This window comes from Oryctolagus cuniculus, chromosome 12, assembly GCF_051225735.1.
Source record: "Oryctolagus cuniculus isolate XC-2025 breed Fujian yellow rabbit chromosome 12, ASM5122573v1, whole genome shotgun sequence".
Lineage (NCBI taxonomy): Eukaryota > Metazoa > Chordata > Mammalia > Lagomorpha > Leporidae > Oryctolagus > Oryctolagus cuniculus.
In genome coordinates this window covers 74,057,438-74,129,358 of record NC_142878.1, presented here as the reverse complement: position 1 = coordinate 74,129,358, position 71,921 = coordinate 74,057,438, and the positions used below count along the sequence as shown (strand labels likewise).

At 45.3% G+C, this 71,921-nt stretch overlaps 1 protein-coding gene across 2 annotated transcripts; it reads left to right on the top strand.

The window, feature by feature from the left end:
* Positions 1–18,886: 18,886 nt before the first annotated feature.
* CYP19A1 (cytochrome P450 family 19 subfamily A member 1) lies at positions 18,887–53,126 on the top strand. 2 transcript variants are annotated; one of them, XM_089309163.1, is made up of 10 exons: positions 18,887–18,947; positions 19,262–19,444; positions 25,066–25,216; positions 35,478–35,632; positions 39,169–39,345; positions 40,389–40,503; positions 44,409–44,523; positions 45,309–45,471; positions 50,067–50,308; positions 51,683–53,126. In XM_089309163.1, exons 2-10 carry the CDS (start codon positions 19,300–19,302, stop codon positions 51,929–51,931), a joined length of 1,512 nt encoding a protein of 503 aa, XP_089165289.1. In that variant the 5' UTR covers positions 18,887–18,947; positions 19,262–19,299; the 3' UTR covers positions 51,932–53,126.
* Positions 53,127–71,921: the final 18,795 nt, after the last annotated feature.

Below are 71,921 nucleotides of genomic sequence, written 5' to 3'. Positions count from 1 at the left end.
CACATGATACAACTTTAACAATATAATGTCACAAAAACTAACAATGCTGATTGTGTCTTACTTCCAAGTTCTAATTGATCACATATTTTTGAAGGCCATTGTCAAATTGCTACTCTTGCTTTGTAAGGATTTGCCCGATGCCTCTCTGCAGATTTATCCTGCCTTGTGGTAACCTTGGTTGTTTTATTGGGATTCTCATGGGTGGCCAAAATCTCTCGTACTCTCCATTCTACATTTTTCTGGAAAGCCACTGCTGGGCACTTGCCTTGCTGCTTGCTTCTCCTTCTTGGAGCTGGCCTCCTTGGCTGGCCTGTGTTACTCCCTGATCTCCTGGGGTGTCTCCCTCCAGTATTCACCCGCTGCCTCCAGGCTTTCTCACCTCCAGCTCTTGATCTCTCACCTTCCACATTAATGATGGTGATCTGTTGTCACAGGCTCTGGCCTCAGGACCACTCAGTTGATGAAAAACTGATAGATCAGACAGTATTACATGGCCAAACAGATGATTATCCTGGCCAGCCTAACTGCTCATTTAGTGATGTCACCAAAATATCACCAGGGCTCTTCATTTGGAATTGCTGTCAGAAACTTGTGGCTATATATATATATATATATATATATATATATATTTAAAGATTTATTTATTTATTTGAAAGTCAGAGTTACACAGAGAGAAGAGAGGCAGAGAGAGAGAGAGAGAGAGAGAGAGAGAGAGAGATCTTCCATCCAATGGTTCACTCCCAAATTGGCTGCACAGCCAGAGCTGCGCTGATCCAAAGTCAGGATCCAGGAGTTTCTTCAAGGTCTCTCACATGGGTACAGGGGCCATCTTCTACTGCTTTCCCAGGCCATAGCCGAGAGCTGGGTTGGAAGTGGAGCAGCTGGGTCTCGAACTGGTGCCCACATGGGATGCTGGTGCTTCAGGCCAGGGCATTAACCTGCTGCGCCACAGTGCCAACCCCAACACCCTATATTTTTAAGCCGGCAGACTAAAGACATGGCCAAACCTCACTCTCTGTCCAAATCTCCAGAATAATTTTAAGTATTTCATTTTGAAAGGAACAGACCCTTAGAGAGAAACAGAGATGTCCCATTTACTGGTTCACTCCCCAAATGACCACAACAGCCTGGCCTGGGGCAGGCTGAAGCCGGGAGCCTAAAACTCCACCCAAGTTTCCCCCGTGGGTGGTAGGGACTCAAGGACTTGAATAATCATCCGCTGCCCCCAGCTGTGTGTAAGCAGGAAGCTGGATTGGAAGTGGAGCTGGGACCAAACCCAGGGATGTCAAAGCAGGATGCAAGAGTCCCGAGTGGTGCCTTAGCCGCTGAGCAAAATACCTGCTCCAAACAAGGCATTTTCAAAATATATGACTGAACTATAAAATAACTGGATCCCGAAGTTCTGGAAACATAAAAACTGGTGGGATCGATATGACAAAAGCAGCAGATGAAAACACACCCAGAAGGAAAGAGCATTTCTGCAAAAGTGGGACAAAAATCCACCTGGGCGTCACACTGGAACTAGCGGGTCCTAAGAGCAGGAGGAAACCAGAGGCAATCAGCAGGTTGGGGACCTGGCCTAGAGCTCCCGTCCATGTTCCTTCCTTGGCCAAGCAGCCACTGCAGTGAGGCATCAGCCCCCAAAAAGCTGTGGGAAAGAGGGTTGGAGTTGGAAATGTAGGGCACACCCAAGCCTATCTGTCTAAATCCTGCAGAGATTGTGGATTCAAAAGGTCTCCATAGCCTAGGCAGCTCGTGTCAAGAGCCTTAGGTGATCACTGACATCATACATAAGAGTGCTAATTGTTAAATTAACAACAGGAGTCACTGTGCACTTACTTCTCATGCAGGACTTCTGTCCTCAATGAATTGCGTTATGAGAATTAACTGTAAAAACAGTTTGAGGTGTGTGTGTGTGTGTGTATACAAATTGTTGAAATTTTTACTTAGTATAGAGTTGGTTTTCTGTGTATAAAGTGAATTGAAAATGATTCTTAATGGGGAACGGGACAGGGAATGGGAGAGAGAGTAGGAGGTGGGGTAGGAGTGGGCATGGGAGGGCGAGTATGGTGGGAAGAATCACTATATTCCTAAAGTTGTACTTATGGAAGTTGTACTCATTAAATAAAAGGTTTCTTTGGGGAAAAAAAAGAATGTGCTGAATGACTGACATCAAAAATACCTGTAGACATTGCATCTACAAAAATGATATCAAGGGGGCGGCACTATGGCACAGCAGGTTAAAGCCCCAGCAAAAAAAAAAAAAAAGTCGCTGGTTTCAGTCCCACTCTGGGCTGGGAAAGCAGTGGAAGATGGCCCAAGTGCTTGGACCCCTGTATCCACAAAGGAGACCTAGAAGAAGCTCCTGGCTCCTGGCTTCGGATCAGCTCAGCTCTGGCTTCGGATCAGCCCAGCTCTGGCCACTGTGGTCATCTGGGGAGTGAACCAGCAGATGGAAGACCTCTCTCTCTCTGTGGCTCTACTTCTCTCCGTAACTCTTTCAAATAAATACATCTTTAAAAAGAAGTTGCCAGATAGTAGATAAGAATATTTTGATTTTTGAAATTAAAGCTCGAATGGATGGGCTGAAAAGCCAAGTAGACAATAGCTGATGAGCTGGGAGAGCGAGTCAAGGAATTATCCTACAGTGTGGGACAAGGAGAAAGGACAGATTCTTTGAGATAGACTAGATTTGGAGAACAGAAATCAAGAATGGTGGAAAAGACAGGTGGACAATGAGGTGTAAAATTCTTTAAACATGTAAGAAATTTTGCAAGGCTCATAAACCAGTTCTCAATTTGCCTGCCAGCCCATGCTACTAGCACTCAATGGCAGGTTAGAAGAGTTTGCTGTTTTCTCAGCACTTCTCTAGTTACTTAGTGTGGCAGACAAGTACAGAAACAAATTAGAAGCCAGGGGTAAACGCACAAGCAACAGTGCCTCTCCTGTTTCTTCCTTTATCGTCATCGATGCCACTCCTTCCAGGTCCATCATGGGTATTAACCCTTCCCAATGTGAATCCAGCTTCTTGGGTTTCATGATCCCAAACTGCTTTGCTCCTTCCTACCTACTGGTTTCACAAGGCCCTCTCTATTTACCATTGAGTCTCAACCACATTTCAAGGCCCCCGTCAATCAAGCCCCACCTTTCACGTGGAGCCTCTGCAGGCCACATCTCTAGGCTCCTCCCTCTTCATACTCATCAGCAGTACTGGGCTCATTCACGTTTCTTTCCTCCTAAGACTGCAGGCTGCCCTGAGGCTGCACGCATGCCAAACATTGCCTTTGTGTCCTCCCGTGAACTGCTCTGGACACCTGTTAAAGTGGAAATATCCCCCAGAGGAAGAAAATTTGAACGATTAGCCCCTGGATACTAATTACTTTGGTGAGACAACTTCCTCTAACTGGGGAGAGGAAAGTGGGTGGACAGAAAATGTGAGGAAATGACACAGAAGAGCAAGTGTGGTCAGGAGGGGCCCTGGAGGCAAATGTCAACTATTACACAATTCTGTTCAGGCCGCCTTACTGTCTCTACTAGTGATACCAGGGTCCCAGAGTCACAGAACCCTAGAACCAAGGGAGTTTAGACACGATGGCACTCCCCAAGTCCTTCTGGGAGCCCAAGAGAGACCTGGTGACTCACCCAAAAGCACACAGGTTTTTTTTAATGAGCCCCCGGGGGCATGAGTCCAGCCCAGAGACCTCCACCTGCCAGTTGTCCCTAGGACGGACCATCATTACATGTGTTCTTGTTGGAGACTGAAGGCTAACAGTAACATCTTCCACTGAACTCTCACTACGTGCTGGACATGCTAACAAGGTCTGAACATGTCTTTTATTTATTTATTTATTTGAAAGACAGAGTTACAGAGAGAGGTAGAGACAGAGAGAGAGGTCTTCCATCCACTGGTTCACTCCCCAGATGGCCACAGCGGCTGGAGCTGTGCCGATCCGAAGCCAGGAGCCAGGAGCTTCCTCCAGGTCTCCCAAGTGGGTGCAGGGGCCCAAGGGTGGGCCATCTTCTACTGTTTTCCCACGACATAGCAGAGAGCTGGATGGGAAGAAGAGCAGCCGGGACTAGAACCGGCGCCCATATGGGATGCTGGCTTCAGGCCAGGGGGTTAACCCACTGCGCCACAGCACTGGCCCCCTGAACATGGTTTTATCTCATTTCCACCTGATAGTAATCAAGTCAAGAAACACACCTGTGCCCCCTATTTTTCTGCTGAAGAAACCAAGGCAGAGCTATCACCGTGGATGCAGTGAAAGGGGTGCCACCTGAACCCAGGAAAGGAAAGGGCACAGGGAATGATGAGGGAGCAGCTTTTAGCTTCCCTCTCAATTCTTATTCTCTCAACCTGCAAGGCCCTTCCCCCAGTTTGATACCTTGTAAATAGTGCTCTTCCTTTAAGGCAATGAGCATCTAGCCATAATCTATCTTAAGCTTCTGGTTGAACCCTTTTGCAAGCTGATTTAAAGTAATAGGGGTGGCTGTGTGGTGCCCTAATGAATTCCTTAAATGAAGTTCTGTGATATTCCTGGCACTCACAATAGTAGGACATTATAAATTAATTAGCTTTTTGGAGTGAAAGCAACAGCCCACGATGCTCATGCGCACTCCATGAGATGGGGCCCTCCACGGCAGAAGCCTGGAGTCCTGAGAGAGGTCAGTGCCTGCTGAAAAGCCAGTTGTCAGTCTGCATGAGGCCAGGGCTGGGAATTCAGGGTATCGGATACGCCCCTTCCACTCCCCTAATATCTTTTTCACTCGCTCCATGGGCTGAAGAACCTGCTGTCTTAGCATCAGACCTGCGTTTGGAGATTGGGAGATTTTCCAGGTAACATTTTCCAGTTAACAAGAGAAATCTTGTTCACTTACGAGCTGAAAACAATACCGTACTGGTCAGGGAAGGTGGCTTTGATATGAGAGGAGCCTCTGGGGACATTGGGCACCTGAGGCAGAAGGCGGAGAAAGGAACCGGACCTGGGAGCTGGCCGCTGGACGCCTGCAGAAGGGCCTCAGGGGCCCAAGGATCCAGCACCGAGTTTGGAGCATAGCGTGTGGATTTGTTAGCAGGTTTCTCCAGAGCGAGGTTCTACAGCTTTCATTAGATCCTCAGGTTGGGTCTGGGCTCTATAAAGAGTGCAAATAGCTAGGGAAGGTGATCCAAGCTGGCCCTTCGTCCCTTGGCCTCCCTGACCTCCCAGGGTGTGTCTGGGCACCTGGGCTCATAGGCACCCCTGGCTGGCCTAAGGCAGAGGTGCTGAAGAAAAACACTCGGGAAGATGAGGAGGGCAAAGGCTCTGGGGCAGGGTTGGGGGAGGGCATCTTAGCCCCCAGACTCAGAGCTAAAAGTGGTCATGTGGCCCAAACCCCTTTTCTTCTAGATAAGGACATGGAGGTTCAGAGGTTAGGTAACCCCAACACTTTAGGGTCAGCCAGTGGCTCCCTTGCCAGAGAGTGGCCCTGCTCTGGGACCTATCTCTGGCCTCACAGTTTGTTCATTAAACAATAGATAAGCTCACAAGTACAGGGCAGTAGTGTTCTGTTATCATGGCTGTTTGGGTGGTGGCTGTGGGCCCTTGCATTGCTGGGACTTGGCATTTACAATCTCAGATAGGCTAAGGAAAACATTCCTCTGGGACACGTGAACGTATCACTCTTTGCTGACCCCAAGCTTAAAAGAGCTCATGATGCTCACCACTCAGGGCTCACTTCATTGACGTTTACTGGGCGCCTACTAGGTAGAAGGCCCTCACGGTGGCCTCCAAGGGGACTGGAAGGAAGTACGAGACTGACCTCTTGACTGCAGAGGGAGCTGGCTATTTAGAGTAGGAGTAAGGGGTGTGTTTTTCCCCTTACAGTAGCCACTTGGACCTCAGGGTAGTTTAAATCCTTTTTTTTTTTTTTTTTTGTCTTTTTTTTTTTTTTTTTTTGACAGGCAGAGTGGACAGTGAGAGAGAGAGAGAAAGACAGAGAGAAAGGTCTTCCTTTGAGGGTAGTTTAAATCTTGGGGACCAAAGCTTGGGTGTGGCTCTGGGTCTTCCCTCAGAAAGGGGGTCAGTAGTGTCTCTGTGGCATCTGGGCTGTCCTGAGGATTGGGTGTCCGCTTGGGGACCTTCCCTTGTTGCTTCCACGGTCATAGAATCACACAACCCCATGTGTCAGAGACCTGAAAGCCTAGAGGATGACAATGAATGGCTCTGAGGGAGAAGTCACCTCCTCAGCCAGGACGCAGCAGGCCTGGGCAGCGAGCAAGACTCCAGGGCTGGTTGTCACAGAGCTTAGGCTCGAACTCAGGTCCTCTGGCCCCAGTCCTGCTCTCGGGGTGCTGTCTCTCGTGCCTTTTCCCTCTTCAGGTTAAAAAACCAAGATCTGACCAAAAAATTCTGCTACCTTCTGCCTTCTGGGGCTCAGAAACATGTTAGTGAGTCTGTAAAATTGAACTGAAAAGTGAAGTGCCGGAAAACGCTTTGGAGAAATGCTGTTCCTGGAGCAGTTTCTGGCTTGCCCCTTTCTGCCTCTTAGACAGGCCTAGAAAGGAGGAGAAGCATGGTGTGCATGTTGGGCGACCCCAGCCCAACAGGATCAGTGGGCAGGAAGTGAGCCTCTGGCCCCAACATACTTCCCCACACCTTGTCTCGTGGCGTGCTATGGCTCTCATGATCAAGATCTATAAGGCTTTTAAGGCAGTCACTGCTGTGTTTTAAATCAAACTCTCCTAGGAGACTCATGCTATTAGATACAGCCCATTGGGAAATAATGGATTATGTATCTGGGAGACAACAGGCACCATCTGAGAAGCAAAGATGAAAGCTAAGGCCAAAGGACAACAGGGATAACTTGCCCAAGCCCCAAACTGTTGGTGGTTGGCCAGTAAGCTATAGTGAAAAAATGAATGTTTCTTTGAATATGCTTTGTATGCCTACTGTGCCAGGTGTTGTGTTAGAAATCATGGGGGCCGGTGCCGTGGCTCACTAGGCTAATCCTCTGCCTGCGCCGGCACACAGGTTCTAGTCCCAGTCGGGGTGCTGGAGTCTGTCCTGGTTGCCCCTCTTCCAGTCCAGCTCTCTGCTGTAGCCCGGGAGTGCAGTGGAGGATGGCCCAAGTGCTCGAACCCTGCATCCGCATGGGAGACCAGGAGGAAGCACTTGGCTCCTGGCTTCGGATCAGCACAGTGTGCCGGCTACAGCGGCCATTGGAGGGGTGAACCAAAGGAAAAGGAAGACCTTTCTCTCTTTCTCTCTCTCTCTCATTGTCCACTCTGCCTGTCCAAAAAAAAAAAAAAAAATCATGGGACCTCAAGATGAGTAAGAAAGCCCTGGGCCCTGGTCTTGCCTGATGGGTGCCCAAGAACTCTGGGTCTCCATGTATGTCTGAAACCTGAATTTTGCAGCATGTGTCTTTCAGCTACTGTCAATGGTCTTCCCTGCATTGTTGGACCCCCAGAGGCTGCATTCTCCCAGTGGTGCCTCCTGTGTTTTTCACATCTTCCAACCCATAGGTTAGTCAGGGACAGCAATGGGAAAGATAGGGTGGACAAGACACTTGCCTGAAGGTGATCCCATGTTTATCTGTCTGGTTTCCCTTGTTTCCTACTGTCTATCTGCTCCACCACAGCAAGGATTCCCAGGGACTCAGTCAGAAAGTTACTCGGAAGAACAGCTAGAACCCCTAGTGTCATGACCCTAGCACCAGGGTGTGGAGAGCACACTGCAGAATGTGCACCCAGGTAGATCTTCCTCGCTTTCAAGTGACCTTGACAAGTGGTCCTCCTTCCTTGGATCTCATGTAGATGGTTCATTTTTAAAGGGAGACAGCTGTACTACTGGTAGATCTTGTGACATTTCTTTTCAGCCCTGATACCTTGTGTTTCCTTGATGTAGAAGTTTATGGGCAGCTCTGCCTGTCATTCCACAGAACTTTGATTCTCATAGATGTCCTAGGTTACACCATGTTTAGTTCCCTTGCCTTACTGCTGCTCATGTCTAGAAACAGAAGTTAATATAGTACTTTGTTCAGGAAAGTGTTTGATAAATATTTGCTTAAGGAAAGCTCCAAGACTGATTTATCTAGTGCTTTGGCAGTCAAAAGCAAGAGGACCCGTGTCTACGTCAAATAGAAGAGGAGGAAGGGTATTTATACCAGGTAGGAAATGGCTCAAGGAAGGACAGGGTGAAGCAGACTTCTCTGGGGGCCGGTGGATCATACCTGGATGGGCAGGGCAGGACATGGAGGAAGAGGAACTCAGCAGGTAGGATGTATGTGGGTCAATGAAGAGTCAGACTTTGAGTGAAAAGAGCCAAGAGGCAGTGTTGGGTGAGGATGAGTTTGAACACCTTGCAAGCAACTATAAGCAAAGAGGATTTTTAATAGGATACTGATGTGAAGAAAATGGAGTTCTAACAGCAGTGTACAGGGCTAGAGTGAAAAGAAAGGGCGGAAAGGCCCTCAGAAGGTTACAATGGGAAATGCAAGCTGATCAAAGGTGGAAACAGTGCCAACTCAGGCAACAGGCTTGTGGTGAGCATGGATGATGGGCCTGGATGCTGTTTGAGAAGTGAGATGCAGGGATGGGTATTGTGGCACAGTGGGGTAAGTTGCCTCTAAGATGCCCAGATCCCATATCAGAGCGCTGGTTCAAGTTCCAGCTACTCCACTTCCAGTTCAGCTTGTACTAATGCACCTGGGAAGGCAATAGATGTTGGCCCGAATATTTGGGTTCCTGCCACTCAGGTGGAAAACCTGGATGGAGTCCCTGGTTTCTGGTTTTGGTCTGGTCCAGCTTAGGCTGTTTTGGAAGTGACCCAGTGGATGTAAGATCTCTCTCCTTTCTCTCTCCTCTCTCTCTCTCTCTCTCTCTGTGTGTGTGTGTGTGTGTGTATTTCTTCCTCTCTCTCCTTCCTTCCCTCCCTCTCTCTTCTTCTCTTTGAAATAAATCTTTAAAAAATTGAGATTTACTTGTGGAGAAGAGACACAGAGTTCCCCCATCCTTGGGGAACTCATCTTCTAGAAGAAAAGGAAGCAGAAGAAGGAACATGACTTTTAATGAATCGCATTCAACTCAAAAGAGTTAACATGAATAATCTCATCTATTGTCTTCAAGAGCATTGCTTCTTTAGATAAAAAGGTGAGTTCCATGTGACTGCTCTCACAAAGTCAGCTTATGGCCTGGAACAGAAGCATGGCTAAACAGAAGCAGTTGCAAAAAGAGCATGGATAGGTCTCAAGGTGCAGTTCCTTGAAGTTCATGGAATTTGATTCCGATACTGAGTAAAGGCTGCAAATTGGCTGGAGGCTAGCCTGGGCCCGTGGGGAGATGCTTTGTTTGGCATCCATGCCTAAACTTGAAGAGGAAGGTTCTCTCTGACGCGCCACAGTCTGCCCACCACCTTCCACACTGATGTCATCTGCACAGTCCTTGAATGCACAGGAGCTTGGGATGGCCAAGAGAGCATTAAGGATCCACCAAGAAGCCCCAATACATTTTTTACAACAGAAGCTTTTGAAAACGCTTGAGTATCAGAGAGGTTGCCTGTAAAAGGAAGGTTAGAATCAAACTTATTACAAAAAGCCGCTGTGATGAATGAACCATCAAGCATGTATAGTGCTTGGTAGGGCATTCCAGGAGAGAGTGAGACTAACACCGCGGCTGACAGATCTCGTCTACTCTCTTCAAGGGACCAATGATACTATACCCACATGTTTGTCTGTCTTCTACAACAGCGGTAGCAACTGCTGTAGTCTTTAAAAATAAACAGCTAGTGGCCAGCACTGTGGCTCACTAGGCTAATCCTCTGCCTGCGGCACCGGCATACCGGGTTCTAGTCCCAGTCGGGGCGCCGGATTCTGTCCCAGTTGCTCCTCTTCCAGTCCAGCTCTCTGCTGTGGCCTGGAAAGGCAGTGGAGGATGGCCCAGGTGCTTGGGCCCTGCACCTGCATGGGAGACCAGGAGAAGCACCTGGCTCCTGGCTTTGGATCGGTGTAGCTCCAGCCATAGCAGTCATTTTGGGCGGGGGGGGGGGGGTGAACCAATGGAAGGAAGACCTTTCTGTCTCTCTCTCTCACTGCCTAACTCTGCCTGTCAAAAAAACAAAAACAAACAAACAAACAAAAAAAACAGCTGGCGCAAGTGCTGTGGCACAGTGGGTTAAGCTGCCCCAGGGCTGCCTGCATCCCGTCCTCACTACTCCACTTCCTTTACAGCTTCCTGCTCATGTGCCTGTGGGGGCCTCAGATGATGGCTCAAATACTTGGGTCCCTATCACCCATGTGGGAGGCCCAGATGGAATGCTGGGCTCCTGGCTTTAGTCTGGCCCAGCTCTAGCTGTTGCAAGCATTTGGGGTGTGACAAGCAGATGATATCTGCCTCTTCCTCTCTGTTTCTCTGACTCTGCCTTTAAAAAGAGTTAGCTTTTTGGAGGTTCATGATTTTTGGACCCCAACTTCCACCTTCCTCTGTCTTCTACTTATTACCATCCCAGTCAGGCTTGTTTATCAAAGATGCACTTAGCCACCACCTGTGTCTTCTGCTACCCCTTGGGCCACTCTTCTCTTGCCTTTGTTGTAAACTCATCTTCTCTAGACAGGTTTGTCTTCTTCAACTTTGTCATCAAATTGTGGTGGCCCTCAAGACGCCCTGCCCAGGCTACACAGTCTCCTCGAGTGATGTTTCCCATAGCCAGGACTTGATTTCCTCCCATAAGTCAATGATGCTCCTTAGCTCAGACTCCCTGATGAATTACTGGCTGTATGCCCCGTGGCCTACCAGGCACAAACACCTGGATGTTCACCAATTCTTTAAACTTAAGATTTCAAAAGCCTCAACGAGCCTCCTACACCTCAGAATTTGTCCTAGCTCAGAGAATGGCACCGATTCCCCTCCAGGTGTAAAGTCTGGATACTTGGGAGTCATATGTAACACTTGCTCTCCGTCTACATCATTGGGTTTAAACTATGATCTGGTCATGTCAATTGAAGCTCCCTGACCCGTCCACTTGCATCCACATCCACCAACTGAGACCATAGCAACCTCCTCTCCTGCCTAAAAAACTATGGAGGCCCCCCAAGCTGGTCTCTCTTCACCCACTCTAACACCTACCACCTCCATCATATTCTGATTCCCCCAGAGTGGACTTTTCAAAATGCAAATATGGGCCGTTGCAGGGGCTCAATAGGCTAATCCTCCACCTGTGGCGCCAGCACAATGGGTTCTAATCCCGGTTGGGATGCCGAATTCTGCCCCGGTTGGTCCTCTTCCAGTCCAGCTCTCTGCTGTGGCCCGGGAAGGCAGTGGAGATGGCCCAAAAAAGTGCTTGGGCCCTGTGCCCCATGGGAGACCAGGAGAAGCACCTGGCTCCTGGCTTCAGATCAGTGTGGTGCGCCGGCTGCAGCACACCAGCCTCAGCGGCCAGTGGAGGGTGAACCAACAGTAAAGGAAAACCTTTCTCTCTCTGTCCCTCTATCTTACTGTCCACTCTACCTGTCAAAAAAATGAAAATATGTTTTTGACCCCCTTCAATGGCTTCTCATGCCTCTTAAGACAAATGCTCATATCTTTACAGCATCCTACAAGGCTCTACACGGGTGTCCCCCACACTCCACTGTCCTCTCTGAGCCCCTCGTCACTAGTCTTCTCCTTGTTTCCGGCAGGCTCCTTTCTGCTTATTAACATCATACTCATCCCTATTCCAGACCTACTCCCCTGACCCTCCTTATACCACTTGGCAGCTCCCCATCCCACTTACCCTCTTTTATTTAAAAAAAAAATGATTTATTTATTTATTTGAAAGTCAGAGACACACAGAAAGAAGAGGCAGAGAGAGAGAGAGAGGTCTTCCATCCTCTGGTTCACTCCCCAGTTGGCCACAACAGCTGGAGCTGTGCCAATCTGAAGCCAGGAGCCAGGAGCTTTCTCCAGGTCTCCCACGTGGGTGCAGGGACCCCCAGGACTTGGGCCATCTTCTGCTGTTATCCCAGGCCATAGCAGAGAGCTGGATTGGAAGAGGAGCAGCTGGGAATAGAACTGGTGCCCGTATGCGATGCAGGCACCTCAGGCCAGGGTGTTAACCTGCTGTGTCACAGCGCCAGCCCCCGAGAACACTCTCAATAGCCACAAGCCTTCCCGTCCCCAGCTGGACCTTCTCACCTGCTTGGGGGAACAAATAAGGGTCTACAGCTTCCTCTCTAAGACCCTGCCAGCACCTGGGAGTCAAAGTCACATCAGCTTTTGTTTTTTAGTGCAGCGCTGTCACAATCCTGAGCAACACGATCCCAACCACCATAGTCCAGAGTGTTGAAATCCTGAAAGACCAAAAGCCCTGAAGTCTGAAATCCTCAAAATCACCATCTCAAAGGCTTAAATTCCGAATATTGAAACCCTGAATCCTAAAATCCCCCAAACTACAATTCCCAGGGAAACATAAAAGGCTTATAGATAGGGAGAGTAGAAAGTAGAATTTGCATCATTTGTCTACATTGGCATCAAGTCCAACTGAGAAATTTCCTGGGAGCTTTTAACAAATAGAAGTCATTTTTGCCCGAAGTTATTCATTGGCTTGAAAATAATTACGTGCATGGTAGAAGAAGCAGACACACAATTGGCAATGCTGTTCCATCACCAGTGTTGTTCCCACCAAGTCTGAGCTCTGTCTAAGTGCCTGAGGGGTAGATTTCCACATTCTCAAAACACAGGAGCGCAGCACAGCAGATGGGGAAATCTAATAGGGAATGCTCATGTTGGTGCGGATGGAATCACAGAATTTCAAAAAGAGCAGCTCCACATAGAAACGGAATGTGAACCTATTTTTTGAGCAGACATGCCCTACCAAAAAAATTACTATCACAATGCAAGACTTCAGAACATAGCTAAGAATGGTAAAAGCTGGACAGCTCCTATACACTACCTTTATGTAACTGGCCATGACCACTCCACTACTCCGTATTACACTTTTTCCTATGTTGAATTTTCCTTTTAGGCATTCTAGTTTTCGGGGTATTCTCCTATGTCTGGTTTTCCCCCACTATTTTAAACTTTTTTAAAAAAACAATTTGATATGCTATGCATTTCATGTTTGCAACATTTCCAGTACTGGGGATACACACACATACACACACATACACACTCACACACACACACACAAGACTTTTAGAGTGCTCTAACTTGTTTTATGTATTTTTTGCAAATTTGACTCTGTGGAAGTTCATTGTAACACTGACTTTGTAGGCACTGGACATGTATGCAAAAGCATGGAAACTTCTTCAATAAATGAAGAGATGTCCTTTGTGTACATCTGCATTTGTGAAAGATAAAATTTCTTAAAACCCAGCTGTTTGCGTATCTGCATATGCAACAGTAACCAACTGCATTTTTTAAACGATCTCACCCAAAGACTTGGGTTGTCCATCACGGTATTTCAAATGACCACAGGTAATATGCGTTTATGCATATTGCTTTTTGACCTACTTGCGAATATGGTTCCTCTGCTCGTAACTGTTACCCTTTTGTGCCTGATGTTAGTAGATCTGGGTGCTTAGGCTTGCAAAAAAAAACAAAAACAAAAACAAAAACAAAACAAAAACAAAAAACAAAAAACAAAAAAAAAAACAAAAACAACACAAAAAAAAGACCTGCTATCATTATCTGTTTTATCATGTAAACTGACCAAGAAGTGTTCTGTCATGTTTTTATGTTTCTCATAAACAAGACTCTCTTTTAAAATGTAAATAAATGTCTTTTAAAGAGTTTAAAATTGCTTTCCAGAGTTGTATTTTCAGAATTATATTTTGATCTTTTGGGATTTTTGACAATTGGAATTATAGTGGTCAAGACTGTCTATTTCTGGATTACGGCCCTATACTTTTTCTAGTGGTAGCTCTAGGAGTCAGCCCCTCCGTGGGGAACCAAAGGCAAAAGTGCAGCAAGGAGAACCAAGGTGGCTGGTGGAGACATACGAGAGAGGGATGGACCAGGTAAGCCAGAGAGCAGGAGAGGAGGGCGAGCTGGGCGCCCTGCTCTCACACCCAAGGCTGCTGCGTCCATCTTCCTGCTGCACAGACTGCTCCCACGTGGAAAGACAGGATTGAGGAGGGTCTGGCCATACTGAGCAACACTTCCGCAAGGCAAGGCCCTGCCTCACTCCCTGCAGGATATCAGGGCTGTACAGGGGAGTCTAGGGGTCCCTCATGGCACTGTGGGGCCCAGGATGTGTTCTGACACCAAGGTCACCAAGATAACTAGGCACTACTGGATCCCCACAGGGCTCTGGCTGTAGGGTTGACATTTCTTTACTGGGAGCTTGATGGGACATTAAGTGACAGAGTTACAGTCGGGGGCATCTGTGACTCCCACGGCATGGAAGCACAGGTCTCGTACATTAGGTAGCCAGGACCCTGCTTGGGGGCAGAGCCGGCACAGGTGCCTGAGTGCACAGAGACCTTCCTGCAAATTACAACGGCAGGACCTGAGGGGGTGACTTCGTGGGGCTGTGGAGACATTTAAGATGGTCCTTGAAGATGCATCGCACTTGAAGGCTCTATGTGCATGTGTGTGTGTTTGGGGTGAAAGGAGGGTATTTCTGGCACAGCAGACATATATGCAACCTCTGTAGTGTTCTAGGACCTTCCTACATTCCTATACCACTATTCAAAGGTTTCTGTTTAACCTGTCCACGTGGGCCATCCGAATGTTCTACCAAGGGACAGGGATCTGACATAGCAGGCAAGATGCCACTTGGGATGCCTGGGTTTGAGTCCCATCCCTTCTCCTAATTCCGGCTTCCTGCTAACACATTCGTTGCGAGGCAGTAGGTGATGGTTCAAGTACTTGGGTCCCTGGCCCTAACCTGAGAGTCCCATACTGAGTTCCAGGTTCCTGGCTTCAGCTTGCCTCAGCCTTGTTTGTTGGAGGCATTTAGGGAGTGAACTAGTAGACTGAAATTCTCTCTATTTCTGTTTCTCTCTGACTATCTGCCTTTCAAATTAAAAAATAGACAACTGTGTTGCAGCATAGCAAGTTAATCTGCTGCCTGTAACACTAGCATCCCGTATGGGTAGCTGTTAGCGTCAAAGCTGCTCCACTTCCTAGCCAGCTCCCTGCTGCACCTGGGAAAGCAGCAAAAGATGGCCAAAGTACTTGGGTCCCTGTCACTCATGTGGGAGACCCAGATAAAGCTCCTGACTCCTTGCTCCAGCCTTCAGTTTGGCCCATCCCTGGCCATGACAACCAATTGGGGAGTGAACCAGCAAATAAAGGATCTCTCACTGTTTCTCCCTCTCCCTTTCTAACTATGTGAAAGGCAGAGTTACAGAGAGAGAGAGGGAGAGACAGAGAGAAGGAGATCTTCATTCTCCTTAAATGACTGCAAAGGCTGTGTCTGGACCAGACTGAAGCCAGGAACCAGTTCTCTCACGTAGGTGCAGGGGCCCAATTACTTAGGCCATCTTCCACTGCTTTCCCAGGTGCACTAGCAGGGAGTACTGGCGCCCATGTGGGATACTGGCATTGCAGGCGGTGGCCTAACCCACTATGCCACAACGCTGGCCTCAAGTAAATCTTTAAAAAAAATAGAAAACTGAAAAGTAGAATGTTCTACTGAACTGGAAAATCAATGTGCAAAGAGAATAGACTCTCAGCCTCTCCAGCTGTGTCATTCAGAGGCCTATAAGCTTAATCCTTTAAAGTGAGTCATTCTAAACAGCTTAGGAATGAACATAAATAAATGAAAAGTTCTTGAACATACAGACCAAATTAATTCAATAATAGGCAACAAAATGGCCTGCTTAACAGCCTGGGCTCTGAAGGCAGACCACCTGGCCTCCAATCTCAGCTCTGTCACACACAACCTTCTCATACCACAGTTTTCCGATCTGTAAAATGGGGGCAAAGCTGTAAGGATGACTGATTTAATATTCACAAACTACTTAGAACAATGTCTGACATACAGCAAGTACTTTTTAAATGCTAGAATTCTTACCTTCTGGAATCTTTAACTAGCGTTCTTTTGTGTGTGTGTGTGTGTCAGGGGTAGGGATGGTCTTTATGATATACTTTCAAGAAAGATAAGGAAACAAGCTACTTAGCCCCTTTAAACATTAGACATATAGTCTCACATTGCACGGTAGTGCAGGACTGAGAAAATGACTATGCAAGCTGAAACTGTGCAAAGCAATCTTAAAGATCAAGAAAAAATATGATTATGACTTTTTACATTTTTTGTCAAAACATTCAAAGCCCCTCTTGCCATAATTTGTAAGAATAGGAAAATGGTAAAATCCCATATGGGCGCCGGTTCTAGTCCCGGCTGCTCCTTGGGCCCCTGCACCCATGTTGGAGACCCAGAAGAAGCTCCTGGCTCCTGGCTTTGTATCGGCACAGCTCCGGCTGTTGATGCCAGTTAGGGAGTGAACCAGTGAATGGAAGACCTTTCTCCCTTACTCTCTCTTTCACTGTCTATAACTCTACCTCTCAAATAAATAAAATCTTTAAAAAAAAAAAAGTGAAGTTATCTAGACTATTTGAAAAGAAGTTGTCTTTGCTTTCTTCTCTTTGTGTCTGTATCCCAGGACGCTGAGGGAGCATCCTCTGTGTGTCTCGGTGAGTTGTCACACTTCTTTGTAAATCTGCATCAGTTTCCAGCATCCTTTCACTTTGCAGTTTCAATCCTGTAAAATATCTGAGTTCATTTAATGTGACTTCTCTGCCAGCATCACCTCCTTTGGGCATCTTCATCCTTTTTGCCATAATCACTTTTCTCATCTGTGTGGTTTTTTAAAAAACTTATTTATTGGGGCCAGCAACATGGCTCACTTGGTTAATCCACCGCCTGTGGCACCGACATCCCATGTGGGTGCCAGGTTCTGGTCCTGGCTGCTCCTCTTCCGTTCCAGTTCTCTGCTGTGGCCCAGGAAGGCAGTGGAGGATGGCCCAAGTGCTTGGGCCCCTAAGCCCACATGGGAGATCAGTAAGAAGCATTTGGCTCCTGGCTTCGGATCAGTGTAGCCCCAGCTGTGGCAGCCATTTTGGGGGTGAACCAATGGAAGGAAGATCTTTCTCTCTGTCTCTCTCTCTCTCATTGTCTATCTGTCAAATAAATAAATAAATAAATAAATAAATTGAAAGAGTTACAAAGAGAGAGGAGAGGCAGAAACAGAGAGAGAAGTCTTCCATCTGCTGGTTCACTCCCCAGCTGGCCACAATGACCAGAGCTAGACCGATCCAAAGCCAGGAACCAGGAGCTTCTAACAGGTCTCCCACACGGGTGCAAAGGCCCAAGGACATGGACCATCTTCTACTGCTTTCCCAGGCCATAGCCGAGAGCTGGATTGGAAGTGGAACAGCCAGGACTCTAACAGGCACCCATATGGGATGCTGGCACTGCAGGTGGTGGCTTTTATCCACTATGCCACAGCGCCGGCCCCTCATCTGTGTTTTTAACACTGGTGTCAGCTTTTATCAGTACAAACAGAAACTGCAAGGATTGCAGCTGTCAGAACGTCACACAGAGCTTACTCAGAATGATGTAAAATGCAACTCTGGAAATTAGACACATAACAGAACAACTCAGCTTGTTGAAAGTAGCTGCACATTGATAAGGCAACCAGAATGTAACAGACACAATGCTGACTTTCAGTTTCAACTTACATACAAGGGCACTTCAAAAAGTTTGCAGAAAGTGGAATTAAAAGATGAGTTTATTTTAGTACCAAAAATCTCTGCATAGTCTTTTCATAAAAGTGCATTTTCCATGTATTTTTGAAGACCCCTCCTGTAGTAGAAAAAAAATCAAAATTGCCCAACATGGGTGTGGGCATTCTCAGAACCTAGCACTTATGTGTTAATGATTATGTGCATGGTGAAATGGGTCAACAAAACACTGAAGTAATTTAATGAATTCAACTGTACAGGGAAATTTCTGTAGTAGTGAGACACTGGTATATGTTTAGATGTGTAAGGTCTCATACAGATGAGGGAGAAACAGAATTACACACTCCTTAGGCATCTAGGGAAAGTTATGGTCTCTCTCCCTTCAAAGTGTACCTGAGCAGGTACCTTTCATGAAACATCGTAGGGGAGTCACAGAGCCTCTGAAATCCAAGTAGAAGCCCTGGCTACTGAATCTAGAATTTTTATTTCGGGAGAAAACCCACCCAAGGTCTGCTTCAGAGCCATCACAGGTCCTCAAAACTGTGGTCACTTTCCTAGAAAAGGCAAACTTCGGAGCCTGTGACGTGCCACCAGAAAACACAGAATGCTGCTTCTTACCTCACTGTACAGTTTGTTCAACCCAGGCCTTGTCATTGGCAAACTACCATTCCCGAAATACTCTTCCGAGAGCAAAGGTATTACAAAATCTGGCTGGAAAGCCGGTTGAAAAACACAGCAGAGCCAGCAAATCAAACTGAAAACTGGTTGTCTTACACAGGACGTTGGCTGCCCTTGGGATGAGGTTCCTCTGGAGCACTGGGCTTACTGCTGGCCGCATCCTACTCTGCCTGTTCTCTCTCTCTTTCTCATTCCCCATTCTGTTTCTTTCTCTTCTCCCTTTATTCTTCCTCCCTCATTCTTTTTCTGCCCACTCCCTCCAGTGTTGGCCTCCATGGACACTCCAGCCTCTGGCGCAAGAGATTTCAGACCCTCATCCAAGCGACAGAGAAAGATTGAACTAAGTGAGTCCATTTGAATTCAACAGACAGCCTAATGGGAGGCCATGAGAATACAACAACAACGCTCAAGAAATGTGTTCCTGCTGTAGAAACTTACTACTTGGGGGTGGGGAGAGGATCAATTTTGCTGATTTTGTACAAGCCAGGGAGTTAGGGAATTGTCTGTTTGTTTGTTTGTTTGAATTGATTTGGTTTCAAGGGAAGAAGATTGTCTAAACAAAACCTACTGATAAAGTCACAAAATGATTCCACCTCTGAAATGAGCTTCAGTTTCTTATATTTTGGTAAGAAGTTTGGCTCTCAATTGGGAATGCACGTCACTCTACTCACTCAAGGGCAAGATAAGGTTCTATCAGAACAAGTGTCTAAATGAACCTGAGATTCTACCAAGGCCAGAAATGCTGCACTTTCAGCCAAAAGATCTCTCTTGGGCTTGTTTGTTTTGACTTGTAACCACAAATTTGTCTTGTCTGAGTGTCCAACCGCACTATAAAACAAAGCGCCAATCCTTTCAGTACAGTATCCCCTGAGACGACAGGAGTCATAGATGCACCTTAGAGGAGATTCTTCAATTTTTCTGCCCCTTTAATTTCCACAGGACTTTAAGTTGCTTCATCTGAAGCCAAAGAGCACACGATGGTTTTGGAAATGCTGAACCCAATGCACTTTAACATCACCACCATGGTGCCTGCCGCCATGCCTGCTGCTACCATGCCCATCCTGCTGCTCACCTGCTTTCTCCTCCTGATATGGAATTACGAGGGCACGTCCTCAATACCAGGTAAGACAGTCTATGTCTGTGTCTGAAAAGACTATTTACTGGGGCTTTTGGTCTACGATGGCAAAGAAAATTTTGCAAAAGGACAAAGAGCAAACCCAGGAAGATCTCAAAGACCACCACTGTGTTAGCAAATGAGGACTTCAAGTGAACATTTCTACCCCAATTATCTGCATATTTAAATGAAAATATTTTTAAATTGCTTAAACAATCCCTTCCACTCTGCAGTCTGCTTTGCTAAAATAGTCTTGGCATGAGTGCCCTTTAAAACAAGCTTGAGATGGGGTGGAACAAGGTAAAATTCTAGGGATTTTGGCTAATTTTTTAAGAAACAGATTAAAATTCTTTCCAATTTTTGCTCTGAAGGCAAAAATATCTCTGGAATGCCTCCTATACTCACTTCCCTCTCCCTCCCACTTTGCTGCATCCACACCCTCTCCCTTTCTTGTATTTGTCTCTTCTCTTCATCCCACTCTGCATTTTTCTCTCCTAAGGAGTGAGGTGGTCATGCCAGAGCCACCGTAAGGGTTGCAGGAGACCTGCGCAGTGAGAGAAGAATGGGGACCACTGTGGTTCCCTTGGAATATCGGCCTCTGTTAGAATTTTCAACGAGGCCTATAGCCCAATCAAGAGGAAGGAATAAAATCATTACCCAGATAATTCTAACAACAACAATAACAACAAAACACCCTCCCATTCTACCACTAATGGGTGATATTTGACAAATGTCAGACAACTCAGTGTCAGACATTTCAGACTGTCACTTTAGTTTTCAGTGAAATTTCCTCCCCATTCTGTGAGATATACAGTAATCATGCATTTCAAGGGCACAGGACTTGCCTACTTCCACGTGTGCTGAGCCTCATTGCAGGTGTTTGCGAATGGAAAAATGGGGCGGGCACAGAATTCTGTGTATCTGGATCCCTTTAAAATTTTCCAGATAATTGCCTGCCTCTCTGGCCAATTCAGCCTGATATTTTAGACTACTTTAATATCCAATTCAATGGAACATTTAGTTAATTTTGTTCTCTGCTCCCTGATGGGGTCAGCTCCAGGAGAGGGGTGCTCAGAGCTGAGGGAAGACTCTTCCATGGTCTTGAAGTTGAACTCCGTTCCCCAGGGCTGCCCCTTCCTCACTAGATCTCTCTTCTTCTTTGTGGGCTCCTCGGTCAGGGTCAGTGACTGGTAGGGGTGTGGTGGGTATTCAGAAGGGGGAGTGGAATGCCTTCCCTCCTCTTCCTTGTCATAGGCTCAGATGTTATAGTCCAATTGACCTGTGTTATCAGAGTCTTGAAAGGAGAGGGAACTCAGCTTTGCCCGTCCAGTAGGCCACAGGTTCTCAATTTTCTGTATATATAAAGAACCACACAGGAGGTGGGAACTTGTTAAAATCCCAGATCCATGGACCCTGCCCCAGGCTTTCTATATCATGCTGCAGGCCTAGAAATGTCCGTTTCTTTAATAAGCACCCTCTCCCCTCCTCCAGCCTGGATGCTTATGCTACAAGCAATTGTGGAAATCTCTTAAGCCCTTGAGTGAGGAGGCTGGCAAGCATGGGAACTGGGCACTGGGGCAGGAGCCTGGATAGCACTCAACTCTGTGCACTGCTTCCGGATCAGAGACTCAGTCCTGCCATACACCAGGAATTAGGTCACATGAGCATGTGTTCCCAGTCCTGTCTTGGGGAGGCCTCCAGGGCTGATACGTATATTTTTAAAGCTCCTCAAATGATTTTCTAAGAGCAGCCATGGTCGAGAGCCATAGAGAGCAGCCAACCTTTCCATTTAACAGGAAAGGAAGCTGAGGCCCAGAGAGGTGATCTGCCTTGCCCAGGTGAAGTGTTACAGCAAGTCTGAGAGGTATGGAGCTCAAGCTCCTCATTTATGGGTGGGGATTCTATCCCGGGAGGGAAGCGGCTTGTCGGCTCCCTTGCAGGAAGGCAAGCTGGAAGGAGTAGAAGGGGACAACTTAGAAGCTGTCAATTTTGCTAACCGGGGAGTTCCTAATGACATGCTGTCCCCTTGAAAACCTGAGCTCTGCCAGCCTTCTCTAGTGGCTCAGGCTGTGAGCTCTTGTAGTTCCTGATGATGGTGGGAAGAGGAGAGAGTTGGCCTTGATCCAGCGGTTCTTGCTGACCAGTACTCCTGAGCTCCTCTGCTCACTCCCTGGAGTCATTGGCTCTCTGGGGGTCCTTGATTCTGCAGGTTTGGCAGAAGCTCAGGGTCAGCAAAAGCCAAAGGGTGTTAAGAAGGTAGAATGACCAAAGCCCTTCAGTAAGTTACCATTTGCAAGACAACTTCTTGCCCGTTTTCTCTGGTGAGGTTGGTGTGTTTATACCTATTTTGTAGAAGAAATTGCGACTCAGAGTAGATGTCCCTCAGCTAGCAAATGATGCAATGGGGACTCAACACGAAGCTTCTTCCCCTCTGCTTCCTGGGAAGTCCCACTGCATCAGATGCTGGGGGTGAGAGGTATGCAAAGAGGAATGAGACGCCGTTTCTGCCCTGGTGGGAATAATATGGATGAGGCAAAGCAGCAGAGGCAGACGTGGGCAGATGACTGAGCCCCAGGGAGGGGGCCGAGTCTGGGGGAGGAAAGAGTGGTTTGGCGGGGGAAACGGTTCCAACGCGACTGATCTCTGTCCAGGACTCACAGTTACCTGACACCTGGCGGCTCTCCCTTCCCCAAGGACGCACAGCTATCCCAACCTTGAACACAGGTCCTCTCCCTCCAGAGCAGAGCGCTGGGAAAAAGGGAAACACATTCCTCTTCTTCCCATTAAGAACATATCTCACAGGAAAGTGCACCGTGTGATGATAAATCTCCCGCCGCGGTACAGCACAGAATCAGGGCGTCAGCAGCAGCCCAGAAGCTCCATGTCTGCCTTTTCAACCACGCGCTCTCCCTCACTCTTGGAGGTCAAATTTCCTGGCTTCTGCACCAGTCACGCCCTTGCTTTTTTATAGATTCGCCACCTACTTTCATACCCACAGACTATATTTAATTCTGCGTGGTTTTGAACATCTCAGCAAACAACCATCCATTATTTATTCTTCTTCATTGCTTTTTTTGCTAGCTGGCATATCTAGCAAATTTATAAGAATCATCTATGCAGTTCTGCAGGTGATGGGTGTTTGGGGTATCTCCAGTTAGGTGCAGCTGTGAACAACAGCTGTCTGTGGGTTTCTCTAGAGTGTATACCTCCGTGGGGAATGCAACAATTTGAAAAGTCCCAGCTGTCGGCTTCAAGGAGGCTGTCTCTGAAGAAAAATGCAGTGAAGTATTTACTGCCCCTCAGAGGGTGTGAAAGAGGCTCCCATAATCACTGCATGCCTAGATAATAAGCATTCCCAAACCTGAGAGGCAAGCACAGCTTAATGAGGATGCAACCAGAATACTTCTCTAGTATCTTACCAAGTTTCTCCTTTCCTGGAGCATTCTTTTCTCCATCCAGATGGTCTAGGATGTGCATGTAAGTGTGTTGTAATTATTTGGTTGTGTAATTATTTTTCACATCCTCTCCTCTCTGGTCTTGAGACTGTAATGGGGACCCTTATTCTTAAAATATCGCCATCCCTAACTTGGCAATAGAATCTCAGTAAGCATCTGTCGTATAAATTAAGCTGACATTCAGTTGCTCTCTAAGGACCTACAGCTCTGGTTCTCTTCTGGTCAGAACACCTAGCTTGTCAACCTAAGCACAGGGTTCATTTCATTCTTTCTGTTTCAGTTAGATACAGGTCTCTACGGTCATACCATAAGTTTGAAGCTGCCTCTCAAATATTAAGATCTCTACATGGCATCAAACTTTTATATACAAGATGAAAAGTGCATCCTTTTGTTTGTCTTTGTTCCCCACAGGCCTGGCCTATGAAATATGTGATTGTTCATTGAATAAACTTATTCTCAAATATAACCAGATGTTTGACCTCACGTGGACTGTTTTGTATTAAATGTAAATATAGCCTAAAATACCCCAAATAAGGATAGCATTTTAAAATTAATCCTTTTTATTATATGTATATAAACTTAAATAATCATTCAAGAAACATTACTTGAGCATTTACAATGTGCCAAGCTACAAATACCCTGTGTGGCATTTTGCTATTATGCATATTTTAGTTGATTAAAAGTTGGAGTATCTGGTACCATTTTAAGGAAATACATACGCAATCAAATCTGCTTGTTTAAATCTTTTCAAGAACTCCATGGAATTATTTTAAAGTAAAGTCAGTCATCTGCAGTATAAAATAGTTATTAAAACAATCAAAAGATTCACAACTCTTTGACAATATTTTGGTTTTATGGCTATTAACAAAGGTCTTCCCCCAATGGAAAAAAATCAGAGCCAACAGTCTTTGTCTTATCAGCTTTGCAAAGTAAAAGACAACATTGTTCAATTTGGGATTAAACATCCCATTCAGAGGTTCTAGTTAAAGCTTGCACTTCCCAGATTATGACACAGCTCTTGTCCAGGGGGGCATGTGCTGGCTCATACAGTTTGATGTGTTCAGGCTTTGTAACCATCTCCCTGACGGAATGGAATTAAAGGGAAAGACTTAGAAAAACTACAACTTTACATCAAATTCCCCCCGCCTTGTTTCCTGTATTTGTTTGTTACAGTTCTGCCCTTGTCTTCGTAAGCACAGATATGCATGGCCACACTCTTGACTAAAATAGACGGCAGGACTCACATCCCAGTCTAGACACTGAGTAGACTCATTGTCCAACTGCTCAGCTCAGCTTTACTTTGCCTGGTGAAATTTAGTTCAAGACTCCTTTATGCTGAGTCCTTTTGAGGGGAAAAGAAGAAATGGCTGCTCTTAGATTGGACATTATCTTTGCAGACCTTATTTCTCTCAGTTAAACTGATTACTCCAAAACTATGACCCAGTTCTAACCCGCTCATTCTGTCCACTGGGGCATTCAACCAAAAGTTGTCAGAGGAAACCAGGCAGCCAAACAGTTTCCACACTTGTTGCCAGATCAACCAACTGACTTGTATTTGAAACTCATTAACACGGGTGCCACGGCTCACTAGGCTAATCCTCCACCTGTGGCGCTGGTACCCTGGGTTCTAGTCCCGGTTGGGGCACCGGTTCTGTCCTGGTTGTTCCTCTTCCAGTCCAGCTCTCTGCTGTGGCCCGGGAAGGCAGTGGAGGATGGCCCCAGTCCTTGGGTCCTGCACCCGCATGGGAGACCAGGAGGAAGCACCTGGCTCCTGGCTTCGGATCGGCTGTAGTGGCCATTTGCGGGGGGTGAACCAACGGAAGGAAGCCCTTTCTCTCTGTCTGTCTCTCTCTCACTGTCTAACTGCCTGTCAAAAAAGGAACACAAAAAACACACAGGAGGAGGTTAACATGTATCCAAGTTTATTCAGACTGAGACCAAGCCGAATGAGGATCAGGTGCACATTGAACTACTTTACCTTCATGGAGGGGTGAAGAACCTCATGTTAAGCTTGTTTTATTTTGAGGTAAATCACTATATTCGTGATCCACAGGTATACATCAGAAGATGCAGAGAGCAGTTAGATCGAAAAGACCAAAATCAGTGGTCCCTTAGAGCAGTTGTTACATCTGATGTGGCTGAGATGTTGACTGCGATGTGATGACTTTTCCTAGGTCCTGGCTACTGTATGGGAATCGGTCCCCTCATTTCCTACGCCAGATTCCTGTGGATGGGGATCGGCAGTGCCTGCAACTATTACAACAAGATGTATGGAGAATTCATGAGGGTCTGGATATGTGGAGAGGAAACACTCATTATCAGCAAGTGAGTCTGTAATAATCAGAGACATGCTTTCAAAACCAAGGCGGGGTCCTGTTTTTTTTAAATTTGTCCTAGCAGTTTCTAAGGAAATGTTCTTACTGTTGAAACGAAGGTAAATTGTTCTCAGGTAAAAATCAAACACAAACACAACAAACAAACAGAATAATTAGGCTTCACTTGAATTGAAGTCAGAGGTACATAGATCAAGAACTCTAGCAAGCCGAGAAATCATTTAACATTTCTCTAAGCAGTGAATGTGGAAACTGAGAATCCAGATGATTTGATTTTGGCAAAACAGACTTTAAGGGCAGGGTGGTATCTTTCCTGCTTTCCTAAGATTTTGGTCTTAACTCTACAAGTAAGCATTAAACGTGTGCCACACACACACACACACACACACACACACATTCAAAACCCAAAACTGTGACAAAGTTTTGTGACCCCCAACTAGATAAAAGTTTCTAATGTCAGCCCCTGAGTACCTCCAAAAGAGAAGCCATCCAATGCTGCCATTCTGTTTGTTACTGCAAACCAGTGTCCCGGCTGAGCAATCTTAAATAAATAAATCAGCAACAGCATTGCTCGCTGGAGAAAACAAGTGGTATCCTCCCTCTCTGAGTGGTCATATTTGCTGGATAACTTTAGCAGACTGAATTTACTCTAGGGAATATGTAATATACCATGAAGAAGCAGCTTTATGAAATACTAGCTTCCTTATTTATTGATTACTGATTGCAGAAGCTGGAGCACTTCAAAGAAGGCATATTTCACGCGATTTTCAGGTGTCTTTACTAGACTTTTAGTAAAGTGTCTGCCAACACTCTCTCATTAATAGGATTTTTATATTTCTAGTCCCAGACAGAGCTTTACCCACAAACAAAAGCAAACCAGGAAGCGTTACTGATTTGTAAAGATTTCTCCACTGAGATACATACATAGACTATTGCTCAAAAGTTAAGTGAAGCATTTCTGGAATTGACATGATTTTTTTCCAGGCCAAGATTACATGCATCATTTCACAAAATACCCTGGTGACATCAAAGCCTAATTCTTTAAAGCTAATATGGAAAGAAGGGAGCAGGGGGAAAAAAATCCAACATGTAATGCTTCCAAGTATTTCAAACTATCCAGCAATGTTATTCTGGTTCTATCCAATACCTCACTTTCTGCCTAGATCTTCGTTTTGTTCAGTTTAGTGCTGTGACAGTTTTAAGAACAGCTAGGGCAGAACCTGTTTATACAGCTAAGCATAAAATGCACAGACAGAAACGTCTTTCCACTAAGGTCACGTGAAATTCTCTTAATGTTGTGGTGCTCCTAGTGTGCTCCCTTGATCAGTGGCAGCAATGAACATGGGCACTGAGAAATGCATGTTCCTGGGCTCTGCCCTGACCTAAGAAAGACTGGGGGCAGGCCCCACAGCCTGCGCTTGAGCATGCCTGCAGGTGATGCTGAGCTCTCTGGAGGCTCAGAACCACTGCTCCGATGATTAGATCATAACTACTGTTTGATTTGACTTTTCCTGGTCTAGTGAGCTCTGCACAGCCAAGTTTAAGCAGATTTTTATCTATTCTTAATATGTTCTCATCTTAAAAATCAGAATTTCAGTCATTTTTACAACTACCTATGGCCTCAAAAATGTCCTGGAGCAGATGGTGTTTGGGTTTGGGACATTCTCTCCTGTTTTTTCACCTCCCAGCATAGCAGGGCTGCCTTCCTGACCTCAGCTCAGCATTCAGCTTTCTTATCAGTGTCCCGGCTGTTTTCCACAGCAGACAGGTGATATAAGCCCGAGGATAGTTATCCAGAAGGATACCAACCTGCATCCCAGGTCTACAGCTGTGGTTCTCACTATGGCTAGGTAGTTGTCATCTGGCTAGATAGCAGTCACCCCAGGGAGTTTTTTAAAAAAAATTTTTTTTGAAAGGCAGAGGTGGGAGGGAGGAGAAAGATATATTCTATCTGCTGGCTCACTCCCCCAAATGTCTGCAACAATGATCAGAACTGGGCCAGGCTGATGCCAGGAGCCTGGAACTCCATTTGGGTCTCCTATGTGGGTGGCAGGGACCCAAGCACCTGAGCACTTGTACCATTTGCTGCCTTCCTGAGTGGGCATTAGCAGGAAGCTGGATTGGAAATGGAGACGTTGGGACTACAACCAGCACCCTGATACGGGATGCAAGTGTCCCAAGAGGTGGCTTACCCTGTTGTACCATGACACCTCCCCCTGCCTTTTAGATCGGAGCCTCTGAGAGTGGAGCCCAAGCATCAGTAGCGTTTGAAGCTTCCAGGTAATTTCAGCGCACTGCGGAGCTGGAGAAGTTTCCATCTAGAGAGAGTGGAGTGTCTTTCCGTGGAGTTAACAGGAAACAGCTAGGCAGGGTTGGAGAGGTTTTGTCTTATTGTACTGCCCTTGATTCTAGCTCAGGTGGTGGTGGTACAGACTACAACTGGAGTGAAGAACGATGGATTTGAGAAAGGACCAGAGCACCAGGGGAGAACGCCCTCTTAGGTACTACACACTTTGGTATTAGATACTGAGGTCACCAGATAAATTCCCTGGATGCTAACGACAGTTCCTGAGGTAGGATATTCATTAGAGTCAGGATGGCATCGGACCGTTTTGCTTGTCTTAATTGGGAAAGTGCCCTTAGCAACCCTGACCAGGTCAGGCACTGATGCACACACAGACGTGGACACAACCTCCTGCCCTTCACCCAGCTCTCCCAGTTCTTTTCTTGTCCTGTCCTCTCAGGCTTTTCACTTGTTGGGGTCTTTGTGTTCTCTTTAATTGCTTCAGAGCTGCTCAATTTTGTTGTTAAAAGCTGGGCTCCCTGCAGGATAGGACATGTTTGTCCCCATCTCCTTTCCTTGTCTGCTCTTCAAGTCCCTTCCAGGACTACCCGTACCTCTTGAAAAGACCCTGTTGAACCTCGGAAAGCTTTTTTACTTTATTTGAAGAGTTTGCCAGATTTCTTTCTCTTTCTTTTTGAAAAGTTTGAGGTCTCTAGTCTTTGTAACTGTGTAGATATCACGGCCCAACTTTCCCAACCAGCTTAGACCCGGAGTGGTAGGCACTGCTGAACTTCAGGGGTGCAAGTCAGGCACAAGTGCCTTCAGGATGCTGCCCGAATAACCTGGGGACTTGCAGGGAAGGCTCTGGCTATCTGCTGATAAAATGCACACAGTTCCCCCAGGCAGCCACACTCTAAATTAACGAGGGTCTTCAGATGCCATGTAAGATACTACATGCCCACTCCATACATGTATGTTAGTTTTGTCATAAATAGGAAACAAATCAAGTAGCATCCGCAAAAAAGGAGAATCACCAATTAATTAACATGCACATCTTAAATTATGTGTATATAAATTTATAGAGGATTCAGTTATGGTTTCAGCATACATTTATTGAGAATTTATTATGGATTAAGCCTCAGATGACCCTAAGTTTTTTTTTTTATCTTTTATTTAATGAATATAAATTTCCAAAGTACGACTCATGGGTTACAATGGCTTTCCCCCCCATACCGTCCCTCCCACCCACAACCCTCCCCTTTCCCACTCCCTCTCCCCTTCCATTCACATCAAGATTCATTTTCGATTATCTTAATATACAGAAGATCAGCTTAGTATACCTTAAGTAAGGATTTCAACAGTTTGTTCCCACACAGAAACATAAAGTGAAAAATAATAGATGATTTTTTTTAAATGATGATGAAATCAGATCAGACCTATTGAGATGACCCTAAGTTATAAGAGTCATTACCGGCTCTCCATTCACTCATTAAATAGATATTTATTGGGAACTTCCATGTATACAAGTACAGTTCTAGGCTCTAGGAATACAGTATTGTTATTTTGGGAAACAAGTTAGTCAAAAATCCCCATCCTCATGGAGTGATATGCTGTTGAGATGCTAACAATGAACCAGTAAAATACATAGTAGCGCAGCAGGGTAACCAAATGTCTGAGTTTGCTCTCTCAGATTTGCAGCTTCCTAGGATGTAGGACTTTCAGTGCTAAAACTAGGACAGTCTCAGGCAAACCAGGATGGCTGGTCATGCTGTTTGCAGGAGGTTTATGCCAAACAGGTAAAAAGAGAAGGAAGGGGTACGGGAAGACCAGTTGTAAGAATGGGGATGCAATCATAAACAGGTGATCAAGGCAGGCCTCATTGACAAGAGAGCCTTTGAATAAGGACCCAAAGGAAATGGGGATGGGGAGGGAGGATGCCTGTGCCATGGCACAGTGGATTAATCCTCCGCCTGCGATGGCGGCATCCTATATGGACTCTGGTTCTAGTCCTGGCTGCTCCTCTTCCAATCCAGCTCTCTGCTGTGGCCTGGGAAAGCCACAAGTGCTCGGGCCCCAGGAAGAAGACCTGGCTTTGGATTGGCACAGCTCTGGCTGTTGCAGCCATTTGGGGAGAGAACTAGCGGAAGGAAGACCTCTCTCTCTCTCTCTCACACACACACACACAGTCTGTAACTCTTTCTCTCAAATAAATAAATAAAATCTTAAAAGACAAAAAGAGGAAATGGGGAAGTGAGAGATGCAGAGATCTAGAGAGAAAGCATTCCAGGTTGAAGGAATAGTTGTGCAAAAGCCCTGAGGCAGGAACCTGTCTGAAATGTTCAAGAAACAACAAGGATACCTTGTTGTGGAACAACAGTGGCAATGAGATCTGAGGGGCACCAAGGTACCAGATCTCACACTGTGACAAGTCTGTGTTTTACCCTGCATGAGATGGGAAACCACTGAAGAGTCTGAGCGACATAGATGACTCATCCACAAGTCAGCAGAATAATTCTGGCTGCTCTGTTGAGGAGAGATGGTTAAGGGGACAAGGGAGGGGAACAGAAAGAGCGCTTAGGCAAGAGATGGTGGTAGCTGGTCCAGGTGACATTCTCAGTGTATTCTGAAAGCAACGTCAACATGACTTTTGACAGGTTGGGTGTTGGGTATGAGAGAGAGTCAAGATCATGTCCAGTTTTTGCCTTAACTATCTGGAAGGAGGAGGACACAGTGACCTGAGATAGGAGGAATGGAGTTTGGGGTGGGGAGCAGTCAGGACTAAGATCACGGGGGACTTGACATGTCCACCAGACATCTTAGTGGGGTGTCCAGTGGGGAGGAATGATCCTTGAGACCCTCCAGTGCAAAGTGGTCAGAAAACAGCAAAGGAGAACGTGAAGGAACAAGCAGAGAAGGAAAAATCCCAGGAGCAGAGTGGTCCGGTAGCCAGGCAAAGATTATGTCTCGGAAAGGAGGAAATTGTCTAGCACATCAAACAGTGCTGATGAGCCAGGGAAGGGATGGAGAAGTGAGCACTGCATTGAGCAACAGAGAGGTCGGTCCTATGTGACCTCAACAAGAACAGTGGGAGTGAGACTCTGACTGGGGGGAATTGTAGGGGGAGGATCAGAAGGACTGAGGGTGGGCAACTCTTTGAGGGAGTCTGCCCTAAAGCAGGCAGGAGCAGGAGAGGGAGGTGCAGTCAAAGGAGTTTGGATTTTTCAGAAAGAAGTTACAGTATGTGAGTCATGGCAAGAATGATCAGTGACAGAAGCGCATCGTGGCTGAAGGAGAAAGAAGGGGTATGCTGGTGGGAGGTGAAGGGGCCCCGGGGGCAAGCGAGGGGTTATCCTTGAGTAGGAACATGGGATTTCATCCATAGTTACAGGAGGGAGGGCTGGCTATCTGGGCACAGGTCCTGGTAGTTGGAGCTTAGGGATGTTTTCTTCTAGTCACTTCTGTTCTCTAGGGAAACAGGAGATAAAGTCTTTAGCTGAAACAACAGGCAAGGAAATAATAGTCAATTGTAAGTGAGAGAGTGGACAGACAAGGGAAATGTAGTAGAAATGCCAGCTATAGTAAGGCCTCACTTTAACTGAGACCTGTTCGCAGGTGGAGATACACACACACACACACACACACACATTTCTCCCAGTCCAGTTCAGCTGTCAAGTATGAGCACAGGATAAGCTGAGTTGGATTTAGCCAGAGTTAAGTTTCACTATGCAAGGAGAGGGTCAAAGGACTTGAGGATACACTGAAGATTATTTTAGTCTTAATAATTCACAATCATTTTTTCCAACTTTGTTTTTAAAAGGCTTATTTATTTGAAAGTCAGAGTTACAGAAAGAAAGGGTAGAGACAGGGAGAGAAATCTTGCATCTGCTGGTTCACTCCCGAGATGGCTGCATTGGCCAGTGCTGGGCCAGGCTGAAGTCAGGGGCCAGGAGCTTCTTCCCAGTCTCCCAGGTAAGCAGCAGGGGCCAAGCATCTGGACCATCTTCTGCTGATTTTCCCAGACCATTAGCAGGAGCTGGGTTGGAAGTGAAGCAGCCAGGTCACGAACCAGCACTCATGGGGGATGCCTGCATTGCACGTGGTGGCTTTACCTGCTATGCCACAATGATGGCCCCTTTTGCAACTTTCTATTGAGGAAATTTTCAAATGAACTGGAGAAATGAAAGAGCGTCTTTCACAACATGGAACTTTGGAAAGGACCATGTCAGTTGTCTTGTAGGATATCCCACATTCTGAATTTATCTTGTTGTTTCATCACATGTCATTTCATATAGTCCTCTTCTCCCCGTATTTTTTGTAACCTGAAAATTAGGTCTCAATGCTCATTTAGATTCAGGCTACACATGTTTGTTAGAATGCTCCATTAGTAGTAGTAGATACTTCATATTGAATCACATCAGGTGAAAGACAGATTGTCTCATGAGTAGTGTTGCAAGATTCCATCTCTTGATTGGAATGTCTACAGCTGGATCTGTTAAAACAAAGGTTCTTTTTCTTCTGCAACAACCCTAGCACATCAGCTGTATAAGTGAGGCCATCAGAGGGGCAAAGGGCAGTAGAGAGGCGATGAGGTTGATGGAACCTAAGTCTTGGGCTCAGAATAGATCTATGCAAGTGTTTTTAAATGTTTGATGACAATCATTCCAGTTATGGCTTCCGCTATACTTCTAGCACAGGTGTGTGATTTGTGGCAACTCAGAACTTAAGTGGCTTCCTCCTTACCACCTAACAGCTCACTGCCTGCCTACTTTTCATTGTGAACAATGGGTTTGCTGTCTTTAGAGTTGTCATTTGACTTCAGTCAGGTTTAAAGAAGCAGAACTCAGCCGGCGCCGTGGCTCAATAGGCTAATCCTCCGCCTGCGGCACCGGCACCCCGGGTTCTAGTCCTGGTTGGGGCGCGGGATTCTGTCCTGGTTGCCCCTCTTCCAGTCCAGCTTTCTGCTGTGCCCTGGGAGTGCAGTGGAGGGTGGCCCAAGTGCTTGGGCCCTGCACCCGCATGGGAGACCAGGAGAAGCACCTGGCTCCTGGCTTCGGATTGGCGTGGTGCACCGGCCGCAGCGGCTATTGGGGGGTGAACCAACGGTAAAGGAAGACCTTTCTCTCTGTCTCTCTCACTGTCCACTCCGCCTGTTAAAAAAAAAAAAAAAGCAGAACTCCAACAACCAGACTCGTTGCGTTGCTCACTGTCCCTTCTGAGCTTGGAGACTCCATTGGTCTCTTGTCGGTGTGGAGAAATCCTCGTTCTCCCCTAACAGCGCCACATCTCCCTCAATCAGCCACAGAGGAGGCCCCGCTGGTGCCTAGGTCTTCACCCTTCCCTGGTGTGTTCCGGCTAGGTAACCTCAACAAATCTCATTTTGAGAAATGACTTTGTCTTATGTTGCTGTTCTGTGACGGTAACACTTTCACTGGCTCTGTCACTTGGGCCCTATGTGAAACCCAGCATCCGACTCAGAATAGCTGAGATGTTGGTGCCCCCTAAAGGACACGTGTATTTTAAAAGTTTGCTCTTCAAAACATGCACTTGGTTTTGCTGTCTTTTAAAAACTGATTTGCAATCCTTTAAAAGAAAGGGACATGCTAATCTGATTAACTCAGTGCACAAATGCTCTAGGGGTCAGAGCAGAAACGTGGTATTCGGCTTGTCTGCTCAGTATGTAAGATTTTTAGACACAGTTTGAGAACAAAGAATATCTACTGTACTAACTTTCTGCTTTAACTACAGAATGGAGCATGGGGAGGCCAGAAAAGCTAGAGTTTTCAGCTATTTTAATTAATAAGAATTTCAGCCTTTTTTGGTAGCATGATTTTTCTACATAGGATAAAATTTGAGCTGTTAGTTAAAGTAACTCCCTGGAAAATAAACTGAAGCGTCTTGATTTTTTTTTTGTTTTTATTTTTGTTGCTAGGAAGAGGAAAACTTGCCTCAAACTTGAGATCATCTGACGAACATTATCAGAAATCAAACCAAGAAAATATCTGACTTATGATTTGAAAATAGGAGGGTATTTTTCCTGAAATAAATACCAAGTAAATAGGTTTTTCACATAATGATAACTGCTTTCATTTGTTGGCACAACTATTATTTCAGGGGCTTGCTTTTAAGTATTCAGTGGGACTATGGAACACATCACAAATGTGAGCATATGACTCATCCTTAGCCCACAGCTTAATCTACTGAGCCAGAAGAGAGCCCTCTTGGCCTAACGTCTTCTCAGGGAATGTATTTCAGCAGGGATTAACAGAACAACCTCACTAAAGCAAAGTCATCCTTTTAAGAGCCAAATATTGAACTTGAGAGGAAGGAGCAAGTGAGTTTGAGAACCAGTTGCAGACCCCATAGCAGCCACACTTATCCATGAGTTAGGAGTTCTGAAAACAACCATAGTAGGAGAAACAAAATTTCAGTGGAGAAGTAGGGAGGGAGGGCCAAAGTTGCAGGGAATACATGGAAACTTGTGTAACTACTAGGTTCACCAAAAATAACATTACAACAACTGAGACAAAGAAGGTTTGCACAGCTTTAATCTGAAAGTCCGAAACTTTGAGCACCGGCATGACACCACCAGTGGAAAATTCCACACCATAAAACTTTTGTTTCATACATAAACCTATTGAAAATATGGTATAAAATGTGCACTATCATGTATAAGGTACATATGAAACAAATCAATTTCACATTAAGACTTGCATCTCACCCTCAAGATATCTCATAACATATATGTGACTATTTCAAAATCCAAACAAATCTGAAATCTGGAACACTTCTGGCCCCAAGCATTTCAGATAAGGGATCCACAACATATAATGTTGATGACATTTTTACACATCTTGAATTTGCACTATTTGGTACCATGCAAATTGTACTCTCTGATGGTTTACCACATTCTTTATGATGGGAGATGAGATATAGAATGTGAGACCCTGGAGAGCTTGATGACTCATGATGGAATGCAGAGAGAGCCCTGAGACAGCTTGTTTTATCACCACATGAGCCTTCCAGCTCAGCCCAGAAGAAATACTCAAAGAGATATCCTTCAATCTCAGAATGACAGAATGACAGCCCACTTAGAAGGGCTGATGAGAGACTCTGGGGGAATGAATGGTACTAAGAATTGCTGGCCGGTGCTGTGGTTCACTTGGCTAATCCTCTGCCTGTGGCGCCGGCACCCCGGGTTCTAGTCCCAGTTGGGGCGCCGGTTCTGTCCCAGTTGCTCCTCTTCCAGTCCAGCTCTCTGCTGTGGCCCGGGAGGGCAGTGGAGGATGGCCCAAGTGCTTGGGCCCTGCACCCGCATGGGAGACCAGGAGGAAGCACCTGGCTCCTGGCTTCAAATGGGTGCAGCGTGCCGGCCGTGGCGGCCATTTTGGGGGGGTGAACCAACGGAAGGAAGACCTTTCTCTCTGTCTCTCTATCTAACTCTGCCTGTCAAAAAAAAAAAAAAGAAGAAGAAGAAGAAGAAGAAGAAGAAGAAGAAGAAGAAGAAGAAGAAGAAGAAGAAGAAGAAGAAGAATTGCTTATTCCAAACTAACAAAGCAAGGCTCTGGTGATGCCAGAAAGTCTCAGTTCTGTGGCTCACTCTGGCAGGCAGTGGCACTGTCTGGAGTGAGGCTAGATGGTACCTGGGAGGCTGGAGGCTCTCAGGACTGTAGTGCTATGGAGGGTCCAGCTTCTAAACAGCCTTGCAGCCCTGACACCAATAGTTGGTTGTATTTTGATAACTTGGGATTAGCGAAGAAAGATAAGAAATGATGTGTGTGTGTTTTAGCTTTTGTGATGCTCAAACAAGGAGTCAGTAGGTAGAAGTGAATCAGTGAGAGGATGTTCTCATGCTAATAGAAGTGCTTATTCAATGTGAAGGACACACATGTGTTAAGAGGGTACCTCACGGTCCACGTGCATCACCAGGAGTCCTCGTGGGAATTAAGACCCAGGTTTGCTCTCTGGTCAGGTCCTCGAGCATGTTCCACGTGATGAAGCACAGCCATTACGTCTCCCGATTCGGCAGCAAACCTGGGCTGCAGTGCATCGGCATGCACGAGAACGGCATCATCTTTAACAACAACCCAGCTCTCTGGAAAGTAGTTCGACCCTTCTTTATGAAAGGTAAGCGGGTACCTGGCTACATGTCCTTTTGTAAAGCATCATATTGTTAAGTTCTGCCGCTTCACAGTTTTGAAATAACGGGAAGAAGAGCCAACATTTATTATACCTTTACAACATCATAACCACTGTTTTAAACATTTGATATTTTAGTTCCACAGCAACCTTATGTGATACATACTCTTATACCTACAGTTTACAGATGAGAAAAATCAAGGCATAAAAAGCCCACAGAATCTGCCCAAGGTTCCAACATTAGTAAAAAGTGGCCCAGGAAACAACATCAAAGCCTACATTTTTAAACACCATGAATCCTTTTCTTCCTGTTGGTGTATGAAGCAATTACATGTACACAAAGACGAGATGAAGCTGCATAGTTAGAGTCAATTCAGTCAAACATTTAAGTCAGCCATATATCTGATTTAAACGTAGTCAGCAAGTGTATTTGTTGAGTCATTAGCGAATAGCCCAGATGCTTAAGCAGAAAGCAAATGGTGGGTGAATTAAGAGAATTTTAGGACTGTATATTTTGTCTCATCTGGGCTCTGACTTTCACAACTGAGGAAATAATGCCTGAGAGAGGTTGTGGTTTTAACTCAGGCAACATAGCTAGTTATGAATGAGCAGACTTGATTCCAAGCCTCCTTGTGCAGTGACTCCCCCCCACCCCCGTACTAAACCATGCCAGAAGTAAAGCAGTGGGAAAGTACAAATCATGTGCTGATCACGTCTTACACTAACTTCAAACATCAAGGAAGATCAAGGAAGGCAACCATTACCCGGAAAGCCTCCTACTGACGGGACCTAGCTTAGGTCTGACCCTATAGCACTGATAGTCTTCCCTCCAGCCAGCCTCCATCGTGAACCCAAATGCTTCCTGCATGGCTGCTAAGACAGGAAAAAGCTAAGCCTCTGGCCCTGCTAGCTGAGTGTGGATCCCACCCTGTAGAGTGGCCCTTTGCCAAGACTCAGCACAACTGTTGTGGGCCACAGTGTATCCGTTTCCTACTGCTGCTGTGACAAACTGCCACAAAGACTCTTAAAACAGCACATTTATTGCCTAACAGTTCTTAAGTTCACAAGTGTGACATGGGTCCTAATGGACTAAAAGGAAGGTGTTGGCAAGGCTCTAGGGCTCTAGGGGAGAATCTTCTTGGGTGCCTTTTCCCAGCTTTGAGAAGCCACCCCATTCTATGGCTCACGGCCCCTTCTTCCAGCTTAAAAACCAGAAACAGTGAGTCAACTCCTTTTCACAGCACCTCTCTCGCTTTGACCTCAGCCAGGAAACGTTCCTTGCTTTTAAGGACTCATGGGGTTAGGTGGGGCCTGTCCCAGACAATCCGCAGCAATTTCCCCATCTCAGGGTTCTTGAATCACAGCTGCCAAATCTCTTTTTCCATGTAGCATATTAATCAGTTCTGGGGATTAGCGTCTGGACAACTTTTGGGGAGCTATTATTCTGCATATCGTTCATGTTGGGACAGATCAATCTCCTTGTGCCTTACAAAACTGTAGAATGGGTTAATAAAAAGTGAACAGGACTCAGCATTATAGCTTATGGGTTCAAATCCCAGCGCTGACACTAACTGTATGCCCTCAGGCAAGTCACTAAGCCTCTCTGACCTTCGTTCACTCATCCACACAAGATGATGCATATTACAGAACTGTCTTCTAGGGCTACTATGAGGAATATGTAAAATAATGATGTAAAAATCCCATAGAAATGTAAGTTTTATTTTACTTTGTCATTTAACCCAAAAGTTTTAGGAATATATGAACCAGTATTTAGGAGTAGTTAACTTTCACACACTGATTTGCACTAGTCAATAGAATCCTGAAAGTCATCCACTTGACAAACTACTGTTCTTGTCATTGAACTAGGTGTCAAGAATACAGCAAACAAGACATGGTTCTTGCTCTTGAGAAGCTTATAACGGGGTGGCAGCAGGGCGGGGAAGCAGAGAGAATCAGGAGGGTCAGAGGAGTACATCACCAAATACCGCGCTAGATGATGGTAATGCTAGCGGTGCACACAGCACTACAGAGCACAGACAAGATGAGCATCCAAAACCCCCAAGCCGTCAGGAGAGACTTGGAGGAGTGGATGATCATAATGACTTCCAAAAGATGCTAGAAGCTACCTAATTAAGAAAGTGTGGTAAGCAAAGATAGGCCAGGAGTACAGAACAGGACAGGTGAAGGCATGGAAGCACAGATCGATGTATCCATGTCCAGGGATCTGTCAGTAGGCCCTGTGCCTGACACAGATACATAGAGGAATGAGGCCAATGGGAGGGCAGGGCCAGATTGCCAAAGACTCCTCTCTTAAGCCAAGGAGATGAGTTATCTCACCAGCCATGAGGAATCCTAAAGATTTTAAGCACAATGACATGCACGTATTTGTGTCTTGGGAAGAAAAATCCCTCTGGAAGCAGAGTGAAGGGCATTAGTTCCAATCATGGAACCAGGCAAGAATGTGAGCAGGGAGAAAGGTGAGGGGACACTGTAGTGATGTTGGCTGGGTGGAGGGGAGGCCGCTGGTATGAGGCATTCAAAGAACATAGAATCTACAGTACTTGGAGATTCAACCAACCCTAACATCTTTGTGACTTTTTTTTATTAGCCCTGAATAAGAAAAGACATTTTAAAAAAAAAAGAAGATTACTTCTGAAAGAAGTTTAAAGAAAACTTAGAACAAGGAGGAAAAGGGGAACTTTAAGAGTAAAACTCTCATAATAGACCACCTCCCATCTAGACCCACTAGCCACAGCTCAGACAGTTAGGAGCAAAGCAAGGCGAGATCAGAGTCAGTTCACTCTACCAGTTTCTATTCATTCCTCTGTTTGACAAATGCATATCAAGGGCCCTTATGCACTACTGACTTGTACAATGCTTTTAAGTGGTTGTCACTCCTTAAAGCATTGCTGGCTCAGTGGGGAATTCTGCTAAACAAAGATTTGCTTAGCTGTGAGGCCATTGATTGAATAAAATAAGATTTTGAAGTGGTAGAAAGAGAAACTGAAATTGAGAGAACACTTTTTGTGATTTATAACACTGTACTTTATACCTACAACCAAACAGGAAGCACATTAGATCAAAGATTTACGATCCAAATTTGACTAGTTGTGTAGTAATATCCTACTACTTGAAGCATAAGGTAAGTATGACTCTGACCAAATCAAATCCATCATTAGCAGGAAATATATACAACACATATGAAAAATACTGCTATGTGACTTACGACCGCAAGTGCTACATGTTTCATTCACAGTCTCACCAATGATTTGGAGATCATGAATAAGAGTTGAATTTTACATAGTTGGTTTGAAAAAATATTCATCCATTTTTAACCATAACGTTAGCATATGCTTGTAGAACATTAGCAACACACAGGAAAGTGTGGAATATGAAAATTTTCACTCCACTAGTGAATACAACTAACAATTAAGCTAAAAAAAAATGGGCAAAGTGGCCTGATGGATTGCGTTGCGAGTGGCCTGCAGTGAGTGGCAGCCCATTCTCTGGCTTGTCCCCTTCAGCTTTGACAGGCCCTGGGCTTGTTCAGATGGTGGCGATCTGCGTTGGATCCATCGGGCGGCACCTGGACAAGCTGGAGGAGGTGACCACCCGGTCGGGCTGCGTGGACGTGCTGACCCTCATGCGGCGCATCATGCTGGACACCTCCAACACGCTCTTCCTGGGCATCCCCATGGACGGTACCGAGCTTCCCATTCTCACGACCGCATCTCCTGCCTTGTGCTGAGCAGGGGGGTGAGAGGGACAGCAGACTAGAGTACACTCAGGCTGTCTTGCACATTGCTCTTCGTAAAATATAGTGAAGTCCTCATAACGTTTTTCCCCCTTGTGTTTTCGCCATCTTATACAATACAAATTTCTCTAAAGTAGGGCCAGCTTTTCTTGGTTTTTCTCTTTCTCCTTATTGCTCTCGGAAATATGATTCTACCCACCCCCCATCCAAACCTAACAAATGTGATCAGTTCATTTGGTCATTAACATATCCTACTGCAATTCAAACTGGTATAGCTGATCATTTCCAATCAAAAAGTTCATGGAAAATGGAATGCAATATAAGTTTATTTGGGCGTACAATAATTTTGAAATTCATGCAGTTTTTCATAATAGACATCTTTCATGAACTTTTTGAAGATCCTTCAAACTTATGCATACACATACATCTGTCCCTCAAAGCCACCAAGGTGAAAACTTTGACCTTGGCTGCATGATGGGAAAAAAAAATGGTGCTGCTGCAAGTGGGAATGATGGTGACACCTGTGATTTGTTTGGTATCCACCATGTGCCCAGCAGTGCAAGAGCTTCTTCATATATACGTTTACCATTTAACATTCGTAACACCCGATACCGATGAAGTTAGAATGCAGCTGTTAGCTGCCTAATGTGCTCTGCTTCTTGCCCTCTTGGGTGCTAGAGTCAAGGGCGTGAGAGTCATAATTATTAGTTACTGTTATAAAAAATACATAGGAGAGAGTTGGCAGGCTTAAACACAAACTTCAAAACTGGCAAATCTCTGGTTAACTTAGCCAATTTAGCCACCAAGCAAAATAAATCAGAGCTCAATCTGTCTGGTGGTACCCAAGAGGCTAACATGCCCACCAAAGACAAGACCTTGCTCAGTTAGAACCCCAGACCGGCAGCAGAATCTACAGGGAATGTCTAGTGCTCAGAGCACCCTTTTTAGGTGCGCACTTCTCTCAACCGCTCTTTCTTTTCCTTCCCCTAGAAAGTGCCATCGTCGTTAAAATCCAGGGTTATTTTGATGCCTGGCAAGCTCTCCTCCTCAAACCAAACATCTTCTTCAAGATTTCCTGGTTATACAAAAAGTATGAGAAGTCTGTGTAAGTAACATAAGTTTGAAAGATTTATGAACACCATCAGGTTTTTTCCATTGTGTCTTTTCTGTTGTTGGCCTTTTTACTAAGTTTTCTGCTCTCCAGGGCTCAAACAGAGCTGTTGATTAAGCTGCTGATGAAACATTTCCTATAACAATTTGACTGCGTTTCACCAGACCAAGGAATACAATAAGACCTTGGCTTGGCAGCACCTCAGCTAGGGGGCTGAGTGTGCATTCTGAGAGCTTCCTTTCTGGAACTAGGCACTGTAGAACGCTCTGATTTGAAGAAAAGAGATGACTCGTCCTATCATTAATATCTGTTAAAGCTGTTTCACATTATCTTGAAAACCAGAAACAGAATCAATTTTTAGTTGTCTTATTTCTAAGTTAATATAACTCTACTTGTAACAGCTAACAGTAGTCCTCATAGAATTTTTTTTTATCATGAATAGAATGAACTTCAATGAAATGTGTTTGGGGGGATTTTGTTACATAGCTCACATTTTGAGAGTCTTGAAACTGTCATTCGATCACTCTGTTCTGGTCTTAGACTAGTCCAGTAGAAAAGTGGGCAAATGTCCAGTACTCTGTCAACTAATCAGTGGGTTTTTAGAGTGCAAGTAGCCAGGCACTAAACCCTGTTTCCTCTAACACCAGTGGAAAGCCCAGGACATACAGAGGCAGAAAAACCTGGCTTGTGTCTTATCTGTAATACTTAGCACCTAAATGATCTTGCGAAGTTATTGAAGGTAAACTATAACTTCTCCAGAGTGAGGGCATAGGTTAATGAGATGATTTCCACGGAGCACTGAGCATAGAGCCTGGGACATTGTGGCACTAAGAATGTCAGTTTCCCCTTCCCCTACATTCATATCTTCTTCAGATGTCCCCAACCATATTAAATTCTCCATGTATAAAAATCCCTGAACTCGTTTGAAGATCCACCTATCTCCTATTTGTGGATTTTGAAATTCAATAATACAAGTTTCCAGGCCAACTTGATGTTGCTTTGCATAATCTCATGTGATTAATGAATATTAGGTGAATGATTTGGACACTTGGTTCTTTATATGTTTCATTTCATTTCCATCAGAGCTTACTGACTTGAATCAGTTTGATAAAGATTGATCTCTTGTTGTGGTCAGATTTGGTGGTGGTTGTGATGATGGACTGAAGAGTCTCATTGTATGCTTTTTGGTCATTAGATTAGCTTTGGTCTTGGCTATCAAGCCATTGAAGCTTTCTGCATGAGACTCACTCCCTCTATATGTAATATTTGCAAATGGTTAGTGCACTGGTTTAAATCTCCTATGTCTTGGGGTAATAAAGAGCTATTGAAATCTTTCAGTCTCTTCTCCCATGCTCTTAAAATGATGCCCACATTTTTAAATAATACATGTATGGGAAGGATATGAACACATCTATCCCATCTCTATTAAATTACATATTTTGCCTTTTTTATTTTTTAAAAATTTCCCAGGCCATAGCAGAAGTGATGCAGCAGGGACTTGAACCAGCACCCACATGGGATGTTGGCACTGCAAGTGGCAGCTTTCTCCACTATGCCACAGTTCAGGCCCTTTTGCCTCTTTTAATTCCAAATATTACTTTTTGCCTTTTACTCTTTATTTTGGCGAACGTAGGGCTTTTTAGTTCTACACTACCTTAAATAAGCGTTAACAGATAAGGCAGGCTGATAGTCTTGACACCACTGTGGGTGCAAAATGTATTCAGAATTCCAAGGACAGTTTTCCAGATGCACTCTTGCACTACATGTCTGTCAGTCAGAAACTTCCTATTCTCTGAAAACCGTCACTGAACACAGTTCTTGCAGTTTTGAAAGGCGTGTACGTTCAGATGCATGCATTTATGTAGGGGCAACTTTTACCTTGAAAAGAAGGATGCCGCTGGCGCCACGGCTCACTAGGCTAATCCTCCGCCTTGCGGCGCTGGCACACTGGGTTCTAGTCCTGGTTGGGGCGCCGGATTCTGTCCCGGTTGCCCCTCTTCCAGGAAGGCCAGCTCTCTGCTGTGGCCAGGGAGTGCAGTGGAGGATGGCCCAAGTACTTGGGCCCTGCACCCCATGGGAGACCAGGAGAAGCACCTGGCTCCTGCCTTCGGATCAGCGCAGTGCGCCGGCCGCAGCAGCCATTGGAGGGTGAACCAACAGCAAAGGAAGACCTTTCTCTCTGTCTCTCTCTCTCTCATTGTCCACTCTGCCTGTCAAAAAAAAAAAAAAAAAAAAAAAAGTAAAACCTTGGATTCCAGGTCAGGGAGGAAGTCCATACTCAGTAGCAGCTACAGTTCTGCCAAAGAATTCTTTATGAATTCAGAGTCCAGGGAATTACAGCAGTTCCCAGAACATTTTGGGGCTAGTGCTCAGGTGCAAAGACTATAAGCATTCTAAGCCTACTAGGAAGAGGGCACCATAGCCCATCAATGGAATATCTGTGCTCTGTATGTAGGAGAAGCTCAACAATATTTTCTAAAAGAATGGATGGGTGGGTGAACAAATGAACATGATTGCGATGTCTGTGGTGTGTACCTGGGTGTGTGTGTGTGTGTGTGTGCACATGCGTGTGTATACTCAGAGACACATGGAGTGCTGCTTAAAGAATTTTCTCTGACTTTTCCTGCTGAGCTGGAGTAAACATAGAGGCTTTTTATTCCAACAACATCAACAAGGCTTTTAAGTGTAAAGGTGACCATGTCAACAAGAATTTGAAACATTTATTATACATTTAATGTAATACAGAAAACTATTCCCTGGTATCAGAAAACAATACTCTTACTCACAAACATGTACAGTTAAAAACAGAGGCAAGAATAACAGAACTTAGATCCTATGGTGATCTTACTTTTCATTTAGTTTAATTCCTTTACTTTAAGAGACAGAAAGTTGGAGACTTCAAGTAGCTACACAGAAAGTAGTTACATAGAATCACTAACTAAAACCTCACCCTCTGTCCAGGGTGCTTTTTCTTCTACCACATAGTCAAACTGGGTAGACATATTTATGCAGCTAGTGGCTCAACCAACAGATATTTACCTAGTGTTTACAATGTGACAGTAACTACACAGGCTTAAGAATAAGTTACTTGAGGGCCGGCGCCGCGGCTCACTAGGCTAATCCTCCGCCTAGCGGCGCCGGCACACCGGGTTCTAGTCCCGGTCGGGGCGCCGGATTCTGTCCCAGTTGCCCCTCTTCCAGGCCAGCCCTCTGCTGTGGCCAGGGAGTGCAGTGGAGGATGGCCCAGGTGCTTGGGCCCTGCACCCCATGGGAGACCAGGAAAAGCACCTGGCTCCTGGCTCCTGCCATCGGATCAGCGCGGTGCGCCGGCCGCAGCGCGCCGGCCGCGGCGGCCATTGGAGGGTGAACCAACGGCAAAGGAAGACCTTTCTCTCTGTCTCTCTTTCTCACTGTCCACTCTGCCTGTCAAAAAATAAAAAAAAAAAATTAAAAAAAAAAAAAAGAATAAGTTACTTGAGTTAATGTCTAGAACAGAAATCTCAATATTATCTTCATGACTAGGCAAGTAAAAGTGGGCTATAGTGGATAGGGAGCAAGAAACGGAGGTGCTTGCGGCTAACGGAAGAGTGAATGCCTCCCCTAGTAGCATTCACAGATGTTTTCTGTGTTGGTTTTTTTAAATCTGAACTTGCCAAATCAGAAGTTGAAAAACATGATTGATTTAGCCTTATGTCATCAGATTTTTAACCTAGAAATCTCAGCTAACTCTGGTACCTTAAAGTATAGGTTAAGTATATTTGTAGAAAAAATATTAATTATTTATGAGCACCAATGGCTTCAGTTAAAGGAGATTTTATTTCAACAAATAGCAAATGAATCAATTTTGCTAGATGTCTAAACTGAGTACAAACAGATTATACTTTGACTGTTTTTTCTAGCAAGGATTTGAAAGATGCCATAGATATTCTGGTAGAGGAAAAAAGACGCAGGATTTCCACAGCAGAGAAACTGGAAGACCATATGGATTTTGCTACTAACTTGATTTTTGCTGAGGTACTTGACCTGAACTAACCATAATTCCCTCATAATACATGTTATGACTGTTTGTGTGTAGATGTGTAAAGATTTCCGTTAAAAATTTTGCGTATTTCTGCATTTAAGTATTTTCTTTAGCCATTCTAGAATACCCAACCCAAATAGCCCCCACATTAAACTTTCTAGCAAGACTGACCACGTAAATGGAAACTTATTTTGTGTCACAATACAAATTATGAAGAGAGGAAGGAGGAACACCAAAGACACTAAGTACATTAGACCCTTGTATCTGCAGAGGTCTGTTTCCAGAGCCTCCACCCTCTCCCACAGATAACAAAATCCACATATACTCAAATTCCTTACATAAAATGGCATAGCACTTGTATAACTCATGCACATACTTTGTTATACTTTAAATCATTTCTAGATTATTTATGATACTTGATACACTATAAATACTATGGAAATAGTCGTTATATTGTTTAGAGGATAATGACAAGAAAAAAATCTGTACATGCTCAGTACAGATGCAATTTTTTTGCAAATATTTTTGATCTGCAGTTGGTTGAATTCACAGATGCAAAAGCTGAGGATATGGAGGGCTGACAGTACAGGGATAATTAGCTAAATTTCTTTATGTTTCAGCTAAAGATTGTCATGTAAAACATTCACAGTCAATTACAGAAATAAGTAATTTCTATTACTTCGTTAGGCTGAGGTTGTCGATTCTTGAGTGTCACCTCCTCTCATTTTAAAAAACTTTGGTTCATTTTTCCGATTTCCCTGCTCTTCCTATCGCTTAGAAACGTGGCGACCTGACAAGAGAGAACGTGAATCAGTGTGTGCTGGAGATGCTGATTGCGGCCCCCGACACGATGTCCGTCAGCGTGTTCTTCATGCTGTTTCTCATTGCAAAGCACCCTAGTGTTGAGGAGGCAATAATGGAGGAAATCCAGACTGTTGTTGGTAAGCATTTATCAGCTTTTAGCCGGCGCCGCGGCTCACTAGGCTAATCCTCCGCCTTGCGGCGCCGGCACACGGGGTTCTAGTCCCGGTCGGGGCGACGGATTCTGTCCCGGTTGCCCCTCTTCCAGGCCAGCTCTCTGCTGTGGCCAGGGAGTGCAGTGGAGGATGGCCCAAGTGCTTGGGCCCTGCACCCCATGGGAGACCAGGATAAGTACCTGGCTCCTGCCATCGGATCAGCGCGGTGCGCTGGTTGCAGCGCACTGGCTGCGGCGGCCATTGGAGGGTGAACCAACGGCAAAGGAAGACCTTTCTCTCTGTCTCTCTCTCTCACTGTCCACTCTGCCTGTCAAAAAAAAATTTAAAAAAGAATTTATCAGATAAGTAACAGGGCATAAAACACAGCTCATGCTGAATGCCGGCTTCTTATGTCCTAAGAATTTGATGTCAAACACAGTATCTTTTATAATCCACCCAGAGAATAATAAAGCAAGTCATTCTGTCATACTGTGATTATGCCTTTAGGTTGAAAAGACGGTTCTTTCTGTCTTTTAAAATAATAAACATACATCCAATGAAGACATGCAGTAAGAGAGAGCTGTATAAAACATAAAGTGACATTCCCAATCCCTTCCATTTCTTTCCCACTTTCATCCCCGCATCCCAGGGCTAACCACTGTTAGTAGTTTTACAGTGCATTCTTCAAGGTCTTTTTCTGTGTACACACACACACAGGAAGCTTTCTAAAAGTTCATGGAAAATATGCATTATTTTTTAATCCCGTTTTTCCATGATCTTTTTGAGGCCCCTTCCTATGGTTGGCTTTGTCTGTTTTACAAAAACATGGGATAACATACAATGCTCTGCCCACTTTATCAGTTACAAAAGGTATCTGTGTCCCCACTGGGAAGATGGCTGTCATTTACAGCAGTGTTTGTCGGTTTTAAGAAACCCAATCACAACTTAACTTCCATTTGGCCAATGAATTGGGGGGGGGGGGGGATCACAACAAAGGTCGGGGAGTGATGAGCTCTCCTCTCCACCCCCACCTGGGGATGCCAGCCCCTTCTGCCCCAGACCTACCCGCCCTCTCCTCCGCTGCAGGGGGGCCTCCAGGTCCCCACTGAGCTCTTCCCCATCTATCCCTGCTCTGTCTTCGGCACATTACACCCCAAATCCTCCACAGAAACACTGCCACATCTGTAAGAAATCAGAGTTGCTTTCTAGGAGAAAATGGAATTCCTTAGAGTTTACCTCTTCACATGGGTAATGTCTTACAGAAATGAAGAGATGGCACACAATATAAAGGTTTTTTTTTCCTTGACTTCACACAAACCCTGTGAAGCAAGTTCCCTGTGAAGCAAGTTATTTGGTTGTGGAAGGGCACCATCTTTTAAAAACCATTTGGGGCTGGCGCCGCAGCTCAATAGGCTAATCCTCCACCTGCGGCACCAGCACACCGGGTTCTAGTCCCGGTTGGGGCACCGGATTCTGTCCCGGTTGCTGCTCTTCCAGGCCAGCTCTCTGCTGTGGCCTGGGAGTGCAGTGGAGGATGGCCCAAGTGCTTGGGCCCTGCACCCGCATGGGAGACCAGGAGAAGCACCTGGCTCCTGGCTTCGGATCTGTGCATCGTGCCAGTCACAGCGGCCATTGAGGGATGAACCAACGGAAAAAGGAAGACCATTCTGTCTGTCTCTTTCTCACTGTCCACTCTGCCTATCCAAAAAAAAATTATATATATATTTGGACATTGCTTGAAATGGTTGAAACTAAGGGGAACATCAAGGTGGCATGTACCAATGCCATCACACTAGTCAAAGTGATCAGTTTCAGGTCACAATTGATCATAATGATAGGATTAAGAGTCAAAGGGATCACATAAACAAGACTAGTGTCTGCTAATGCTAACTGATAGAACAATCCAACTTGGGAAGCGGGCATCACAGCAGACTCATAGAATGGCAGATGTCCTAAACAGCACTCTGGCCTCAGAATTAGCCTTTAAGGCATTCAGATCTGGCTGAAGAGCCCATGAGAGTATTTTAGGTATGGAAATCCAAGCAAAAACAAACAAACAAACAAACAAAAAAACACCTAAATGAAAGATCTCTGTGAGTGAGATCCCAGTGGAAAGAACAGGCCATCAAAGAAGGAGGTACCTTTCTCTGAAGGGAGGAGAGAACTTCCACTTTGACTATGACCTTGTCTAAATAAGATTGGAGTCGGCGAACTCAAAAGGCCTCCATAGCCTTGACAGCTCATGACTAGAGCCTAGGGTGATTACTGACGCCATAAACAAGAGTGTCAAATGTTAAGTCAACAACAGGAGTCACTGTGCACTTACTCCTCATGTAGGATCTCTGTCCTTAATGTGTTGTACAATGTGAATTAATGCTATAACTAGTACTCAAACAGTACTTTACACTTTGTGTACCTGTGTGGGTGCAAACTTTTGAAATCTTTACTTAATATATACTAAATTGATCTTCTATATATAAAGAGAATTGAAAATGAATCTTGAAGTGAATGGATTGGGAGAGGGAGAGGGAGATGGGAGGGTTGCGTGTGGGAGAGAAGTCATGGGGAGGGGAAAAAGCCACTGTAATCCAAAAGCTATACTTTGGAAATTTATATTTATTAAATAAAAGTTAAAAAAAAGAAACTAAGGGGAAATGTTAAAGAAGGGTTATGAATGTGAGAGAAGGAATCTGTAGATGCATCACATATCTAGGAAACACCCTGGCAATGTAGCTAGCAAGGAGCAGAATAACACCTGGGCTCAATGTTATCTCAAATGCCTTCCTTCATTGGGTTACCAGGCTCCATGCCAGGGGCCAGGGGTACAGCAGTGAACAAGTCAGTACCATCCCTGCACTTAGGGGGCTCCTGGGCTGTTAGAAGAACAAGAACTGAGCAAGCTCATGGAGTGACTGAAGATGGTATCACAGAAGAATGGCATTCAGGGAACAGGGGGAAACTTCAGCCTCTAATACTATTTAAACACAACTTCCTTGAGAAATGACAAGTCTCTGTGCTTCTCAATGTCCCCGAAACTTCAGCAGACCACTGCAAAGGTGGAAAGCCAGCAGAGCCACATGCACCTGTGTCCTGCTCCTGCCTGTGCTCCAAACATAGACAGGGTCATTACGTCCTAGGGAGCATTGTTAGTCACCTTCTCCATTGTCTTCCCTTCTACGTCCCTCCCCCACATATACATACCCTGTTCGACCCTCACTTGTGCAAAGAGCTGTGTATGAGTGGAAGATCTGGTAGAGTGCTCTGATCAAACCAGACCCTTCCTAAATGGCTTAGTTGTTCAGGAAACAGGACTATTTCAGAACCCTGGGCTGTTTGTTTGTAGATTTAATTATTTTAAAGGCAGAGTTACATAGAAGTAGAGGAAAGAGAGAGAGAGAGAGAGAGAGAGAGAGAGAGAGAGAGAGAGAGAGAGAGAATCTTCTAGCCATTAGTTCATTCCTCAGATAGGCAGATTTGGGCCAGGCCAAAGCCAGGAGCATGTAGAGAAACTCCATGCAGTTCCCCTACATGAGTGGCAAGAGCCCAGGTTCTTGGGCCATCATCTGCTGCTTTCCCAGGCACATTAGCAGGGACCTGGATCAGAAATGAAGCAGCTGGGACTCCACCCAGGGCCTATGTTGGATGCCAGCATCCCAGACAGTGGCTTGACCTGCTGCACCATGTTAGCCCCCTCTGCCCCCTCCCTCCCTCTCCCTCCCAGGGCTGCCTGTGATTCTGTGGAAGCCTGTTTGAGGATGCTGTGAAGCTTTGCCAGTCTGGAAGTCATCTGAGCCTCTTTAACCAGTTCCGGCCAATCTGAGACAGTGGAGGTGTCTGCCAATTCCCAGCCACCCAGGGCTGACCTGGGGGCCTATTTTGCCTGGTAGAGAAAGAGGCGTTCTTACCACTCGAGGCAGCAGGTTGTTCTTGATGAGATGCTAAGGGACTATCAGTGACATCTGTAGGGACATGACTGCACAGCTAACCAGAGGAGGAAATGTCACTGAAAGGCAAGTCCACAGTCTCACTTTGAGCATGAAGCAGCCTGAGCATCCATCTCTGGGCTAGCTGATGTGTTAGTTTGCTCCCAAGCTAAGAGAGGGAATGAATGTCCCCTACAATTTAGAATAGGCGACAAGAAAACCAAAAATTTCAGAGGCTACTCAGACGAAACTGATGTTTGAAATAGACTGGAAGTGGCCACATGGAACCACAGGCTGTGATCAGCCATTCAACTTCAGCCCACCATTGCCACAGGGAAATGTGGGTCCAGCCTTACCAAGTTTTCTGATTTTATTGGAAATCCAGGCTTCTTTATGAAATCTCCAAGGTTTTTAAGATAATTAGCCTAACACCTGAATTTTTATAAAAGATTCTGTGTATCAAATATATTTGGTCCCAGTTGCTGAGGTAAATTAGAATTAGATGTAGTTCTGTTTTGTTTTGTTTTGTTTTTTTTTGTTTTGTTTTTGTTTTCTTTCAGCCAAGGCGAAATGTTCTGTTGGACAACAGGAGCTTTATTGCCTGTCACCTAGTGAAACTAACATTCTCTCTCTTGTCCTTTTCATCTGTCCCCACAGGTGAAAGAGATATAAGGATTGATGATATACAAAAATTAAAAGTGGTGGAAAACTTCATTTATGAGAGCATGCGGTACCAGCCTGTCGTGGACTTGGTCATGCGCAAAGCCTTAGAAGATGACGTCATCGATGGCTACCCAGTGAAAAAGGGAACTAACATTATCCTGAATATTGGAAGAATGCATCGACTTGAGTTTTTTCCCAAGCCCAATGAATTTACTCTTGAAAACTTCGCAAAGAATGTAAGAGCCCTTCCTTAAAACTGAACGTGTCACTCTTGACAATGTCATCTATTAAATCCGGTTTTCTGTGCTTGCCCCATGTATATTTTATTATTTCTAACTCATTCCCCTCCACTATGCCCCCTTGCTTGAAATATGATATCGTATTTATCCTCAAGCCAAGGATGCTGGGTATCCATCTCCAGGAAATAGCTCCATGATGATCATATAATAGATCAAGACGTGAAAAATACAGACTCTTTCGATTTGGCCAAACAGAGGCAAATCTTGTTTAACTCAATCAACTCACTTTTGCATTTAGACTGATAACTTTGTGACCATGTAGATCCAGTTGTACCTTGATCTAAGCAAAGGGAAGTCTACTTTTGCTTCAGATGGAAAACAAACCAGGCTTCCAATGGAAAACAATGCAGGCTGCCTTTGGTGCATCAAATGGCCCCATGAGCAACAGTTCCTATTCTAAATAAGATTCAATAATTAGAAGTTTAGCCTTTTATTTTTCTGTAATTGGTGTATACTGTAGATTCTGACTCCATGATATCAAATTTCAGGCAACAATGTTTTTAAACCTAAATTATCCAGACAGTTCCCTCCCTGTGTCCTTTTTCCATTTTGTATGATGTAGAAACCCAGTATTAATCCAGTACTACACTTATCCTGCCAGGCAATCCAGATAAAGTTATATAAATCACTCATTTGGTCAACAAAAATTTATTGAACATTTACTACATGCTGTAAGTCTAGATGCAGACAAGACAGAAGGATGTGTCCTCATTAATTTTCTACATAACTATAAAAAGTTATATATGTGGCATTGATGAGCCAGGAATCCATATCGTTGCCTGCATTTGTTCCTTTTCATCAGATATATAGCATCACATAGAAACAAACTTTGTGTTGGTACTTGCAAAAGTAGTAAAGCTATGACTCCTCAACAAAGCTAGTTGAGTTTATGAGGGGACTTCAAAAAGTTTATGGTAAAAAATTTAATGAAAAGAAATTTATTTTGGTGATCCCATGCACCATACATAGTTTGAAATCCATGCATAGTTTATTCAAAATACACATCTTCCACAAGCTCTGCGAAGATCCCTTAGATGACGACTTCCTTTAATAAGATGATTTGCATTGATTTAATCCAGCAAATTTATTCAAAAAGCAAAATGGGATTGTCTAGGTTGGGTCTGTGTCACAAGAGGTGAATCAAACTGGGTAGAGAGCCAGGAGAGTCGGCGCTGTCCCTCTCGGGGAAGAAGCAGTATAGCTAAGACCCTAACACAGGTTCTGACTCCTCTGTGTTTTCAGAGCTGATCGAAAACAGCTGCATGAGGCCAGCCTTGAACACTCTGGCTAACTATCTGCTCATTTTCATAGGTTCCTTACAGGTATTTTCAACCATTTGGTTTTGGGCCCCGTGGATGTGCAGGGAAGTACATAGCCATGGTGATGATGAAAGTCATCCTGGTCACACTGCTGAGACGATTCCAGGTGAAAGCGTTGCAAGGAAGGAGTGTTGAGAACATACAGAAAAAAAATGACCTGTCCTTGCACCCAGATGAGACCAGTGACTTGCTGGAAATGATTTTTACTCCAAGAAACTCGGACACGTGCCTGGGACAGTAAAGAAGCTTGGTTAGTACCTAGTGGAGCACTTCCTGTCAGTAGTTCACCTGGAGCCCATCCATCCTGGTTGGGTAGTATCAACCTCACAGTGGACATTCAGTGGCCCGCGGTGTTGTATTTTAGGCTTACTTCCTGTGGATCATCAGCACGATGGGAGCTATCAGTCATGTGCTCTTGTCCCAACCAAAGAGAACCAGGCTGTAAGAGAAAGAGGACAGAGGCTAAGAGTCTGTAGGGGTCAGTGAGAAAACTGCAGCTCTGAAGTCCCAACTCCAGCTGACATTCTTGGGAAAGGATCAGTCACCAGCCAAACTTATGCCTGCTTTCCTGCTGGACCTCCACTGTCCTGTCCCAAGGGCATTTAATGTCTGGGGAAGAAGGATTCAAGTTGACTGGACGTGCCAGGCCAGTATCAGAGTACCTGGCACCAAGCACACCTGCTGTTCTACATAGAGGAGCTTTAATTTGGTTTTGCAGGAGGATGATACAGCAGCATTCATACTCATTGGAGAAATATTTACAAATTCAATATCTGATTTTCCCATGAATTATGCCCAGTTAACTACTACATATCCGTGTGTAAACTGTCTCTGGCAAAAGTTGAAGAAGAGGATGCCCTTTCCCATTTTCTCCAATTCATGCCTCAGCTACTTACCTCTGCTACAACAGGTATAGTTTGAGTTAATACAAGTCAGCTTAGCAGTAGCCTGGGTAAAATATAATTAGGATCCTACATCTTCTGTAGGGAAAAAAATCATACAATCCAGTCAGATACAAATACAAATGCATTTCATGTCTTTGCATTATTCCTTGGCTCCATTAGTGTGGCTAACCAAGAGATAACTTGAAACCATTATTTAACTTTAACCATAGCTTCCAAGATTTGGTGGAGGGGAAGTCCTGTAAGTCATTTCTAATTCTCTAATATAGGGGATCCAACTTCTAAAGAGTGTTCTTTTCATCCCACTATCTTCCCTTAACATTTTTTCCCTCCCTTTCTTTCTACGACCCAAAAGCTAAGGGTAACAGAGGAGCAAAAAATGTAGGTAGAAACTCTTCAAATCATTTCTCTTTCCTACCTCAAGTTTGTTACCTTAGAGATTTTAACAGTTACCTAGTGCACTGAATCAATCATTGATTGTAGCCATGGATAAAATGTATGTACTTCATCTAGTTCATTGAATTATAGTATGTAGTACATCTTGGAATTAGCTCTGTAGGTAGAATCAAATAAATGGGTTGATTTTCCAAATATTATTTTCCTTGTGTTTTATGGCTAATAATGAGTGTATCTAATGACTATCACCTAAAGACTGAAAAATTAAACTCACAAATATGGAAATGTTTTCCATTGATTCAACAGCCACTCCCATCCCATTTGAATATTATGTTTAGGAATAACAAGGCCAGTGTGTGTGAGAGTAGAAGCTCCATGAGAGGAGAAACTCTTCTCTTTTGTAATCTGCCCTATCCTCTTTCTCACTCCACATATTTACTATCAAGATAATCTGAGTCAACATTCTTGCTTACAGAGACCCTGAACTGGCCCCGAAGTCAAATAAGGAAAATGCCAGTATTCTAAGAATTTAAGCAAAGGCATTAGGAAAGGAGGAAATATTTAAACTTTGAATTTTGGATCATTTAGCCTAAAGATACATGGAATTTGCTCACGTACCTGACTGTGTTGTGGTCAATCATCCAAATAATTTAGACCCTGGAGAGCCAGGCCAGGTTTTGAGATTTAGTAGATGCACACTAATTCACTTGATGATTACTAACACACTTTTTACATGGTCCCTGGCTGGAACTGATTCCAGAGGAAAATGGACATTGGATGAATATGTATCACCTATCCAACACTCTTGGACTGTCTGTGTGTACTTTAAATGTATACCTATAGCCAAAGCCTATGTCTATACAGACAAAGGGGAATGGGAGGTTGGTATGGTTGTATACAGATAATGCAGATAAAAAATAACTCTCCAGACAAACAACTCATGCAGACAGGGCAATCTGTTCAAATCCAGGCCATGAAGAGTTCTCTGCTCCTTTCTTTTCTATCAAGACAGCATTTCAATGTGTGGAACAAATGAGAAGCCTGAGAATACAAATATAATCATTATAATCACTAGAATCTAATTTATAACAAAAGAAACTATTTCACAGTACTGTTTTTAATTTACTAGTAAAATATTTCCTGCAATGAAAGTCTTATTTATGTTCCAAAACACGGAAGTTGAGACCTAAAGTCTGGGTGAATCTCCCTTCATCTCTACCAGTAGGGATCCAGCGAAGGCCTGGATCTGGGCTCAGCCTCTCTAAAGTGTATGCTTGGGATCAGCAGCTTCATCTGTCCATCCTGCAACTTTCTCATCAATCCAGTCAGGGAAATGCACACTTCAAGAGGTTGCTGTGAGGAATACAGAAGATGATTTATGCAAAGTTCTTTAGCAGAGTGTCTGGTACATGGCAACCCCAAGCCCTGATCTTGACAATGATGATGCTTAGTAATTAGTCTGATTCATGACACCATGCAGTAAAGGGGCAGAAGACAAGCCAGATGCTCTCCTGTTCTCATTTTATACTTCACGGCAACTCTCACATTAGTATCACTGCACCAGTCATCCCACACTGTATTGCTCAGAAGACAGAGGCCCAGAGAGTCTCGGGGACTTGCCCCCAAGCACTCAGCTAGTAAAGGAGGAACATGAATTCAAGACCATCTCTTATTCCAAAGCAGCTGTCTTTCCACATGCCACTTATTTGCAACAGGACAAATTGCTGAAAGGCTGGAGCTTTGACTTCTAGCTTCTCAGCTCTGGGGTGCGATGTCAGGTAAACCTCTTTAATCAGCTGTTCATCCCCCATCTTGTTGCCCAAGCAATATCTCAGTTTCTTTTTCCACAAAATACTGATGGTCCCACATGCTTTGCCTCTTCTGGAGGGTCTTTCTCCAGAAATATAGTATGGGAAACTGCCGTAGAGGTTCATGTAGTATATTAACGTCTGTATTCCAACAATTGCCTCAATGGGAAATTACCAGATTCTATTTGGATATTACCTAACCACAAGGGACATTTCTAATTTTGTACGATTTCAGTTCATTTCAGATGTGGTACTACATTAAACTAACTTACTATAAGCACACACGGTGAGCACACCAGACCTCAGGATGGCCACAATACTGCCTCCGTTTGGCCACACTGTTAAGTGCTAGAAAACCCATTATGATCAACAGCTGTTGTGCGATATTTTCATCAGGCAAAGATTTCAGATATAAATGAAATATTCAGTGCCTCATGTAGTTATTTATCAAATAGCCAAATGTTTGGTGTGGAGGAGACCACACATAGGTGAGAAATAGAGAAGGCAAGACACCTAGGCACAGGTGAGGAACCGAGCACACATCACAATCTGCCTCTTCCCTATGCATTTGGTTGGGAGAAGTGTGTTCATTCTTTCAGGACAGGAAAACAACAATAACTACTTTCTTCCTGTCTGTCTTAAGCCCTTTTACACAGTGATTTCATTTAACTCTCCCAAGAATATACGATATATATTCCCATTTTACAGATAATGATGTCTCCCATCCATGCATATTTATTCCCTTGCTACTTGCTGGATAGCGTTTCCCTCTCCCACTCATACATTCCTCAACACACATGGCCAGTGTCTGAGGTTCTGTTATCCAAAATTGCTCTGAAAAAAATTTTTTTTTAATTTGCTAAACTCATCTATCTCAGTTACACCATTGCTAAGGCTCAAAATGTCATCCTCCCTACTAACGGATTTTATTTTTTCTAAGAAATTGCATAGAAGAGTTACAGACATCAACAAGCTGAGCTTGAGAAGAGAGAAAGGAAGCAGTGTCATCCGGGTACCCCTAGGAAAGATTTCACCTGCGTGAGAAGCTGGTCCCACATATACAGCGGTGTTTGGGTTATAAGGGTTCCCAAGACGGAGCGTCTGCAGCAGCCAGGCAGGCAACGTAAACTTGATGATCAGACCAGCTGCAGGTCGGGCCTGTGGGAGAAAGGGAGAATGCCCTGTCTAAAGGCATTCAAGCTCAGTGTTTTTAAAACATAGTGCTAGCCAAACCACCCTGGTCCTTGAGCTGGATTGGGCCAGCTCAAGTTTAAGTGTGTTTAAGGTGTCCAGCAACAAACTCATTCACACCCCTATTTATTGGCACCTTTTACCCAACCAACCAATCCAGTGAGGAAGACAGAGAGGTCTCTGTTTCACTGATGCTGAAATAGAGGCAGAGGCTTCTGGGAGGCTGAGTGGTTTGTCCAAAGCCACACAGTAAGTACCAGATCCAAGACGCCCTCCAGGGATTCTGGCTGCAAATCCAGGAGGCATTTGACTTCACCCGCCTGACTTCCCTTCATAGCTGTATATGCTGATGACTACTTGGGTGCCCTTTCACCAATTTAAACCTCAATGAAGCCATCTTTAAAAGCATATTACACCAGAGAAGCACTGTAGCCATTTCCGAAGCTTTTGTTAGTACTTTGCTTCATAAACACAAAACCATTTTCCTCTTTGTATCTAAGCCCTAACAGCAAAATGAATGTATAAGGCATTCTCACTTTCAGATCAAACAAGCAATTTAGTGACTGTAAGGATGACTTGGACACTCACTGTGCATGGACTGACAGACTGCAAGTCCTCAGATGCTGATGTGTCTACATGTAGCCATTACTGCTTCAGGGGAATGAGGGTCTTCATTTCACTCAGAAATAATTAGTATTCCTATTTGAACTTTCAGATAAACCAATGGATCTGCTGAAGGAAATTTTTTTTCTTTCCTGAGTAGCTTTGGTTCATTCCATACTCAAACCAACTGCATCACTAAGAGCTAAACAGTGCCTCCCTTCCTGTTGAAACTAGCACTTTCTCTGGGCAACAACTGTTCTGGTATGCTTATCACCTTCCCAAAAGGCAGCCACTACTTTTACTACTCATGAGGCTTCTAGAAACAACTGCCAACAGAGAAATGAGCTCTCACTTTGGAGAAAGCTCTGCCTATGATAAAGCAGGAGTGACTAACACGATTTTGCAGGTGGTCTTTGAGAGAGGTGTGGTGAGAATGAACTAGCATAAATCATTAAGACCACAGACCAGCTTATCTGATTTAAACTCATGGTAATCACACAAAACATAGCTTACCCCCCGCTTCTATGGTAGTAAAACTGATCCTCAAAGAGTACTTGGCTCACAAAGAGTAATTGGAACTCTCTGTCTTATCCCAAAATCTTTCCTAAATGCTACCCTTAATGTGAAATTTGGTTCTCTGTAAAAATTAAATACAATAACAAATGTTTGTAGGTTCTAATTGGTCAACAGATTAGGTATTAATTTTGGAAGGCAGAATGGCAGAAAATTAGATATTAAAATTGGAGGATAGGGGCCAGGTATTGAGGATACTGGTGTATTCTGGCTTCTGTCTTAGTTTAACCCAGTCATTCCACCTTAGATTCAACCAGTCATCCACATTCAAAAACAGTGATTAGAGACCTTGGCCTCTCTCACTAACCACCATAGATCAAATCAGGTATATTGATTTGGATCTAGTGAGCAGCCAAAGTAAATTGATCAATATGCTTTCTCTAGGTATCTATTTTTTATCCATCTTGGTCTCTGGCACATAGCACACTCCCAATATGTTTCTGGTGAATGAATGAGAGAATGAACATTTGAGCCAATAAGGGCAGCTGGTTCTCTTAGATTCACAAGAATAACAGGTGACAACATACAAATTCTATAATGTGGCCTTTGCAGTCACTAAGTGAGTGATGGTGAGTGGTCTGTTCACTGAACACAAGAAAAGCATGGCCAAGCAAGAAAAGCTGGACACATGCAGGTCAGGACTCCTGGGGAGGACATTCCTGCCCACTAGAGTGCTGGAGGGGATAAACTTTAGGATTTTTTTCTACTTAAGACTCCAAAAGTCTATAGGTTGGTGCCCTCCTCTAGAACCAACTGATAAGGTTTAAACATTTTCTAATGGAAGCTAAAGAGCTGGCATTAAGAAACAGATAGCCTCAAAGATGCCATCTTTTAGAAGAATTTCTCTTAGCTTTTAAATAAGCAGCCCTTATTGATAAAGACCACAAATATATGGCATTCTGTGCTCAATGATCACATAGGATGCTCACTGATTACCAGAATAGGAGATACTACGCCTATTTACAAATCTCACTCGTGTCCAAATAAACTTTTAAAAACCACATTCCCTTATATTTTGGTGCAATCACTCCTGCTTCTCCCTCTTGGATCTCATTCGAGTCTCTCCACAGCCTGCACTCCTGATTCTCACACATCTGGGCGGACCCTTTCATGGTGAGTCCTTCTGCAGTTCTCCTCAGCCTGTCTCCGGATGGCCCTGAGGACTGTGCTCTGGGGAAGCCCCGCCCTCATCTCCCAGCCCCAGGCTCGCTGTCCTCTCCCAGCAAATCCCATCTGTGTTTCCTTTTTGTCCTTTTCTTTCTCCCACCTCTGCTTCTCCACCTTCCATAGTTCCCTCATGCCTTCCTAAGCCTCCTGTTGCCTACTTCCCTCTTCCTTAAAATCCTCAGGCATCTCCCTGAATTGCTCTGGGCAGAGGTCACCCTTTTAGGGGTTTCATGAGACCCTTTATCCTGAGCTGGTGACTGCTTAGGCAACTCCCCTTTCTTTCATGACAACAGGCTCCTGCCTGGGTGAGCTGCAACCCTTCCTCCCCGGAATACTTTCCTAGAATGGTAGCAACACATTTCCATAGGCCGGTGGCTTTAAACAGAAATATATTCTCCATAGAAACCACAGTGCTAGCATGGCCATGCCCCCTTGGAGATTCTGTAAGAGAATCCTTCCTTGCCTATTCCAGCTTCCAGGGTCTGTTGGGAACCCGTGGCTTCTGTAACTCATGGTCACATCACCCTAATCCCTGCCTCTGTGGTCCCATGGCTTCCTCTCCTTCTGTCCTTTCCCATGGCTTTTTTTTTTTTTTTTTTTTTTTTTGGACAGGCAGAGTGGACAGTGAGAGAGAGAGACAGAAAGAAAGGTCTTCCTTTTGCCGTTGGTTCACCCTCCAATGGCTGCCGCGGCCGGTGCACTGCGGCCAGTGCACCGCGCTGATCCGATGGCAGGAGCCAGGTACTTATCCTGGTCTCCCATGGGGTGCAGGGCCCAAGCACTTGGGCCATCCTCCACTGCACTCCCTGGCCACAGCAGAGAGCTGGCCTGGAAGGGGGGCAACCGGGACAGAATCCGGCGCCCTGACCGGGACTAGAACCCGGTGTGCCGGCGCCACAAGGCAGAGGATTAGCCTAGTGAGCCACGGCGCCGGCCTCCCATGGCTTTTCCTCCTAAGGACTTCATTTGATAACTGACTCACCCAGGTAATCCAGAGTGATCTCACATTCATTAAGGTATTTCGTTTAGGGGCCTGTGTTGTGGTGTAGCAGGTGAAGCCCCCAGCTGTGATGCTGGCATCCTATATGGGCAATTTATGTCCTGGCTGCTCCACTTCTGATCCAGCTCACTGCTAATGGCCTTGGGAAAGCAGTGAGAGATGGTCCAGGGGTTTGGGCCCCGGCTACCCGCGTGGGAAACCCAGATGAAGCTCTTGGCTCCTGGCTTTGGCCTGGCTCCACACTGGCCACTGCAGTTCTCTGGGAGAGTAAACCAGCGGATGGAAGATCTCTTTCTCCCTCTGATTTTCAAAATAAATAAATAAATCTTTTTTTAAAAAAAATGATCTTTAATTTACATCTGAAAAGACCTTTTTCCAGATAAGGGCACACTACTAAGTTACAGGCATGGGGTGTAGCTGTATGTCTTGGGGGCCATCATTTAACCCACTGTACCTCCAGGAAAGACTGCTGGTTTTCACTCTCCAAAGTCTGTCTGAGTTTCCTGCGGATTTTGGCACGTTGCAGATTCCAACCCAGTGGGGCTGAGAGTCCGCAATTCTGATAAGCTCCCAGGTCATGCCGATGCTGAGGTAAGTGGTCCCCATTTGACTAACAAGGCGAGCAAAATGTGGAGCAGTGTGTTCCCCAGAGCGGCAGCACCACCTGGGAGATTGCTGGGATGGAAACTCACAGGGCCCACCTAGACCTGTTGAGCCCAAATCCATATTATAAAAGGAGCTCCGAGCACTGTGGTTGCATGCTCAAGTTTGAGGGCGTGGAGACAGTCTAGAAGGTTTTGTTGCCTCATGCTTTGCACACTCTGCATCCTGTGGTTGTAGCACCTTCAGGCACACCGGGGCAGGTCTTCACAAGTACCCTGCACAGGCTGTAACGCCTCTGTCCCCCCTCAGTGAGAGTTCCTGGAGTGAAAATACTCCACTTCTCTTACACTCTCTTCTGCAGCACAAATATCCTCACTCTAAGCCCCGAATGGGGCAGCCACTTGTCCTAAGACTTAATACTGCACATTATGATTCCAATTATGTACAGAAATCTCTTCTTCATAGAAACCATGGTGTCAGTAGGAACACACTCCCTTGGAGGTTCTGTAGGAGACTCCTTCCTTGTCCCTTCCGGCTTCTAGGGACTGTTGGGTGAATTAGCTATCCTAAGGATAGACCTAGTTACACATCTGAAGTGAAGTCTATATGGACAAAGACGGGACATTAGTAAGAGAGCTGGTGGACTCAGGCATCCAGGAACAGGAAGTCTAATGCTGCCTCAGCTCATAAACTCCATTCTTCACAATCTAGCAGAGTATTTTCAATTTTCCAAATTGCTACTCATGTTTTCAGATGGCACAAATCCTGCCTGGCATCCTCTGTGGCCTTTATGAGCATTTCTTGATGAACAAGCCATAGTCCCTATGAACTTTATGAGAATGACCCACTTGGCTTAGAAGCATTTGGTAACAGATCAAGAAACAGTTCTTACGAACCAATCTACTTTATACTCCACCCTGGGAAGATGTCCATTTAATGCTGGTACTTTTTTATTTTAAAAGATTTTATTTATTATTTGAGAGGTAGAGTTACAGACAGTGAGAGGGAGAGACAAAGAGAAAGGTCTTCCATCTACTAGTTCACTCCCCAAATGGCCCCAAGGGCTGGAGCTGAGGCAATCTGAAGCCAGGAGCCAGGAGCTTCTTCCGGGTCTCCCACACGGGTGCAGGAGCCCAAGGACTTGAGCCATCTTCTACTGCTTTCCCAGGCCACAGTAGAAAGCTGGATCAGAAGAGCAGCCATTACTAGAACTGGCGCCCATATGGGATGCCGACCCTGCAGGTGGAGGGTTAACCTACTGCACCACAGCGCCGGCCCCAGAGCTGGTACTTTAAAGCTCATGGGTATTTATTGCATGAATGCAGAGAATTTAAAAACAGCCACTGAGGCAATCAAATAAGCTTCCCTTTGTTAATTTTCATTTTATTTTAAAGGCAGAGAGACAGACAAATAACGGTTACCCATCTGCTGATTTATTCTCCAATTGGCTGGAACAATTTGGGGCTGAGCCAGGCCAAAGTCAGGAGCCCAGAACTCAGTCTAGGCCTTCCACACAGGTGGCAGGGCCCCAAGGATTTGACAATAATCTGCTGCCAGCATGTTTTTTTTTTTTTTTTAAAGTTAAGAAAAGAAAAAGATTTATTTAAAAGGCAGAGTGACGAGAGAGAGATCTTCCATCCGCTGGTTCACTTCCGAAATGGTCAACTCCTGGCTGGGCCAGGCTGAAGCCAGGAACTGGCAACTCCATCTGGGTCTCCCATGTGGGTGGCAGGGTCCCAAAAAATACCCAAGCCATCTTCCACTGCCTTCCCAGGCACACTAGCATGAAGCTGGATTGGGAATGGAGCAGCCAGGACCCAAGCTGGCACTCTGATATGGGATGTCCATGTCGCAAGCAACAGCTTAATTCACTGTGCTACAACAGTGGTCCCTCAAAGGAAATTCTCCATATGACTTTTACTGTTAAATGTTTTTACATAGTTATTTAAATAGAGAGTGACAAAGAGATCCTCCATCCTCTGGTTCTCTTCCCAAATGGCTGCAACAGCCAGGGCTGGGCCAGGTCAAGCCAGGAGCCCAGAACTCCATCTGGGTCTCCCACATGGGTGGCAGGAACCCTAGCACTTGAGTCATCTTCCATTGCTTTCCCAGGCACAACAGCAGGGGGCTGGCTGAGAAGCAGAGCAGCTGAGACTCACACTAGTGCTCCAATTTGGGATGTTGACATTGTGAGCATCATCTTAATCCACCGTATTACAGCACTGGCCCTGACTTTTACTGTTTTCATAGATTTTGAAGATAGAGTGGACACAATACACCATCCTCACCCCGAACACTTGGAGGTTAGGGACATTGTGCCTAGGGCCACACAGCTCTTGAGCTGCAATGTAATGACAGTCTCCTGATTCTCAGTCTAGTGTTTGCCTACTAACCTCCCATTTCCCTTCCAGGAAGCTCAGGCTATGTTCTGCCAGCATGTGAAGCTGTTTGCTCCCTCTGCAGCGGTGCTGCACTCCAGGGATGGGATCTATACTTCAGGTCAGGCCTGGATGCTGTTTTCCAGCACCAGGGTCTGGTGCCCTTTGCGGCCCTCTCCTCCTGAACCATAAAACCAAACTGCAACTCAGCCTGTCTGTGCAAGGGGAGGCAGATACAGCAAAAACACATTTTGCCCAAGGATGAATGCAGCTGATTGCTTCAGTACTTCCTTCCACCGAGGCCTGGATGCGGGCCAGCCCTGGTCTACTTGGCCGACATTCAAGTTACTTTTCTTCTCCTAATGAACTATGGTTCAATTCATTACAGGGGAAATCAGAGGAAATGAATTGGTACATAGTTTTCAAGTCATCCTTGCCTTCCAAGCTCTGCAGAAAAAACAGTAGTGAGATACACAGATGGGGAGATGTCGAAACTCCATTTTTTTCCCTCTCTTAAAAAATGTTGAATTGGCGTTAGATACACATAAAACTTTTCATCTTACTCATTTTTTAGTGTGCAGCTCAGGAGTATGCAGACTCACACTGTATAAAACCCTCACCACCAGAACTCTTTCATCTTGCAAAACTGAAACTTTGTACCCATTGACAACTAGGCTTCCACTTTTTGTCTCCATCAATCTGACTATTCTAGAAACTTCATAGAAGTGGAATCAGAACATATTTGTCCTTATTGGCTTATTTCACTTGGCATAAAAACCTCAAGATTCGTCCAGGTTATAGTATGTGAAGATATTTCCTTCCTTTTTAAGGATTGATAATATTTCATTGTATGGATAGATCGCAGTTTGTTTATTTATTAATTTGTCCGTGGGTACCAGATTGCTTTCACCTCTTGGCTGTTGTGAAGAACACCGTTACAAACTTGGGCATACAAATGTCTGTTCAAGTTTCTGCCTTCAGTTCTGCTGACAAGAAGTGGAATTGCTCAATCACAGGGTAATTCTAGTTTTAGTTTTCTTAGGAAATTCCACTCCGCTTTCTGTAACGACTATACCAATTTACATTCTTTCCCCTAATAATGCACAGGGCTCCAGTTTCTTCACATCCTCTCCAGCACTTAGGATTGTCTAGGTTGTTTTTTTTTTTTTTTAAATAGTTGTCACCCTGAAGAGTGTGCAGTGGTCAAAAATCTACTTTTAATCTGTATTCTCCACTTGGATTCATACCCTCCCCTCTGCTTAGAGACTTGCTCTTCCCTGAAAAGGAATCAGTCAGGGAGAATTCTCTAGAAGCGTGTATCTTTTCTGTGAGTTCAAGTGAGACCATCAGAAACGGCAGCCTTTTCCTCGGAAGCCTGAGGCTGATTAGAGTTGATCGGACTTGAACAACTGCCACAGCCTGCCTGGGCATTAAGCCTCTGAGCACTCGGGAAGCCACAGCTCGCATAGGTGCCGCTTTGGCCTTCCCATACTGCAGTCCCTCTCTTTGGATTCTCACTCTCCTTCGACTTTCAGGCTTGGAGGGTTCAAGCCTCTCAGGAGTACCCAGACGCCAGTGGGGTGCCAGTGAGGAGAACAGGAACTCCCAGAAGGGTTCTCCAAAGGTAGCACCTTTCAATGACTGCTGAGAAGACAGGACAAAAAGCAGAGAATGGAACACCCAACGGCAAGGAGCAGAGGGAAGCCAGAGGCTACAGTCTTGCTTGAGGGGCTGCTTCCTCACCACTCACCCCCAGCTCGTACCCAGGACGCACTGCCTGCTTCTCTTGGTCCTCCTTCCTTAGTCCCTTGCAATGGGGACTCAGGCTACAAGGTGAGTTCTGAGTCTGCGACTCCCTCACTCCCTGTTCACTTTATACACAGTTTATGGTCATCTGACACAGCCACATCATGCAGGCAAATATTTTAAATGATCATTTAAAAATAATCAGAGACCCCTAAACAGCACTAAATCACTAAAGACAGTGAGTTACAATGAAATTAAAATGCAGCTACAATGTAATTACAGCTACATCCTGAAGTCCTCTTGCAGAGTTCATGAAGGCACACACAGTGGGGCTGTATTCACTTATAGTCACCTGGGCTACAATTTGAAAAGAATCTTTGCATTCTGACCAGGCTTACTTTTTTTTTTTTTTTTTTTTTTTGACAGGCAGAGTGGACAGTGAGAGAGAGAGACAGAGAGAAAGGTCTTCCTTTGCCGTTGGTTCACCCTCCAATGGCCGCCGCGGCCAGCGTGCAGCGGCCTGCGCACCGCGCTGATCTGATGGCAGGAGCCAGGAGCCAGGTGCTTTTCCTGGTCTCCCATGGGGTGCAGGGCCCAAGCACCTGGGCCATCCTCCACTGCACTCCCTGGCCACAGCAGAGAGCTGGCCTGGAAGAGGGGCAACCGGGACAGAATCCGGCGCCCCAACCGGGACTAGAACCCGGTGTGCCGGCGCCGCTAGGCAGAGGATTAGCCTAGTGAGCCGCGGCGCCGGCCTCAGGCTTACTTTTCAAAGACGAGGTTCCTCCAGGTCCCCTTGGTGTCCTTGGCATGGGTACCTTCCTACCTCTTCCTTGTAGGAACTGCAATCCCTCATGGACCACAGCATCAGTAGTCAGCATCATACCTCCCACTTAGCTCAACATTTGGTCTGGCAAACTCACTAGCACCATACATAACAAAGTACATTCTACACTTTGGTCACACATGGTTCAAATGTGACCACCCCAGGGGGAGAGATTTGTAGGACAGTGGCTGCCTGACAGATACTGAGCTGCACTGGCTCCAGGTCTTTGTAGATGGCATTTGGGAACCTTCCTTAGCACAGCTAGCAGGGGTACACATTCCTTCAAGGGAAAGCACCCAATTCATAGACACCAGCAAAGTACTTAAAGAAGAACTATAATCTAGGTACGGCATCCAGGGTCCTTGGAAGGAAGTGATCAACTCTCCTAAAGACATGCAGATGGGGCACAGCAAGATGGCAGCTGAGCAAGGTGCTCTGGGGTCATCCCCCACGGACACCAATCTGAGCAGCTATCCACAGGCCAAGGCACCTTCACAAGAGCTAAGGAGACCAGCGAGGCCGCCATATCTGATTTTATTCTAACAGTAAGAAAAGGCACATTGAAGAACGCAAGCAAGCAAGAGCTGCTCGTCACCTCCAGCTCCAAATAGTACAGCATGGACAAAGAAGCCTCATCTCTGGCTTGGCAAAGGAAAGGAGAGTTAAGTCAAGATCTTAGACCTGAAACTCAGTACCAGACCTGCCACGGTAAAAATCACTGTCAGCTCTTCTCTGAAGGGAGAGGAGAGCATCCTCTTTGCTTATGGCCGTGTCCAAATACCGATGGAGTCTATGGTCACAAAAGGCCTCCATAGCCCTGGCAGCCCACGACAAAAGCCTCAGATGATCACTGACGTTATAAAAAAGAATGTCAATTGTTAAAGGAACAACAGTTGTCACTGTGCACTTGCTCCCCAGGTAGGACCTCTGTCCCTACTGAATTGCAATATGAGAATCAACTGCAAATTCTCTCCCATTACTGTATGTTGTGTGTGGGCGTGGGGGCAAATTATTGAAGTCTGTGATTAGCATAGAGTTGGTCCTCTGTATATAAAGTCATGCTAAAAATGATCCATAATGAAGAAGGAGATGGGAGAGGGAATGGGAAGTGGGATGGGAGTGGGGCGGGGTTGGGGGGGGGGCATGGGGGAAAGAACCACTGTATTCCTAAAGTTGTATCTATGTAAAAATGCATTCATTAAATTAAAAATAATTAAAAAAAAAACCAGTGTCAGACAGGGACCCAAGTTCCCTGCTCCCAGGCCAGTACCTTCAGATTGAGCCTTTGGGTACTCCTTAGCCAGGTGGCTCAGGAACTACTTCTGCCATACATCTCCTAACCTTTAGCAGATGGCAGAATTAGAATACAGCTTCTGGGGACTGAGGTAGGAAAGGGAACTTAAGACTTTGCCTTGAAGCTCAGAACCAAGTCTGCCGTGGCAAGACCCACACCTGCTCGAGGGTAAGGGCTTCTATCTCTAAGGCAGCAATTGAAGACAGACCCTCTAGACTTGCCCTTGGATTGGGCAGAGACCTGTACCCTGGTGGGACAGATTGTTTGGCTGCATACCACCACCAGCTTCCCAAGGGCTTGATGTGCACCCCTGAGACTGTGCAGGGGCAGATGACTGTGAGATCAGCTTAGATCCAGCCTGGGCAGCTGAGAGGCTACTGTTATTCCACAGCCCCCTGCCCCAGCCCTCCTCAAGACCGGGCAGATGGCAAGGAACCACAGGACTGTGTCTTGGGACTCGGCATCAGACTGGTAAAACCCAACATTGGCAGACCCTAACAGTCCCTTTACCCAGGCCAGCACCTGAGTGCAGAGCCTCCAAACCCAACCTAATGCCAAGTAGAGTTCCATGGCTCCTGCTGGTTGGACTTATATCCTAGGCAGTACTGCTTATAGTTGGTTGCCATAATAACCCCAGGCTACGTGGTGGGTATTATTAGCTTCATCTCATAAATAAAGAAACAAGAGTTTTAGGAAGATGAGATTTGTCCAAAGCTTGACTCCAAATAAACCACACACAGAGATAGGCCAGGTCAATGCAGAGGAGGCCAGGACCAGCTTAGATCAGGATCTGCACGAAGAGACCAAATTAAGGGTCATCCAGGCATCCTAATAAACTCAGCTTTGGACTTGTTCTGGAAGGAGAAAGGATAATAGCGAAGTGTTCCCATCAGGAGGAAGAGGCAAGTCCATCCTCACTGAGACTGTCTTCCTTTGGACCAAACTGCCAGTGTTTGCAAGTCTTCACAATCCACACATCTCTGATGGAGCAAGCCCAGGGCCTTGGGCGGTTATCTGACCTGGGGTCTCAGCCCAGTGACATGTTAGTACCTTGTAACTCTTGAGCCCCAGTTCCCTGATGCGAATATAAGTGACAGAAATGTTTCCCTCCAAGAGTGGTTCTAAGACTCGCAGGATGCTTTGTAAATTCTCACGTTATGCAAAGTGTAGTTATTACACCGGGCTTCATCTTCAGTGCCCAACAGAACCCCATTTAAGCTGTCGGTGTCCACTTCTCTTTCTCCACTCCAGGTTTGGTGTTGCCAGCGTGTGGGAGGCAAGCTGACCGTAGCCAAGAAGTGCAGCCCATATTAATTTCTGAACCACAAGATTCCTACTCTTTTCTGATGGGAGTCTGGGGACCTCATATCCAGGTGGCCTAGCTCTGGAAGAAATGGGTAGCACGTTATGTGAGCAAGTTGTTTGGCTATCGGGGGTGCAGGTCAGCAGAGCCAGAGACAGGAATGAGGTTTGGGAGGAGATTTGGGGTGAAGTGAGATCTAAAGAGGAGACCTGATTGTGGAAAACCTTAAAAGGATTTACAGGTGAGCATTTAGGACTTTTGCACCATTAATTGCCATAGAATCTAAAACCTCTTTTTGCAAATGAGGAATCAGGTGCAGAAAGGCTACTAGCCACTTAGGTAGGAGACCCAGCTGGGACTAGAACTCAAGACTCCCGCATCTTGCTCCAATTCTTTAAACATGAACTATAGATCCCCACATCAAGACAGACTAGATTTGCCAGGACAGCAACCAATTTTAAATAACCCATCCTAGGACGTTCCTCTTTGTCAGAGCACAGGTCCCAGTCTGCAGTTTGGGCAATAGATCACTGCCCTGAAATGACACAGCTCCCTCTCCTGGATGGTGCTCTTGGAACAATCAAGAAACCTTATTCCCTTACATCTGCCAGCAGGGGGCAGCCACAGAAAGGATTTGTCAGCTTTCAAGTCTGGAGCTCCTGTCATAGGAGAACACAGCCCGCTTTGGTTCCCAGAAGGAACTCTAACCAAACTGGGCTGCCAGCCAGGGGCCAGCAGTAAAAGTGAGTCTGGCTGGCATTCCTGTCTAAGAAAATGCCCCTAAATGCCCATTTTCTTCATCATTTAAGGTTCTTTAGTGACTGACTCCAATCAGGGCATTTGGGTTTAAAACATAATTTGATTGTTGATGAGCTGGGACCAGGGGCAAATTGCTCTCTATGCTTTGGTTTCCACATTTGAAAATGAGGGAGGGGGAACCATAGTGCCTACCTATTAGGGTTACTGAGTGAAACAAATTGGAGATTGCTATTCTATAGCAAACACCAATTAGAATGATTATAGTAAGTACCAGTAATAATGATTTTGCTTTTTAAAATGTTTATTTGTTCATCTATGAGAGAGAGAGAGAGAGAAAGAGAGAGAGAGAGAGAGAGCGATGTATGCTATCATAATCTTTCATCCATTGGTTCACTCCCCAAATGTGTGCTACAGCCAGGGCTGGGCCAAGTTGAAGCCAGGAGCCTGGAACTCCAACCAGGTCTCCCACATGGTTAGCAGGGGCCCAGACACTTGGGCCACCATGTGTTGCCTCCCAAGATGTATCAGCAGGAAGCTGGATCAGAAGTGGAGGAGCGGAGACTGGAACTGGCACTCCAATATGGGATGCAGGCATCTCAAGCAGTGCTTTAACCTGCTGTGATACACATCTGCCCCAGTGATTCTGCTTATTAATTTAGCCTCCAAACAGCTACTTATTGAGTATACTTAAGGCCCTAATCCAGGTGTTCAGGAGATAGAGGAATGAATAAGCCACTCCTTCAAAAATACTGCATTTTAAAATCTTTTCTCTAATTTCTTAATAATAGTTGTAGGCTCTCCTCCATTTTTTTGGTTGTCCTGGTTATGAGGAAACTCAGCCCCAAACCTGAAGGCCAATCTTGGCTGCTGCTCCAGTCCTCCTGGCCAGAGCAGACTTGCCTTCCTCTTTTCTGCTGGTTTCCGTATTCTATCTACGCTCTTACTAAGTCACTGCATGGGTCTTTGACCAGACCTGCTCCATCCGGGGTCTGGCTTACTGCCTTCCTGACAGGAAGCTGGAGTGAAGCACTTTAGAGAGAACAGGGTGGCAACCCCAACCCTCCCAAAAAAATACAGGTAAGTAAGTGACTGATGGGCTGAGGGGAAGGGAGATGAAGCAGAAACCGCAACAATCAAAACAACTCTGAAAAAATGGGGTTGGGGCTCTGGGGGAAGTGCAAAGTGGTGAAAATGAAGTCCCTGTCAAGAGCCAACCTCTGTGTTGGCAAAGAAGGAAAGGGAGGGGGCGTGATGGAGGCATGAGCTGAAAAGTACCAGGCAGGAGAGAAGTGGTTTCTTATCTGTCTGTAGGGATTCAGCTTGACAAGACTGCAGACGTTTGGGGTATAATCAACATCTTGCTCCTTAGGCAACCCTGACCAGTCATCCCAATCCTATGACCAGTCAACAAAGTCATGAAGATAACCTGCAGGCTGGGCCAGACACGGAAACGTCCCTGGAATGGAATGTTGCTTAAGAAAGTGCAGCTGCACTTAGGTTAGCCCACCCCTGTCCAGGTTAACACATCAAGTCCTCAATCACCGCCTGGAGGCACGGAATCCACGGTTTCATGGGCGCTGAGGACCAAGTTTCCATCCATAAATTCCACAGTGCACCTTTGAATATGTTTTTTTGTTTGTTTGTTTGTTTGTTTGGTTTTTTTTGGTCTCATGGCATCTTGCCTTCAGTGGCCACTTCTCATCCACCAGGTTTTTCTGCTACCATTTCAGGAGCAGAGCAAGGAGAAGGGAAACCAGCTGCCAATAGGTTTCCCACCACGAGACACGGAGAAGCAGGGAACAGAAATCACTACCTCCAGGAAAGAGCTCAGAGCCAAGAGAGTGTCTGAGGGAGCAGGGAGAGAGGTGGGCAGCCAGCCTCCTGGAGAGGGGCCCCACATATTGACAGGTGAGGAAGTGACTACTGGGCCTGAGGGGAGGGGGATGGCACTGAGCTTCCAGATCCTCCCACGACTGTCAACGGACTCTCAGTAGCTGGCACTTAGGTCTCCTCATCCCTGCGCGATCCTGAAGTCAGAGGATACATAGAGTTGATCTATGTTAAAAATGTAACAGGAGAGCCAGTGGTCTTGCTCAGAACATTCCAAAAAAGCCTGCTGATGGAATGGCACACTAGACCCAAAGGAACAAACAGTGAAAAAGAACAATTGCTGATCGTGGCAAAGGAGAAAGCAGGCTGATCTATCTGTTAAGCCCAAGTCAAGAAAATGTCTTAGCCAAACCACTCACAAGTTAAAAAATTAAAAAGACTCCACAAAAATGTGTACCTTTCTGGGCCAAAACCTATGCGTGCTAGAACCACAAATTTGAAACTGTCCCAGTGTCTATCAATTGTAGAATGGATAAATAAGCGGTATTCTTATATGGCAATGAGAATGAACATACAGCCACATACGAGGAAGGAAGATGAACCTACAAATGAATAAGAAGCCAGACACTGGCTGCCTTTACATCAAAGTCAAAAACAGGTTCATTACTCTTGTTGTTATAGGTCAGGGCTGTAGTGACCCTTGGGGAGTGGTGACTGGAAGAGGGCTCCAGGTGATTTCTGGAGTGCTGGTCATGTTCTGTTTCTTAAGCTGAGTGTGGCTTTCTTGTGTACACATTCACTTTGTGAGAATTCATTGAGCTCTACATTTTTCTATAAATAGGTTTTAATAAAAAGTAAAGACAAACAGAAAATAACACACACACAAATAATCAGGCCGTGGGGATTTTGACGTAGTGGGTCCCAGTGACGGCAGAGGGTCACATTCCCACTGCCCACCCCAGTGCCAGTTGGGTAGAACGTGACCAAAGAGTGCAGAGTAACCACCAACACAGTAGCTGGCTCCTTAGAGTAGTCTGCCAACTCATTCATAGCCCAAGACTTGATTGGACCTGAGAAAGTAAGCAGTACAGCAGCTGCTGTTCAGTGAGTGTTGGCCGAGTGTGGCGGCAGGGCCACAACGCCCAGGTTTGAGTCTCAGTTCCAGGAGCATGATGCTGGCTCAGACCCTGTAACACCCTACATCTTTGTTTCCAGGATTGCCAAGTAGGAGTGGTAATAAGTTTGAATACCATGTGCTGGGAACTTGAACCCTTTCAACCATGGTAAAACGTGGACTCGGGGATCAAGTGGTTTCTATGAGGCCACATAATAGCATATGCAGAAGGGAGATTTGAATTCAAGGAACCTCTGATTCCAAAGACCACAATCTAAGACTTCCCAGCAAAGAGAAGTTCATAGGAACTGGGCAGTAGCACAGAGATGACAGCCCAAGGAAAATTACTCCTAAACAAGGAAAAAAGAGTAAGATTTTTGGATAAGCAAAGGAAATTACTAGGTGGTCTCTTCCTGGGACACTGGAACTGTACCTGATTCCATGGGGAGCTCTGTCATTTTCATTGCCTTTGAGTATAGATTTTATAATTCTATACATTGTCAATAACTGATGGCAATGCAAATGCACAACCCCCCTCCCCCCCCCACACACACAATAAAGCAAGTTTCAAGTTCATCTATAAAGTTGTCTCAAAATTCAGCCCAACTCCATGTAAATGTCTTCTGGCTTTTGCTTTGAGTCAGTTATAACATCTCAGTAGTTCCCTCACTCAATTAGTAAGTTAACTAAAATTTATGATATGTGTTCATCTGATATCTATATGAGAAACATTATCTT

Coding starts and splice junctions, on each gene's coding strand:
- CYP19A1 (XM_089309163.1), top strand. CDS start 19,300: ATGGTTTTGGAAATGCTGAACCCAATGCACTTTAACATCACCACCATG. Junction 19,445..25,065: donor GGGCACGTCCTCAATACCAG/GTAAGACAGTCT, acceptor GACTTTTCCTAG/GTCCTGGCTACTGTATGGGA. Junction 44,524..45,308: donor CTAACTTGATTTTTGCTGAG/GTACTTGACCTG, acceptor CCTATCGCTTAG/AAACGTGGCGACCTGACAAG.